The sequence below is a fragment of the Tiliqua scincoides genome, chromosome 3 (assembly GCF_035046505.1).
Source record: "Tiliqua scincoides isolate rTilSci1 chromosome 3, rTilSci1.hap2, whole genome shotgun sequence".
NCBI classification, from domain to species: Eukaryota; Metazoa; Chordata; class Lepidosauria; order Squamata; family Scincidae; genus Tiliqua; species Tiliqua scincoides.
This window is the reverse complement of record NC_089823.1, coordinates 105846934-105919022: the sequence shown is the minus strand read 5'-3', so window position 1 is coordinate 105919022 and position 72089 is coordinate 105846934. Positions and strand designations below refer to the sequence as shown.

The 72089-nt window shown below is 44.1% G+C and overlaps 1 pseudogene; it reads right to left on the bottom strand.

Moving 5' to 3' along the window:
* Window positions 1-29371: 29371 nt before the first annotated feature.
* Window positions 29372-29487, bottom strand: LOC136646590 (5S ribosomal RNA; annotated as a pseudogene).
* Window positions 29488-72089: the final 42602 nt, after the last annotated feature.

The window sequence follows — 72089 nt, the reverse complement described above, 5'->3', positions numbered from 1 at the left end:
CTGTACTTGATTTAATGCTGAGATTTTCAACCTTCTACATCTCAAGGCACACTGACAAGGTGTAAAAATTGGTCAAGGCATACCATTAGTTTTTTGACAACTGATAAGGTCCACCATGTTGCTGGCATGGGGATCATATCCCCCAATGGCCCTATTAATAAAAGACATTCCCCCACAAACTCCCGTGGGACACCAATGTGTCATGGCACACTGGTTGAAAATTGATGATTTAATTTAATTGCTGATTTAATTTAATTTAATTGCTGATTTAATTTAATCACCTTATAGTGATAGGTGTCGTTCTTGTGGGTGGAGTTACTTGCTCATATGATTCTGTACTGTCCAATTTTTATGGATTCTTGCAGGAAATGTTTAGTCCCGTTGCTGACAAAGAAAAGCGGATGCTTGGACTGTGACATATTGCGGTACATTTTGTCAGTTGGAAAACCTGTTATAGTGGAAAACGTAGCAGCCCTCTTGAACCAATTAGTGAAGAACTGTAGATTAAGACAATGATCATATGTTGGCAACCTTCACTCTCGAAAGACTATGGTATCGCGCTCTGAAAGGTGGTTCTGGAACAGCGTCTAGTGTGGTTGAAAAGGCCAATTCGGGAGTGACAATCCCTTCCACACTGGGAGCAAGTGCAGTCTGACCCTGGTCTGTCTCCCTGGCTATGGGCCTTCCTTCTTTGCCTCTTAGCCTCAGACTGTTGGCCAAGAGTCTCTTCAAACTGGGAAAGGCCATGCTGCACAGCCTGCCTCCAAGTGGGCCGCTCAGAGGCCAGGGTTACCCACTTGTTGAGGTCCACTCCTAAGGTCTTCAGATCCCTCTTGCAGATGTCCTTGTATCGCAGCTGTGGTCTACCTGTAGGGCGCTTTCCTTGGATGAGTTCTCCATAGAGGAGATCATTTGGGATCCGGCCATCATCCATTCTCACAACATGACCGAGCCAACACAGGCGTCTCTGTTTCAGCAGTAAGTACATGCTAGGGATTTCAGCACGTTCCAGGACTGTGTTGTTTGGAACTTTGTCCTGCCAGGTGATGCCGAGAATGCGTCCGAGGCAGTGCATGTGGAAAGCTGGTATCAATGCGAGGTCTGTATTCCTTTTTCGTGTGGTACAGTCGCTTTGTTTGCAGTTTCACTCTGCTGCACACCAGGGAGTGGTCGGTGTCGCAGGCAGCACCCTGATAGCTGCGTGTGATCTTGATGCTGGGAAGGCTGGAGCATCTGGTGAGAATCAGGTCGAGCTGGTGCCAGTGCTTTGATCTTGGGTGTCTCCAAGAGACTCTATGTTGGGGCTTCGTGTTGAAGAACATGTTGCTGACACAGAGACCGTGATGACAGCAAAACTCTAGCAGGCGTTGGCCATTTTCGTTCATCTTCCCAGTGCCGAACTGACCTAAGCAAGTGGGCCATGAACTGTTATCAGCACCAACTCTAGCATTGAAATCGCCGAGGATGAACAATGGCTCTTTTACAGGGATCTTCTTGATAGTGGTGGCCAGGTCATCATAGAATATGTCTTTGGCTTCTGCTGGAGATGACAGAGTCGCTGCATAAACACTGAGGAGAGTGACAGGTCCTGCAGATGACTGGAGCTGCAGGGACAAAATTCTTTCACTTCCCACAGTAGGTGGGATGATGGATTTCAGCAGGGTATTTCTGACCTCAAAGCCAACACCATGTTCCCTGGTTGCGTTTGGTGGTTTTCCCTGCCAGAAAAATGAGAAATTTCTCTCCTCTCCTTGAAATTGCTCTCTATTGAGAACAAAATGGCTAATATTATACTGCCATTGTACAAATCGATGGTAAGGTCACACCTGGAGTATTGTGTCCAGTTCTGGTCGCCGCATCTCAAAAAAGACATAGTGGAAGTGGAAAAGGTGCAAAAGAGAGCAACTAAGATGATTACTGGGCTGGGGCACCTTCCATATGAGGAAAGGCTATGGCATTTGGGCCTCTTCAGCCTAGAAAAGAGACGCTTGAGGGGGGACATGATTGAGACATACAAAATTATGCAGGGGATGGACAGTGGATAGAGAGATGCTCTTTACCTTCTCACACAACACCAGAACTAGGGGACATCCACTAAAATTGAGTGTTGGGAGAGTTAGAACGAACAAAATAAAATATTTCTTCACTCAGCATGTGGTTGGTCTGTGGAACTCCTTGCCACAGGATGTGGTGATGGCGTCTGGCCTGGATGCCTTTAAAAGGGGATTGGACAAGTTTCTGGAGGATAAATCCATTACGGGTTACAAGCCATGATGTACATGTGCAACCTCCTGATTTTAGAAATGGGCTATGTCAGAATGCCAGATGCAAGGGAGGGCACCAGGATGAGGTCTCTTGTTATCTGGTGTGCTCCCTGGGGCATTTGGTGGGCTGCTGTGAGATACAGGAAGCTGAACTAGATGGGCCTATGGCCTGATCCAGCAGGGCTGTTCTTATGGCTATTTCCCTGCCTGTGCGAGGCGGAGCCTTTTTGGAGTGTTTTGGGCTGCCTTGAAATGGAGCAAGAGGCCAGCACAGGGCGAAGGTGTGTTTGATTTTCAGTTCCTCCCACCCAATTCACATTGAGACGAATAAAAAATCTGTGGATAAATAGGTTGCACCTGTACTTTGATTGCAGAGAAGCTCTTTCATAGTCATTTTATATCAGTAAATGAATCTTAACAAACTTTCTAGTTTTTCTATTTTTTTTTCCTGCCTGAGTTTCTTTTGAGGTATCTAGGAAATTATCTAGGTATCTAGGAATTTATTATTCTTCCCCTCATTGGGGGTCATGTGAGAAAATTAAAGAGAAATCCTTAAATACCTCTATACCAGGGGTGTCCAAACCCGGACCAGGGGCCACTTGCAGCCTTTGGGAACTCCTAATCTGGCCCACAGGGAGCCCCCAGTCTCCAATGAGCTTCTGGCCCTCTGGAGACTTGCTGGAGCTCATGCTGGCCTAATGGAACCACATGTGGTGGAGAAAAGAGAGGAAAGTGGTGGGCTAGAGCAGGAGTGTCATACAGAAGTCTGAAGTTAGGATTCATGCTACCTGCTGAGGGCTGGAACTGACATCATTAAGCAGGAAGTGACATCATTAAGCAGATGATGGCCAGAAATGAGCACTTTTGTTTTCACATAGAAATTCATATGACAATGACAGAAGACATTGCAAATGACAGAAGAGAAAATGTGCAAATCTTTTTCATATTTTCAAAATATGAGAGATCCAAATTATTATTACTGGGAGACCATAATTATAATGGGGGTGGATAAATTGCTTTTGGGGAGGTGCATTTAGCCCATGGGTCTTATGTTTGACATCCCTAGGCTAGAGCATCTCCAGAGACCGGGAAGAGGAGGAGCAGTACAGGCTAGTGAGCAAATAGAGGTGTGCACCCTCACCAATCTTAGGCAACAGACCCAATCAGTCTAATGGATACAGTAGCATAGCTAGAGGGGGTGCAAAGCACCAAGTTTTGCATGGCACTTCACCATGGTTACACTACTGAGTGGATGGGCCAACCCTAGGCCTAAGTATGTGAAGGAAGGTACAAATCTCTTTCCTGACCACTTGCCATGAATTGAAAACATTGCAACAGTGCCTGCAAGCTGTAAAAAAGATCAAGAATACACTCCTCTCATTTTAAATCGACTCTAGCCTCAGAGTGGACTTTGCTGAATCTTGTCTCTGCTATTAAAATCTGAAATCCAGTGTCTCTGGAAGATCTGGCTCTCCACTGCTTTAACCTGTCATAGCCAGCTTGATTGTTATGAACTCTTTGCAAGATGTCACAAAACTGCCCTGCTTTGATCATAATTGCTCCCCTAAATAAGAGCGGAGGAATACCGCCTGTGATGATTTTTCAAAAATCTCTTAAACAGTTGCCTGGCTTCTAAAGTAATCAGCCTTGATTAACAAGTAGGTGAATTTTCAACACTCCAAAGCATAACCCCCCATCGCTTTAAAGAGAAAGACTTGCTAAAGAACTCCTCATGATGTCAGAAGCTGACTTTTCTTTTGACAATGTCTAGAAGCAGAGCAGATGGCACATGGCATGCCCCAACTCACTGGGACTACTCTGAAGTAGTGAAGGAAACTGTATAAAGTAACAGGGCAACACAAAGGTATCTAAGCAACTAATGCATAGTCTTTGATGGCTGACATGGAGTTCTGCAAGAAAACAAAAATCAGCTTTATGTTCTCTAATCTCAAGATTTCAAGGTGCAGCTCAAAAATCTTTCCAATAGTAGTTAAATCTGGGGCACTGATCATTATTACTTAAAGGGCCATTTTTCATTTGTTCTAGTCAAAAGGCTGTGTTTAAAATTATTATTAAGCATAGTTATATAGCATTTTTTCAACCAAAGAGTTCACAAAGCAGTAAATTAATGAATTCTTCCTTTCCCAAAAGGGCTGACCATAAGGGTGCAGAAGAAAGAGTTGCAAAGGGTCAGTGGTAAAAATGTCATGCTGGGGTGAAGAGGAACAGTTGCTCTCCCTTTGCAAAATATAAGAGCAGCAGCACTTTCAAAAGTACCTCTTCCAGAAGTACCTCTTGGGCCAGAAAGTCGTGGTGAAGTTACGAGTATGCCCACTTAATAAATTGTCCCTGATTTGTCACTAGAGTGCCTCATGAAGTTCCACTGTGTTTGCATGCCTTTCAGGGCCATGAAAACACAAGAACAGCCCCAGTGGATTAGGCTAATCCATCCAGTCCAGCACCCTTTTGCCTATTTTGGCTAACTGGATGCCTTTGGAGGTGAAGATTCCTACTCTTGCTCTCTTGCAGCTTGTATTTAGGGGTAATATATATAACTTACTCATGCATTGCCCATCACTGCTGCCTCCTTACCCATACCTGACTGCAGGTATAGTGAGGAGAGGGAGGCAATGCAGCCTGCCTTCTTACTCAGAGCTGTGCTTTGCTACCCCCTGCCTCTACACTCATCCTATTTAAAACAAAAAGGAAGAGCAGAGCATGTTGGAAGCACTCCGATCATGCTCCACTCTCTCTTTTTATTTTCAATAGACTGGGGTATGCAGGAGGGAGGTAGTGATCTGGAGTATCAGGAAAGGCAAAGGGACAGATTCCAGGTCATCCCACTCTATCCTTCATAGCCAATTTGGCTGCTTTTCCAAGGTGGGTGAGAACAGTGAATTGACAACAGCAGCAACTGTTTTCCTTCTTATTCCTCCAGTAGGCTGTGGGTCGGGGGGGGGGGGCAGTAGGCAGACACAGAGTGAAAGGCACCTCTCATCTGTTTTTTGCTGCCCTCCCAACTCAACACAAGTGTTTGACAGCCCAATCCAATGCGTGTCTACTCAGAAGTAAGTCACATTACAGTCAATAGGGCTTACTCCCAGGAAAGTGTGGATAGGATTGGGCTGTCAGTCAGTATTGTGGGTAGGCTGGACTTGACACAAGCACACACCTGCATACACTCATACTCCAGGCTCTGGTCGTGTATGGTCAGCCTACTGGGGAGCTGGGAGGAATTATGAGCTCATGCCCTATTTTTTAAAAACATAAAAAGAGTTTACTGAAGGAAAAAAGGGCAAAGCACAGAACAGGGAAAACAAAGTTGTGGGCAGAGGCAGTCCAAAAATGAAAACAAAATAGAGTACACATTCTGTGCTCTAAACCAAGGGTGCCCAAACCCTGGCCCTGGGGCCACTTGCAGCCCTTGAGGCCTCCCAATGCGGCCCTCAGGGAGCCCCCAGTCTCCAATGAGTCTCCAGCCCTCCGGATATTTGTTGGAGCCCACACTGGCCCGATCCAACTGCTCTCAGCATGAGGGTGACTGTTTGACCTCTTGCATGAGCTGTGGGATGAGGGCTCCCTCCACTGCTTGTTGTTTTATGTCCATGATGCAGTAGCAGCAGCAAAGGAAAGGCCAGCCTTGCTTTGTGCAAAGCCTTTTATAGGCATTGAGCTATTGCAAGACCTTCATTCATTCGTATAAGTTCATCTTTAATATATTCATTTATGCAAACTTAGGTAAATTTATTCAAATTTGAAATGTAAATTCTTTTCCCCCCCCGGCCCCCGACACAGTGTCAGAGAGACGATGTGGCCCTCCTGCCAAAAACTTTGGACACCCTTGCTCTAAACGTACCATTAGGCAGACTGAAGGAGCAGGGCCCCCCCCCCAATTACCAGAGGAGCGGTTTGACTTAATGAACTCTGCTCCTTCCAAGGCAAGTGCACTATCTTCCATTATCCTTCTCTTTTTATGGGCTGTTTAGGTTTCTACTTCCCTCATTAGCTAGTTCAGCAGTGGGAAAATGTAGCCCGTCCCCATGCATTGACCCATACCTGATCAGGCGGGTGGAACCTGCCAATGGACAGCTGTGACCAGAACCCAGAAAGGTGCCACAAGTATTAGCTTGCCCATTGTTCTGAAGGATGCAGGTGCTTTCCCAACTGAGAAATATAAAGTGTTGTCAGGAATACTTGGCCAGGGGATAAAGATGTAGGGATAAAAAGGTCATAACAGCCTCTGAACCAAAGGTAACTTTGGGTCCAATCCTATCCAGTTTTCCAGCACTGGTGCAGCCACAATGCAGCCCCGAGGTAAGGGAACAAATGTTCCCATACCTTGAGGAGGCCTCTGTGACTGCCTCCTCACCACAGGATGCAATGCCTTCCCCATTGGCACAACTGCACTGGCACTGGAAGATTGGATAGGATTTTATTTTTTTGACACAAAGGTTTCTACTAAGGGCAAAGTTCCTGTTCACAATGGAGCTAAAGACTCCGACCCTCTCTATATTTTGTAGCATTTTGCACACCACACATGCTATTTAACAACAGTAGCAAACTCATACATTCCTCTTAATATTCGTTTGTCCCTCAGCCTCTGGAATTTGGCATAATAAATAGTGCTGTGCCAAGAGTTATCTCTCTATTAATTTAAACGAAGACCTTACACTGCCTAAATCTTGATTTGGAGCCCCCATTTACAATGTGGCAGGGGGAGAGTAAATACTAAGGAGAAAGGCCCAAATTGGTTGGTTTCCATATTTATTTCTCATGCATCACTTCCCGACCAAAAGGAACAAATGTTTTAATTAAATGTTTAATTAAAATGAGACAAAAAGCTAATTAGAGCTGGAAAATAAAAATTTCAGAACAGGATTAGAATGCCATGTAAAATAAATGGCTAATTAAAGTAGAATTGATTAATTTCTGCCTACCTCTGATTGGTAGTGACACAAAGTTGTTATCTAAATGGATCTTATAGCCTTGATTCAATTGTTTAGTTTACAGCTCGCAACTATGTAGCAGGCAAAAATGGTAATTGACGGTAATGGTGATCCTAGCAAATAATTTAGGTTCACAACTGTCTAAGCTTGTTGCCAACCCTGTTCTGTCTGTCTCATGCACACATCTACTACTGCACGTGAAAACACAGTCTTTGTTCCAAGTAAGCCTCACCTAGAATTGAAACCAAATTGGGGGCACTTATAATCAGAAAGGACACAGTGAATGAACGTTGGGGGGGGCGTGCAAACAACTTTAAAGTGCCTCCAAAAGTCATGGCAGGGTATAAGTTACATCCATGTATATGTCATTGGTGGAAAAGACATTTCAGAGAAGGAATTTTAAAGGGATGTCCAGGTGGTTTGGCCACATGGTGGTTAATGTATTGTTCAAGGAGGTTGGCCCTTGCAAGGGAGATTATGTCAAAGGGGAGAGCCCAAATTTGCAAGACCTTAGGGGGAAGGTAAAACAGAGATGTCCCTCAGTGCTACAGCCTCCTATTTGGATCAGTGGCCCTTTGTCAGAATAGATCTTTATTAGAAGAAGCCTTACCCCCTCATTCAGGAAAAACCTTGGCTGATTCCTGGAACATCTGCTAAGGAACCAAGATGGAGTTAGGAGAGATTGTGCTCATTTGCACATATTTGTGCACATCCCTGGCAACAGACCTCTTCCACATGTCAAATGCTGTGACGTTTGCAGGGCTTTGGCATTTACACGTCGATCAGCATTGATTTCTTTCCTTTTTAATCATTTTGTGTGTGTTCTAATGTTTGTAAGACCTTTGAAGTGTTTTCAATATTCATTTTATTAAGTTGATTTGGCAGATTTCATATTTTTCATTGTCATATTGTGTTATATCCTGAAGTCTCTTATCCAGTCAGGGCCCAATCCTATCCAACTTTCCTGCGCCAATGCAGTTATGCCAAAGGCGCTTGTGTTGCATCATGCGGTGTGGGGGCAGTCACAGAGTCCTCCTCAAGATAACAGCACATTTGTTCCCTTACCTTGGGGCTACATCAACGCTGCAAAGTTGGATAGGATTGGGCCCTCAGTTCTTATTCACTGTCATTAACAGTGACTGTTGCTTTAGGGAGTTTCTATGGTAGTTATTCATAATTGGTTGTTGGTCGGTTTCAGTGTTCCAAAATAAGGAATCTTGCTGAAACATGCTGAGCTTACAGATACTTATATTGAAATCATTTTTGGCAAGTTTTTGGAGTTTGCTTCCTCTTCTCTTTCACTGCTCGTCGAGATGCTACTCTCTTACTTTCATTTTTGCCATTTTAGGACACAATTCACTATGACCTGTCTTTGAAATGGAACATGGGCCAAAGCAGGTTGATTTTCTGGTACATTCAACAGCAGATGTCTGATGCCAATTTCCCCAGGCATCTACATGTGAAGGCTAGGAAATGGCATGCTCAATACACTGCTGGTTGGCAACCTTTAGTCTCGAAAGACTATGGTATAAGCCTACAGCACTCGGTATTCCCAGGCGGTCTCCCATCCAAGTACTAACCAGGCCTGACCCTGCTAGTTGTCAATGGCTACTATTTAGGAAAGGCAGGAAAGATTGCTCCAACTCCCATGTTTCAGGCTATGTGAACTATTTCTCAAGTACTGGTATCTCTGACCAACTCTCTCATTCCAACAAAGAGTACTGATTCTTTTAAACAATTAAGGGCGCAATCCTAACCAACTTTTCAGCACTGACCTAAGGGCAATGCAACTCCGAGGTAAGGGAACAAACAATGCCTTACCTTGACGAGGCCTCCATGACTGCCCTCCAACTGCAGGATACAGCACATGCCCCACTGGCACAGTGCTGGAAAGTTGGTTAGGACTGCACCCTAAATAGACTAGCATATTAAAATTCCTACTTTCTTGTATGGCGCAAGACCTGGACTCTAAAGAACATGATTAACAGAAAATAGCGTTTTGCCACCCACTGTCTACATATAATAATTAAAGTTAGGTGGTGGCAGCGATGGACAAATAAAGATGTGTGGACCCAAGCAGATGAGAAACCACCTTCAGCACAGGTTTTTAAATCTAGGTTGCGCTGGTTTGGCCATACACTGCATATGAACAACTCCGGCCTATCAAGCAAATATATGATGCCAAAAGTACTGGAAAAAGACCAAGAGGAAGACCAAATATAGCTTAATAACATCCTTGAGCAGTGGTTCTCACACATTTAGCACTGGGACCCACTTTTTAGAATGAGAATCTGTCAGGGCCCACCGGAAGTGATGTCATGACCAGAAGTGACGTCATCAAGCAGGAAAATTTTTAGCAATCCTAGGCTGCAATCCTACCCACACTTACCTAAGAGTAAGTCCCATTTACTATCATTGTTAGAAGAATATGCATAATAGCTTGTTAAAAGCAGAGGTCTGTAACATTTCCCCAAATGCAGTCATATACCATGGTAGCATCAAGTCTAATATATTAAAAATAAAATATTGAAATGAATGGGGACCCACCTGAAATTGGCTCCCGACCCACCTGGTGCGTCCCGACCCATAGTTTGAGAAACACTGTCCTAGAGGACTAGAAATATGTAAAATGTGGTTCACCAACTGTCATACAATTTTGTCGATATCGCATAGGATAGCTTAATATCATTGAGGACACTGTTACATTGTACATACGTACATTCATACACACGACCTTTACTGGCATAGATAAAGGAGATGCACAACAAACAAACAAAGCAAACAAACAAAAAACAATAAAACAAAACCATCATAGTCATCCATTACCCTCCCCCCATTCACCATAAGGTAGCAGATGATCCAGAATTCTGTCCTGCCAGTACCCCAGAGACAAAGTTAGCAACCTTGTTGAGAGAGTCAGCTTCCAATATGGAATGCTACATTGTTTAAGTGTGAACTTGTTTTATTACATGGCTATTGACAATACACAAAGAAGAGAGAGAGAGAGAGATCCATTCATTCTTTTAAAAATACCTGAATGACCTACATTGGCAGCTCTGCTCTGTATTGCTTTTTTATTTTTGAGTCCCCTTCACCCGCATGCGTATTATTCCCCAATTACGTTTGCACTGTTGTCCCTTCACCCTCACCTGTCCCTTCCTTATATGCCAAGCCACCAAGTTGTGCAACTGGCCACTGCACTCAGTCTCTGCACATGCAATAGATCTCCTGCATGTGCCCATGCTACACATCATCTGAAAGGAACAGCTGGTAACATCAGGAACTTCATTGTTGCAATGCTATTTACACCAAACAAATATACAGTGTACTCAAAGGATCAGCCTGTACCTGTTTACCTAATGCCAGCTGCACGTATTGCCATTTGTGTGAGTTCCCCGAAGAATGCATAAGGGGTACATACCAATTAACAAATTACAGTGATACAGCATAACCTTAATTGATGTTTAAAGAACAAACATTTCAATTCATGCTTCCAGTGAGGAGAGGAATGCTTTGCAGTTGTAGCGATATTTGTGCCAGGCTAATTGCTAACTGATTTCAGCTTTTTCTACTCTCTATTTCTTTGTCTGCTTCATTCTCATGGTACACTTTCTGCTTGCACGTTCTGTTCTTGCTAACAACAGTAAACAACACTTTGAGTTTATATGGTATTTTTCCCAAGAACATAGTACTCATTCATTATTTCTTTATTTCATTTAGATCCTGCCTGTCCCCCAAGGAGCTCTGGATAGCATCCATGGTCTCTCCACTTTATCTTCTTAAATGCCCTGTGATGTGCGTTAGACTGGAAGACAATGACTGGACCGGCAATTCTCAACCACTGTGCCTTAGTACTTCGGTGTGCTGTGAATAGTCCACAGATGTGACACAGGAGTTTGAGGGAGGGTCACGTATTAGTAGGACCACTGGGGGATGTGAGCCCCTGGTCAGCAGTGCAGTGCGCCTTATCAACTGTCAAAAAACGGATGGCGCGCCTTGTCAATTTTAGCAACTTCTTAGTGTGCCATGAGATGAAAAAGGTTGAAAATTACTGGTACGGACTAAGGTTACCCAGTGAGCTGGGTGGAGATTCAAATCTTAAGTTTCCACAACTCTATCAGACACACTTACGATGGCAGTAATTTCAGTCAGGGTAGACCCAGCCATGACACCGAATGAAGAGGTCACTTTTAGCAGCAGGCTGGAGAAGGTGGCAAACTGAGGAGGGGTGTCCTATAGTCTTCATCTGTCTGCCACTGCCTCCAGCCAGCCACCCACCCCACCGCTTCAAGTAGGCACTCTTCTTGTTAACTAAGAGAATGAAGAGAGAGGATTGAGGCAGTGGAAACGTGCCTCTTCTTCCACCAATGTTACCATGAGAAACCTCACTGGCAGTGAGGCTGAAATTCTCTGATTCCATAAGCAATCAAAACTGGATCACTCTGCCTCCTTCTTGCCCACACAGCAAAAAGTTCAGTTGGGTAAGAACTAGAAGGCAGGTTTGCCTCCTCTTTATCTTTACATCTTCTGTCTCCTCCTCCTTTTTCTTGCCTAGTCATGTTCAAACCAACAAGCTGAGCAGAGAAAGATGGGAGAGGAGTCCTCTTCTGCTCCCAGAGTGCTCCACCCAACTTGGTTGTTTGAACACAGTCACACAGAAACCAGCAGAAGGTGTCACATAAAGGTAAGGAAGATAAGGGGGGCTCCTTGATTTACTCCACAGCTTCCATTCCCCTTTCCTGCCTGCCTAGCTGCTACCTTAAACAAGAGGGCAGGTGAGGAGGATGCATTCTGGATGAAAATTGCTAGTCCAGGCAAAGTTGGGCAAAGACAAGAGCTTCCGAGTGACCCGGAAGAGGCTGGAAAAAAGCCAAAGAAATTGTCTGGAACCCTGCAAATGCAGTGAAAGCACTGCATGATGTTAGAGTAAGTTGCTGGGGGCTTTAAAAAACCTCTCTGGTATCCATGGTTTCCAGTATCCATGGGGAGGTCCGGAATGGAAGCCCCACAGATACTGGAGCACGCCCATATTCACTTAACTCTGCTCTTCCCCTCCTTACTGGGAGACTCCCAGAGCAGCTCACCACAAACTTTTAAAACAACAACAATGCAACAGTAACAAAACAATTACTGTGGCAGTCCTATGCACGTCTACTCAGACTTAAGGCGCACTTTAGTTCAACGGGACTTGCAGCCCAATCCTGTACAGGATCAGGCTGTACTACAGAGCACTTTGTCACAGAGTAAGACACTCCTGCTGTCGCAAAATGATTGCTGAAGGAGCACCCAGGACTCTTTCAGCAGCCATTTTGGGACTGTTGCCACAAGGTACAGCAATGTCCCCCAGATGTCACCAGACCTCAATGTGCCAACCAGAGCAGGTAAGGCAGTGGTGGGGGCAAAATGGGGCAGGGAGTCTGCGGGAGGGGTGGACCCAGCAGTTAAGGTAGTCAGTGGATCCTATCCCTCCCATCAGCAGCCTCACAGCTCCCCCTTTCTGTCCTCTACAGAGATGTGTAAACAGCTGTCATAGGGAGCATCTGTGATCAGAACTGGAGAGACTGTAAGAGGGAAGTGTTTTTAAACGGTTTTTGATTAGAAGCCATGGGGGAGGCAAATAAAATCAACAGTGGGGGGGGTAGGTTTTTCCTGAGCCCCCCCCCCCCCAAAAAAAAATTTCATTTGTTTCAGGCAGGAAGCTGCCATTACCATGAGAAAGCTCCCAAGAGAAATAGCGGCTACAGGGGAATGTTGCAGGAAAACTCCTCCTGTCACCGATCCTCTTTGCACCACCACCCCCATGGCTGCAACGTAGTTTTTAATACATCCTCATGCAAGGGCCAGTGATGTGACTATAGTCATGTTTACTTTGGAACTTACTGAACAGTCAGGTAGGATACTTAAATCTTCATATGTTAAGAGGTTAGAAACTTATTGAGTGACCAGGAACATTCTGGAAGGGGGCACTATACCCTTGGGACTGCAGCCTTGCCTCCACCATGCTGTCAGACATAATTCCATACCAGGCTAAAGTATAAGGCTGAAGCTCATTCTGTTTGGGACAATGGAAGACGAGCATGCCTCTCTGTCTATTCTGCTTGTAGTCAACCTAGAGGCAACTGCTGGACCACTGTGGGGAAACTCGATGAGCCATTGGTCTGACCCAGCGGGTTCTTGTGCTGTGATGTTAGACTTCATAATCAACTGCGTTTAATGTTCCCAGCCTGACAGCCAAATACCCTAGGGTGAGCCTTTGGACTAAGCCTTTGGGCTTTCCGCTTATCAAGAAGGGGCTCGTGCCTGATTCTAAGGGACAGTAATAAACACCAGCGATTTTTGTGCTGAAGCATTTATTTGAGGTCTGCTGTAATCTCTTTTTCCTCAGGTACTTTTTTGTTCAACCTGATCTGCTGCAGCCTTCCACCTCCACATCTAACCTGGCAGTTCAGGCTTTGCTGGTTGCCTAAGGAACAACAAAGACAAAAGATTTTTTTTTCCCCTAGTGAACACTCATTGGCATGGAAAGAAACAGGTTTTGCCTTCGCTACAGTGACTTTGTCTTCTGGGCTGCAAGTTAAGATGAATTAAAGAGAGAGAGAGAGAGAGAGAGAGAGAGAGAGAGAGAGAGAGAGAGAGAGAGAGAGAGAGAGAGATTCTAAACTGGCATGCAGGCTCATAAGACCGTCGCAGCTTCACAGGATCCAGTTCAAGGTGTGTGAGGCATGTTTAGGAAAAACCATAAGCATCTCTGTAGGAAACGGATGAGTGAGCAGCTGCAGAACTTGACCCATCTGCTAGAGGGTTAAGTGCTTGTCAGTTGGGTCAACGTAAGAGACATTCCCACTCAGATCTCAGATTTGTTTCAGGACTGATACCATGAAGAGCCTTAAAAAAATTTTTTTTAAACACATGTTCATCACCCTGGTGAACTACACTGTTGATGGATCCTGCAGAATCATACATGTGCTTTATTTATTTTGCATTTTTGTCATTAGAGTTATTTATAAGCACTGTGCCCATAATGCAACTCTGCATATATGATTGACCCATCTTTATTTTTCAGATCTGTGGGCACTATGACTGAAAATCCACAAGCAGCACTTTAATGATAGGCCAAGTTGTTCTAAACTTCAGCTGGCTGAAGTCCGGATCCCAACTGAGCTGGCAAATTAATGGCAAGGATCATGCACAAGAATTGCTGTGTCAACACAACACCACAACGCTGGAGCTCAGAACCAACCTAACACATCATCATCCAACCACACAAAACAATCAGTAACCTACACTTCCAGCAGCCACCATTTCAAACAAGTGTGTTTGCGTGACGTGATCCTAGGCTGCGGTGTGTGTATGTACTTGTATTTGGTGCACTAATATCAAAAGGAAATGACTTTCAGGGAAGGAAGCTTAGGATAACCCTGAACTTGTGTCCACACTGGAGGTGGGAGAAAATAAGGGGGGGGGAGACAGAGGAGCAAGAAATTTTCAAAAGGGGAAGAAAATTTCATAGAGCAATCACAGCTACCTGATTCCAGACAGCTTTGCCAGGGTCCAGAAGGTTCCAAGCAGCTGGTAGAAGCTCTGATCTGATCAACACATACAGGGCTTGTTGTACCAGGTTGTCAAAAACCTCCAATATTTAAAGAGATTTGGGTTGTTGCTTCATGTAGCTCTGGGAGCTAGCAGATTAGTCTTGCCATCAGTGTGACAAAAGGGCTCTTAAGTCTTCTGTATTAGTGTGTAAATGTGTAACTTGGTAGGTGAATGGACTCAGGACAAGTGTTGATGTACCAGTTCCTTGTACACAATCAAGAGGACATTGTCTAAGCAGGGGCTAATCCAAAGACTTAATGGTAACAGGTAAAATGCAGTTGAACAAGGAATAAGAACACAGTTTTGTGATGCAAATGTGCCGGGGGGTGTCGAGCACATTGGAATGGGGATTATTTCATTGAAAAAAAAATATGTACAAAATGCAAGTTTTGATACAAAGTTGCAGAGATTATAGGCATACCGAAAGGCTGCAGTTAGTGGAGGCAAATACAAACAGGAAGTGTACCAAAAGGTGATATTGGAAGCATAATAGAATTGCATAATAGAATTGTCTTCTATTCCCAGGGTGTGTGGCCTGAGCAGGTAGGCAGAGTTCTTGGGTCTGACCTGACTTTCAAGAAAAGCAGTGTCCAACATTCACACTGTCCATTTTGGGGTAACATGATGGATATGATTTTCTGGAACAGTCCATGATAGTGATGCTGGATAGCAAATCATTAACATGGGCAAGCGGGTATGAGGTTTTCCCTGGCAATCTATGATTACATATACGTATAATGAAGGAAAATAAAGGAAAAATAATTCAGGAAAAATCAGTACAGATAACACCAATATGACCCGCACTTCCTGTTTTGACTAAAAGGATTGCAGAGGAAGGAACATGGTAAGGACTTAGTTTTCTTTTGGTGCGTTTTGGGAGGCACAGCAGTGGCAGATCCAGTTTGGCCGTCCTGGGTTTTATATCTATTTCAACATGTAGCATTGTATTTAGGTGCAATTAAAAATGTACTGACAGATGGCCATACTTACCCCAACAGTTTCAAAAGTAAGACTTCCTTCTAATGCAAGAATGGCGACACAAAGTATCTTCTCTCACCCTTCTCTTAATGAAATTTGGTATTTTAATTATTGTACAATGATCACTCCTTGTGCTCCACCAGTTAAGTTTCCCTTTCTTTCCTGGAGCTTTGCCTAGAGCACTTAAAAAAGGACCACTGGCTTTGCCGTCCCACATGATGCACTCTTGCTGAGCAGTGAAATCGTCCAGTGGAGATTTATGGGCCCACAGCTTTCCAGAGAGCTAAGAAGGAAACATTAAAGAGATTCTCTAACCTTATGGCTATAGCTTTCTGGCAGTAAAAAGGTAGCAACAAAAGGGAAAAAAAAACCTAAATCACTGATTTAATCGGCCTCCATAAAAGGGTATCGTGAAAATGGCTCTGTGTCTCCCCTGTTCTTTAAGTCCCTCTGAAACCTTCCCTCATTTTAGGCATGTGTTTTAAAGACAAAGAACTGTACTTGCAGTTTTGGATAAGGTTACTGCCAGAATCAAGCTAATTCTTTACTCATCTCCTTAGATATATGCTATTATGAGATGGGACAACAGAATTCACAGCCTTTGCATGCAGAAGGTCATATACTTCAATAATAGACAGCACTGAGCTTTATGGACACATGGCCTGACTCAGTATAAAGCAGCTTCGTAAGTATAAATTGTAGTATAAAACACTTTGGCAGCGGTCATATTATGCAGATAAGAAATGAGAAGCTGCCTTGGCACTACTTTTTAAGCCTATCTGTACGCGCCCATAAAAACACACAAAAGCATAAGCATTACTTTGTACACCCATAGTCTGCTTAACTGCATGTAGCAAGGCTATGCAATTCTTGTTATTACATTTATTTATTAAAAAGTTATATCCCATGTTTCCTCCTCTCCCCATTAGGGAGGCACTCAAGATGGCAAACAACAAATATTGCAGACCAAAAAAAAAAAGGATAAAAATATAAAGATCAAACAACTCCATAAAAAACACAAGCAGTGTATACAAGCAATAAGAAACAGCAGCAGCAGCAAAACAGAAACACCCAGCAGCATCAGAAATCAAGGGGTGGGAGGGAGAAGGCTGTCTGGGAAAAAACGGTTCATGTTCATAAAGTGTGAGATTTGCCCAATTCATGTTAACCAAATAGTATGGCTGACTTTTTCCTGTGGTGGGATCCCAGGCCACTCCAGGAACATCTGAATAACAGAATCAGGTGAACTGAGAGAGATCACTTGAAGACTTCTCATGTTATAGCTTTGCTACCCTGACTGATGTTCAAATGTTCACTGTGATCCACATGTTCTTGGGTGTCCATTATTCAAATGTTACTGGACGTGTGAGATGCAGCCATAGAGAAGCAGTCACCATAACATAAGAACATAAGAACATAAGAACAGCCCCACTGGATCAGGCCATAGGCCCATCTAGTCCAGCTTCCTGTATCTCACAGCGGCCCACCAAATGCCCAGGGAGCACACCAGATAACAAGAGACCTCATCCTGGTGCCCTCCCCTACATCTGGCATTCTGACTTAACCCATTCCTAAAATCAGGAGGTTGCGCATACTCATCATGGCTTGTACCCCATAATGGATTTTTCCTCCAGAAACTCGTCCAATCCCCTTTTAAAGGCGTCTAGGCTAGACGCCAGCACCACATCCTGTGGCAAGGAGTTCCACAGACCGACCACACGCTGAGTAAAGAAATATTTTCTTTTGTCTGTCCTAACCCGCCCAACATTCAATTTTAGTGGATGTCCCCTGGTTCTGGTATTATGTGAGAGTGTAAAGAGCATCTCCCTATCCACTCTGTCCATCCCCTGCATAATTTTGTATGTCTCAATCATGTCCCCCCTCAAGCGTCTCTTTTCTAGGCTGAAGAGGCCCAAACGCCGTAGCCTTTCCTCATAAGGAAGGTGCCCCAGCCCCGTAATCATCTTAGTCGCTCTCTTTTGCACCTTTTCCACTTCCACTATGTCTTTTTTGAGATGCAGCGACCAGAACTGGACACAATACTCCAGGTGTGGCCTTACCATCGATTTGTACAACGGCATTATAATACTAGCCATTTTGTTCTCAATACCCTTCCTAATGATCCCAAGCATAGAATTGGCCTTCTTCACTGCCGCCGCACATTGGGTCGACACTTTCATCGACCTGTCCACCACCACCCCAAGATCTCTCTCCTGATCTGTCACAGACAGCTCAGAACCCATCAGCCTATATCTAAAGTTTTGATTTTTTGCCCCAATGTGCATGACTTTACACTTACTGACATTGAAGCGCATCTGCCATTTTGCTGCCCATTCTGCCAGTCTGGAGAGATCCTTCTGGAGCTCCTCACAATCACTTCTGGTCTTTACCACTCGGAAAAGTTTGGTGTCGTCTGCAAACTTAGCCACTTCACTGCTCAACCCTGTCTCCAGGTCATTTATGAAGAGGTTGAAAAGCACCGGTCCCAGGACAGATCCTTGGGGCACACCGCTTTTCACCTCTCTCCATTGTGAAAATTGCCCATTGACACCCACTCTCTGCTTCCTGGCCTCCAACCAGTTCTCAATCCACGAGAGCACCTGTCCTCTAATTCCCTGACTGTGGAGTTTTTTCAGTAGCCTTTGGTGAGGGACCGTGTCAAACGCCTTCTGAAAGTCCAGATATATAATGTCCACGGGTTCTCCCGCATCCACATGCCTGTTGACCTTTTCAAAGAATTCTATAAGGTTCGTGAGGCAAGACTTACCCTTACAGAAGCCATGCTGACTCTCCCTCAGCAAGGCCTGTTCGTCTATGTGTTTTGACCATATTGCACAAGGGAAAAAAAAAAGTAATAATTGACGATAGTAGGAAAATTCAAGTATGATTAAACTATGATGATACACTTCCTGAATGAGTCCACAATGAAGTTGGCGAAGGAAGCAAAGACTGAAGGCATGTCTTTTATGTTCATTATGAACTGTTTTCAGGAACAATATCAGGAAGCTTCCAGAATATGGACAGTTTACACGTTGAAATTGCTGGCCAAGCAAAATGCAGGAGGCCATGGAATTTCCCCCAGAGAAAGGCATGACTTCTTATAAGCCAGTCAAATTTGGGAGGGGTGGGGTTGCTCTGAAGCATGTCCATTTCCCTCAGGCCTGTGGGACCTGATGCTTCCTTGCCATCAGCCAAGTAAAATGCCAATAGACTGGTCTGGGTCATGCTCACCTGGCATTTAAACATGTATATAAAATGCCTAAAGACATTTCTTTTTAGATTAGCCTTCTGGGTCTTTTAAATTTTGGATTTCTAGGGTTTTTACACTAATTATAGCTATGAGCTTGCCCTTTTTATTGGTTTCTACTGGCTCTCTGGATTTTAATCTGATATTTTTATTCATTGGTACTGGTTCTCTGTTTTTTCTCATTCTTGGCTTTTAATGGGTTGGTTTTAAGATCACAGTATTTCTTTGGGAGATTTTAATTATCTTTTAATGTGATTTTACATTTGTAAAAAGGTAAAGGTTCCCCCCGCCATTAAGTCTAGTCGTTTCTGACTCTAGGGGTGGTGCTTATCTCCGTTCCTAAGCCAAAGAGCCAGCGTTGTCCATAGACAGTATCCATGGTCATGTGGCTGGCATGACTAAACACCTAAGCGCACAGAATGGCATTACCTTCTCACCGAGTTGGTAGCTATTTATCTATTCACATTTTTACATGCTTTCGAACTGCAAGGTTGGCAGGAGGTGGGACAAGCAACAGGAACTCACCCCGCTGCACAGATTTGAACTGCTAACCTTGCAGTCAACAGGCTCGTCAACTCAGCAGTTTAACCCACTGAGCCACCACGTCCCTTATTTGTAAGTTGGTTCAAATGCTGTTCGGGGAGAAAAAGTGGGGTATAAATATATAAATAAAACATGTCAAGCAACACCAGAGCCAATGAAAATATGGATCTTGGGCTTGTTCCAGTACCCAATTCAATCTAAACCAGAAGTGAAGGAACTGCTTTAAAATCCAGATGGAACAGAATTCATTGGTATTGCTAAAGCAAATCGGACATATCAGAATATTTTGACAAATCAGAAATGTTTATAGTTGGTGGCTTCCAGTCATGTCATATATGTTAAACTCTTCATTTAGCTATATAGAACCCCATGATCTCAGCTATGGATTGCATTTTTCATTGGCAGTCACTATATGGCATGAAGAATATTTATTAGGTTTTTTGTCTGGCACATGCAAACAAAACTGAAAAAGTAGCTGAGATTCTCAACGTTAAATAACCACCAACAATGTCAACATTAATTTTCTTGCTGCAATCATTTGCAATGAAGAGTAGTTCAATAGGCTGATTCTTTTTTTCATAATTGGAAAACAGGAACGGAAAAGGCAGATTTGTCATATATCCACAATCCAATGAACAGTCAAGCATACTCAAATCCCAATATTAAAATTAATGGGTCTTAAAGCATAAATGATGCTGTGCTCTGTTGTGGCCCAATGGTGAAATCTTGCAACAAAATAGATGAACATGTGCTGTTGAACGCAGCAGGACTTGTGCATGAGTAACTGCGTGCAGGGTTTCAGCTAAAAATAATACTAACATACCTATATAGTATAAGATACTGCTCTGTTGACTTTAGTTTTTGTTTATGCTCTCATCTTTGGCTCTGCATTTGTAAATTTGATTTTGTTGTTGCCCGTTGTCGGGGGCCCCCCCCAGATGCCCTGACCCCCGACTTACCTTGGAGCAGGGACCCAATGCCTAGGGTGGGGGGGCTTCCCTGCCCTTGAGAGGAGCAAAGAAGGCTGGCTCACCCCAACCGGGCAGGGGAGGCTGGCAAGACAAACAGGTAATACTGAAGAAAACAAGCCAGGAACAGGAAAGGCCTTTCCTGCCCCACCTGGAAGAAGGGGAGGGGCCAAAAGGGGGTGGGTTTGCTCCATAAAACAGGGAAGCCAGGGATGAGAGGCAGTCAGTGTGAAGCAGGGAGCTGTGAGGTGAACAGCTCCTGCTCCTAAGCCAGGTTTGGCAGCTCTGCTAGGGAGCAGGACAAGGGTGCTGGTATCCCCTCCCCCTCAAGCCAATCTGAGGCCTCCCTGGGGCTGGAACAAGCCTGCCCTAGGACCCTCCAGGGGTGGAACCTACACCCATGCTTTTACTTTGCTGCCATTATTAATGACAGAAAAGACTTTTTACTTTTTTGGGGTGCGTGTGTGTGATACTTTAAATATTTTTCATATATTGTCCATATTGGCTGCCAGTCACTAGGGTGGTCCATTAAATTGGATGAAACGATGTCAGTATCTTAAACCAGGGGACTCCAAAGTATGGACCAAGGTGCACCAAGAAAAACCTCTCAGGTGCAGCACAGTGGTGGCAAAGACAGACCCTTCCATCCCACTACCACTTGCAGTCATACCCAATCTTTGTAGAAACTTGTGCTGGGAAGCTGCTTCCTCTTCTAATTGCCCCAGAAGGCTCTGTGCCCCAATTTCCCACTTAAACATCTGCACAAGCACAATGGCACCTTCACAGGGCAAGGAAGCAACCACAAAGGACCTGGAAAAAGCCTAAGTGGTCTAAGACCTTCAAGGACCTACTTGAGCAAGTAGATAATAAGCTAGGCCAGGGGTGACCAACCTTTCAACCTTAGGACTCCTGGACCTTTAACAATTGTGTAGAGGAGAATTTCAGCAGGTGCAGCTTGTTGTCTGTGAGATGAAAAGCTGCAATTCCTTCTTCTATGCAATTATTAAAGATCCAGGAGCCGTAAAATTGAAAGGTTGGCCACCCCTGGGCTAGGCAGATCAACATCCCAACTCAGCATGGCTGCCATCATACGCACACTTACCTGGGAACAATCCCCATTCTGCACAATGGGACTTATTTCTACTTACTTCCTCGTAGACATACATAGGATTGGGTTATGTGTTTCTGATGAGTGAGATGGGGTTACAAGCTAAGGGCGCGATCCTAACCCACTTTCCAGCACCGACACAGCTGTGCCAGTGGGGCATCTGCTGCATCCTGCAGTTGGGGGGCAGGCACGGAGGCCTCCTCAAGGTACGGCAATGTTTGTTCCCTTCCCTCAAAGTTGCATTACCTGTATGCAGTACTGGAAAGTGGGTTAGGATTGTGCCCTAAGTCTCATTGAACACAACAGATATACTTCTCAGTGAAATAAATAACACTGTTATCAAACACCTTCACTAAGCATGCAGGAATGCCTGTCTCGTGATAGCTTATTGAATAACTACACCACTACCAAGTAGCTGAGGTTATCAGGAGAGTCACATGCCATTTTTTAAGAATTTTGTTCTTTGGTACCCCAGAGCTGGGCTTGTTCAGTGGGGATGCCACAGTTATGAAATGCCCCTTCCAGGCAGATCAAAGGCACTTTTGAAAGGCACCCAGAAGGATGTTCAGTTGCTAGCAGTTCATAGTATCATATTAACCATTTTTGTCAATGCGTATTGATTTGTTTGGTGAAGTGCCTGGCGCCGTTTTATCACTGTATGTTATTTTTTCCCCCCACCATCTTTTTGGTGGTTATCGATCTAAGAAGTTTGAGAGGTTTCATTCGTGTTACTGATGTTTTCATTGTATGCCACTTTGGGCATCATTGTCATGGGAAGGCAAAGGCAACGAACACATTTTGCAAACTAAATAATTAAAGTGGAATAAAAAGCTGACAAGAAGTACGAAGCAAGGAGCTTTCTAAACAGGTGGCAAATGGCTCCGCTGATAACCATCATCGGTTGCAAGCTGAATGTGATTAATATGCCTTCCTTTACATAATGATGCCAATTAATACAAAGTTTTATCGATGCAGTCATAATATGTTATCATGCTCATTTGAATCATTGAAATGACTAATTTGAGCAAGTGCCACTCATCAGCACAGGATGGATGCGATAACTTGCATCCTGAGAGTCACTCTGCTAACAGACCCGTTTCCTGTTCATTGTGACTGAGTGCTGAATGAGTGGCATTACCCCTAACAGCAGAGTAGCAGACTACTTGTTTATTAAAATGGCCTAGAGAGGAAATGAACAAGAAGGTAGCTGTGCCAAAGATGACTATGCTGAAAAGGACAATATCTTTATCTATATATGCCTTCTGAATGCTCTAATTGCAGGAAAACCTTTTCATGTTGGTTTGTCTACCAAAAATATCCTCCATAGTGTAGGAAATTCTGAGGAGAGTCCCAAGGCACATACTCACTTAATGGGTTTGAGGTGATCTCCAAGATGACACTGAGAAAGTCTGGGCTTCACCCATGAAATCACATCAAAACCACACATAAAGCATGCTCCGTCATACAACATGCTGCTGCTATTCATGCATCTAATACTTTTTATGTTGCCACCAGGTTTGTGAAATAAGGTCAGGTCACAAAGCAAGACTTCTAGTCAGTTGTGGGTCTGTCTATTCACTGACAGCCCACACACTGAGTTCAGTGAGGAAGGAGAGCTTCCTGACAAATCCCTTTTCTTCACTTCCCTCACCCAGTCATCCCAATAAAATCATACAACACACTTCCCTGGGTAGGCCAAGAGTGAGCACAATTTAAGAGACAGGAGGAAAATTGCTCTTTGAGTTAGGGTACAAGGCAGGTTTGTGTTAGCATCAAAGGCAAAGATTTACTGAGAATTAAAAGAAAACAAGAGAAAAAACAGAAAACAATCACATTACCTAGTTGAGTTCATGAGGCTAAATACAAAATAAAGTAAAAAGAAATCCAACTAAAGTTCCCCAGTCTGAGCAAATCCATTTGCAATCAGTATCCTCCTGAAACCAGAGAGAAAGATGGTACTCAAAGTGAAATACTCACACCTTGCTTAGCCCACAGCAAGACAGCAGACTCATGGGTGCTCAGACCACATTCTGGGACCAATAATGTGCAGATTAAGACTAATCTAAACAGAAGGAGAACAGAGTAAATAAAATGTTCACTCATCTCTCCTAAAATTCTAACAGAACTTCTTTCCAGTTCCTTTAACGTTATGTTTATTTTAGAGATGCTTAAAAAGGAAATCTAACAACAAGCTTTTACCTTGATGCTCTTTGGTCTTCCCAGTAATGCTAGTTGGCAATGTTCTTTTTTAGATAAAATTTTATTGCTGCAATAGGTGATGCAGAAATCTGTCCCAGACAGCTCAACAAGAGTATTGATTTACACTTCCATTAAAGAGTAAGACCAGACAATGGGCAAAAAAGGAAATCATTCTCAAGGGTGGAAAGGATATGCTGTGGAAATGTAGTTAAGTTGAACTTTAATGCACCTCACAGGCAAAAATCCTGCTACCATGGGTTCTCTCCCCCCCCCCATTACATTTGTTCTTGTTTTGTTTGCTTCTGCATATGAAAAGAAAATACAATGGCAAATTTGAGTGGAAAAAAAAACTTACAGGGAAATGTGCCAAGGCTTTTCACAATAAATAATTCAATTTTGTTGCCTGAGAGATCCCCAGTAGGAGCTGCTGTCTGGCAACTGCCAATTGGATTCAATGATGGGTTGAGTGAATTTCATCTGGGAATTCCATCCCACTCCCTTATCCAAAGAGGACTTCTGCGGAAGTGGCTGCCCATTTCTACTAGTGGGACACTCTGTGGATTTTGGACTCTTCCGTGGGAGCAGGTTCCTGGGCTGATCAGGGTAGCCCAGGCAGAAGGACAGGAAAGCTGGTATTATTATACAAATGTCTCAAATGTCTTTTATTAATTTCTTATATCTGTTGTGAGCTGCCCTAGTTGCCCCCTCAGAGGCAGAAGGAATGAGATAGAAATGGCTTGAATGAATAATAAATAAATACTTCAAAGTGGTAGTAATGCCTCTTTTCAGATGCTCTCCTACAGAGTGTGCCATCAGCAGGAGATGACTTCTTCCAAATGGCCTGTCCTTCTGTGAGTAGAAAATGAGCTCTGTGGAACAGGGCTTCCTCTGTAGTGGTAACAACCTCCAAGGACACCTTACCTAAGGCGGTCTACCAGGCCCATTCACTTACCATATTCTATAGGCTGGCTAAGGCTAAACAGACAGAAAGATGTAGACCAGGCTTTAATAGTAACTCCTGTTTTTGATTCTACATTAATTGTTTGGCTGGGATGAGCCATGACTTGGATGACTCGGTATAGTGTGAAAACAAAGGTTTTTTGTGACTCATAAAGACTCGAGCTACGTGTGACCAAACCTCTGGCACTGACTTGCGAATTTAACCCTAAAAGTGAAAAGACAAACATACTCAAGTCAAGATTCACTTTTGTGTGTGCTTACAACTCTTTTTTATGTGTGTGCTTGCTTTTTTTGTTTTTGTTTTTTTTGTAGTTTCTGCGACTTGACTCACTTTTCAAAAAGATTGGAACTTGGTTCAAAATGACTTGAAAAATGCCTTTGGATGAGTTGCGATGGCCACCCGTTATGACTTGTGGGCAACTTCAGTCAAGGGAGGTGAAGATTTGGGACACAACTCAAGTCTCGGCACTGTGGCTCCAGCACATCCCTGCTGTTTGGCAAAAGGGATCTTTAAAATGATTTAAATAATTTTTAACTATATTTTTAAAATTGTATTGCCACCTTGTAAGGCTGATGGGAAGGGTATTTTTTTTAAATAAATAAAATTAGAAAGATGTGGAGCCTAGTAGCAAGGCACAGACAACTATCAGTAGAATGAGTTCTCACATTTGCACAATGGAAATGGTAATCCACTAAGAATCCATAGGCCCATCTAGTCCAGCTTCCTGTATCTCACAGCAGCCCACCAAATGCCCCAGGGAGCACACCAGATAACAAGAGACCTCATTCTGGTGCCCTCCCTTGCACTAGAGTATGTTGTACTTGCTCACTTCTCTATAAAACATTTTTCATCAAGATGCTATTGTGCAAACTTGTTGCAAGTATACTTTTTCCACGCTAGGATACTATAACACACAACACACACACACACGAAGCACAGGAAAGGTAGGAACAAGCATGCACATTCCCCCATCCCAAATTGTGTTAGCATTAGCCAACTCCTTTCCCTTACCTCAACATTCCTATGATGTTTTGCTAAGAGGAAATTCTCATTTACATCAATTTTGCTGTTGAAAAATTCCACTGAGAGCCAAATGCAGTAGAAGCCCTCTGAGAAATTCTCATTTTATTTGCTTTTGATTTGCTTGGACTTCGCCTAGTGAAAATGTTATTGTAAAAAGCAGCGTACACATTAATAATTTCAAAAGTCCTCATTAAAATTCCTTGGTTCCTTCCAAATTTCTCAATTATATCAGGCAAGGGGGGGAGGGAATCCAAAAATTTGTTTTACATTTTACTTCAGGTAAAAATGTCAACTCACAAAATTCTCAAGGGAAAGCTTTGCCCCTTGATTCTGCTGGTAGTGCAAACTGGAAGCAAGTTATTCATTTTATTCATTTTTGAGGAACTAGGACGCCCAGCTCACATAATACAACTGCTCTTTAGCCTTCAGGATGCAACCTGACTAAGTATCATCAGAATTAATGAGACAAATAAGTTGTGATTAACTGAAGTTCCATCAATTTCAAGGAGATCAAAGTCATGACTAACTCTTAGGATGGAACCCCATTTTTCTAGAGGTGTGCTCCAAGGTGATATCACTTAAGCTTTAATAAGAGACTGCACAGGCCACTCTACTTTTGATTAGATCACATCATATTTGCCACTTGCCTTGCATAAAGACATTTCTTCTAAGCAAAATACTGCCTTTTGTGTTTCAAGAAGCTCTCTTCATGCGATGATTCATTCTGCTTTAGAGATTTGAGTCTTGAGATATACATCTTTTACAAAAATCATGTCCTTTGAACAAATTAACTATCACTTATATGTTGAAGTGGAGACTGCTGTTTGAATCAGTGGGGGGAAAGCATATATTATAAATCTCATTTTCATTTAAGCAAAAAGACACTCCTGAAAATGTAAAGTTTCAGAGTGCAACTGCTCTTTTAAATGCTCGGTTTCAGAAGTAAAGGTAGTTGATTTTTTTTTTTTTCTTGTCAGGACATGATGGGATGCTTTCCTTCATTTTCCATGGCGGAATTATCCCAACACAGGTATAGAAGCAGTCATTAAAGATCCCTACGCAATATTCTGTATCTGCACATGTCCATCTGCATGCATATTTGGGTATACTGACTGCAGAATGAGTGAAAACTTCAAATATGTGCATGGGGAGGGGGTACAAGGAAGATATACAAGCAACACCCAATGGCTTTATGCAGCATTAACTTCATTAGTGAACTGCCCAGCAGCCAAAAAATCAAGTTGAGGCTGCAACCATTAATTAATTAATAACATTTATATCCTCCCTAATTCCTTCATACATCTTAAGGAAGCTTATATGAGGTTCCAAGGTGATCTTAAAACTAGTAAATAAAGACTGAAAGCCCACTTGGGCACCTCCCAATAGGGAGTGAAAATGTGAGAGGCAAGAACATACACATTGTAATGATGTTAGAATATAGAGCAAGTTGAACACAGTAGAACAGAAGTCCGTCACTTTGAGTGTCAGCTCCATGTTTTTGTAATGCATTAGCTCTGAAGTGGGGCACCACATGCCCAATCTCATCTGATCTTGGAAGCTAAGCAGGGTCAGGCCTGGTTAGTACTTGGATGGGAGACCGCCTAGGAATACCGGGTGCTGTAGGCTTATACCATAGTCTTTCAAGACTGAAGGTTGCCAAACAGCTCTGCTCCAAAAGAAGAATTAAAATGCTGTACGGAAAAAAAATGCCAGTTACTTTCTTCCCCCTCCCTGCAACTCCAGTGCTTTGCAAGTCTTGGGTCCACTGACAAAACCCTCTATCAATCTTGATTTAATTAGAACTTAAAATATAACTTAGGGCTCAATTCTCGACAACCTTCCAGCATCGAGGTAAGGGCAATGCAGCTCAATGGTAAAGGAACAAGGACTGCCACCTGACCATAGGATGCTGCACATGCCCCACTGGCACAGGTGTGTCAGTGCAAAAGTTGGTTAGGATTTGGGTCTTATTTCACTGTGGGTGCAATCCTAACCCCTTATGTCAGTGCTTTCCAGCACTGACATAAGGGCAATGCAGTTCTGAGGTAAGGGAACAAACATTCCCTTACTTTGAGGAGGCCTCCATGAGTGACAGCCAACGGCAGGATGCAGCACATGTCCCATTGGCACCGTTATGCCAGTGCTGGAAAGCACTGACATGAGTGCTTAGGATTGCACCCTATGTGATACATATTTGGGAATGAATGAAGCCTTAAACCACTACAGATAAAGAAGGAGATCAAGTTACAGTCAATTCCCAATATTTACTGGGGGTTAGGTTCCTGGAAACCCCAACAGATACTGAATCTATGGTTAACGAACCATTGATCCTATGGGATCAACGGGGACAGGAAGAGGATTAGCTAACATGGTCAGGAATGCTAGCAGCAGATAGCTGCAGGACAACCATTGCAGCTAGCTGAGAACAGGTGGTGGATGACATAAGTCACACCTATTTTGGTGGATAAGCAAATTTGTGGGAACAGAGTGCATGAATAACATGATTTGGCTGTATATAACTTCAGCATAGGGCTGGCTCCCATGTGCATGTTAAATCACCTGCCACCTGATGACTCTCAGTCAAATGCATGAAGCATTTCCACTGGAAAGTATTGTGTTTGAGTTGACTTCAGTTGACATTAAACCTCTTTTCAGAGGTGATTAATCTGAGACAGCCAATTCCCACAGGCAAGTCATCATTTGAAGTCACAAAGAGTGATGAACCTGCATGTGCAAACCTGCCTTTACAATACAAGGAAATAAAACTTCCTTGCAACAAATGTGTTTAGGAAGATGGTGCTAAGTGAACCATTGCACATTACAGAAGGCGCCAGAGAAGCTACTAGCAGTGTGTTAAATGAGTAAATGTGTCAACATTAAGGCCTCAAGGAGGGCAACTGGCTACATTTCTCTCTCAATCACCATCTTCCTGAATGATTCTTAGGCTGATATTGTCATGCTTGGAAGAATGGAAAGGAATCTGTTGCTAGAACTGGGTCACCCAACTAGAGAAAAATTAGTAGGCTACTTGTACATGTGTGTGGGAAACGTTCTACATTACACATTTCTATGCAGAAAAAAATGGTTCTCCAACTCAAAGTGATCTGGAAGAAAGTCTCAATAGTCATTCCAAAGCTGCATTATTCGCTTTAGGCCAATGTAATGTGTGGTGGTAAGTAGAATATAAAGCTGCTCTGTAATTTGTAAATGGGATGTCCTTGGCAGCCCAGACATTATAACCATTCACTAAGGCTGCAATCCTACCCACACTTTCGTTTTCAACAATGGGACTTGTGTCTGAATAGACATGCATAGGATTGTGCTATAAGGCAGTGTGACCTGATGGTCACATGGATCTTTATAGCCCAAGACTTTTCATTTTTTTTTAAGGACCACCTTTTGTAAGCAGCACCACTGCCACCAGAGACGACAACCGTGCCCAGAGAGGGTGGCTAACCTGTCACTGGTGTTTCATTCAGCACCCTCCTTTCCCAAACTAACTGGTGGTTGGCAACCTTCAGTCTCGAAAGACTATGGTATAAGCCTACAGCACCCAGTATTCCCAAGCAGTCTCCCATCCAAGTACTAACCAGGCCTGACCCTGCTTAGCTTCCAAGATCAGATGAGATTGGGCATGTGCAGGGTAACAGCGCAATCCTAAATTATGCTGGAACAGGCAGGCCAGCGGGCCTGCCCTGTATCCAGCGCAAGTGTGGGGCTGGCTGAGGCTTGGCCTGAGACAAAAGGAAGAACTTCCCCTTACCCCAAGAAAAGCCACAGTGGCCCCACTGGGTTTACTTGGATCTGCACCATCTGACAAGGTGGCGCAGATCTGAGAACAGAGCAGGCTGGAGCTGCTCTGCACTGTCCGGTAACAGGGCTAGGATCCAGCATAACTGCTGCTGGATCCCGGCCCCATCTCCCACTCCCCACTTGCCCACAGGCCTGGCGGTGCCTGCCCTGCCCCCACTCCAAAATGCTCCTCCCTGCCCTCCCCATGCCCCCCAGATGCCCATGGCGGCAGAGCTTGGCCGGTGTGGACTCACCTGCTGCCACCACCATGGAAGCTAGATCTGGCCTCCTTAGGCTGGTGCACCTCCTTATGCTGGTGCAGCTTACTAAAAGGGAGATCACAAATTAACGCACACTTGCAACCCTCCCAGGCCAACGCAAGGGACTTATGCTGGCCGAGCGCATCTTTAGGATTGCGCTCTAAGCCTCTATTGAAGGGCCCAGCAACCACACAGCCAGATCATGCTCACTGGTATACCATCAGCCCAGCCGTCTCCACATCCAGTGGGATTAAGTCAGGCAGTGCCTTGTAGTCAACATGGTAATACCACTGAACACCACCTGCCATAGTGTGAAGGACCATAGTACTAATATCACTGGCTGAAAATGTTCCACATATGTTCCATGAAGGCCAGCTCCAGTAGATATGTCACCACCACTAATTGTAAGGGAAAAAGCAAGGCTTTGCTGGGATGTGAGGCCAGAATATCTAACTCTGCTCCTTAAGCACAGAATTACACTTTAGAATCTATGTCACATTGTACTTGCTTTTTGGCAACCAACTCTCATTTTCTCTCACTAGGGAACTCAACACAACTTACAAAATCAAAACAAGCAATACAAATGGTACGATTAAAAATAAAAACCAAATAGCAGCAGCAGCAGCAACACACTCTATGCAAAACAAACAAAATCGAAACAGAGAAGGTTGCAACAAATGGAAGAGAGCCCAGGAAATGCCTGCTGAAAAAACCAGGTCTTTAGTCTCCAGCAGGAAATAAAAGCAGCAGGGAAGAGGCCAGGCACACATGAAGTGGCAGGGAGTACCAGAAAGTAGGGGCCTCCATTTGCATCTGACTGTGTAGAACAGTGATTCCTAAACTGTGAGCTATGGCTCCCTGGGGAGCCACAGAAACCAGCCAGGGGAGCCATGGAATCCTTGAGAAAAACCTGCTGTCCTGTACAAGGTATAGGACTGTAGCCCTAAATGAGGAGCTGTGGCCAATAGTTCATTAGCTCAAGGGTGCCACTAGTAAAAAAAGCTTGGGAACCACTGGTGTAGAAGATAGCCTGTGAAACCTTCCTCCCCACTACACCTGCTCCCTGAATTTTTTGCTCCTTGTACATAAGCTTGACTCAATCAGCTCAGGGAGAGAGCTGTCAATCAGTGTCAAAAGGACTAAGGTAGATGGAATAATGGGCTGTCTCAGTAGATGGCACCTTCCTATATTCCTAAAATTCCAACTTCTCTATATAGAAAACTTAACTGAGAACTGGTATCTCAAAGGGACAGAAAGGTGGCATAGACTTCCAAAAGGAAGAGGGCACGATAAAAAAAAATAGAACCCAATATGTATAATCTTTCAACTATGTACAGAAATAGTGATAGTCATGTACTTTAGTTCACCCCCATTCCAGTGATTGTGCCTGGAGTACCTCCCATGAAGGCCCAATCCAACTTGCTGTTTGATGCATTCCTTTACTATGCAATAACTTGCTCAGCAGCGATTGAAAGCTAAGAGGTTGTTTGTACTCTTAGGGAGCAATTCTAACCAACTTTCCAGCACCGAGGTAAAGGCAATGCAGCTCTGAAGGATTGGCACAAGCATTCTCTTACCTTGAGGAGGCCTCCATGACTGCCACTCAACTGCAGGATGCAGCACACACCCCATTGACACAGCTATGCCAGAGCTGGAAAGTTGGTTAGGATTTGGGCCTTAGTTGAAGAGATGCTAGAAAAATATAATTCTTCTACGGTATCTTACCAACGGTTCAAATGTGAAGTGCTCCAATGGCTGTGCATGAAATAGCAACTGGAGCACTATATTATTATTATTATTATTATTATTATTATTATTATTAACAGTATTTATATACCGCTTTTCAACAAGAGTTCACAAAGCGGTTTACAGAGAAAAATCAAACTAATGGCTCCCTGTCCCAAAAGGGCTCACAATCTAAAAGATGCAAAACACCAGCAGACTGGTGAAGGTGAGAAGAGTGAGGAGGGCCAGTTACTCTCCCCTGCTAAATGAAAGAGGAGCACCCACTTGAAAAAGTGCCTCATACCCAATTAGCAAGGGCTAATATGGCACTTCCATGTTCCTGAATGATGAAGCGGAGGCTAAGCATTAAATGTTACACGTGTATACAGTAAATACATCTGCTCCCCATGGGACATATGCAAGGGAGGGCACCAGGATGCAGGTCATGTCTTCTGTGCTCCCTGAGGCATTTGGTGGGCCACTGTGAGATACAGGAAGCTGAACTAGATGGGCCTTTGGCCTGATCCAGCAGGGCTCTTCTTATGTCTTTACGCCCTCCCATCCCCACCCAGAGAATCATCTCCTAGTTCCTGTGCCCTGCTGCAATGAAGCCTCAGTCAGCACAGATTATGTCCCCAATTATCCTACTGCTGCACTTCCGCCACCACCTTCCTTGCCTTTCTCTGTCACCTCACTTAAATCTATTTCTAGACTGTGAGCCACTAGGATCTGTCTTTGGCATCCGTTGTAAAGTACAGTTCCCAATGGTGCTATATGAATGAAAACATGCCCACACCCACAAGATGAGACCAGGTAAGAGAAGACAACCTGAAAAATGGCAACTGGAGAAACCTGAATTGACATTTTAACAACTCCCCCCTCTTTACATGCCCTAAATACAACATTCCTCAAATGTCAAAATAGGAACCCATAGGGTCAGGAACCAGAAAAGTCACAGTAAATAAGAGCATATTATTTATTTTCCCTAAAGAATACAGTTTGCGCTCTCGCTCTCTCTCTCTCTCTCTCTCTCTCTCTCTCACACACACACACACACACACACACACACACACACACACACACACCTCATTATTTAAATAGATGATAGTAAAACGTTATTACAATTTTGTTTTTTTAAACTGCCTCCTGCCTGTAGGCTCAGATCAAGCCATTTATGTTTGAATGTTGCATCTCTCTTTTTTTGCTCTCTCTTTCTCTTTTAAATGCAAATCAAAAATTTTCAATTGCTGACTAATTAAAAAAATAATAATTTGGCTTGTCAGTCTGACGATTAATCATCCGCCTCAGCAGAGTGGAATTATTTAATGGAGACAAATGCCTCTGTGATTTATGGCACAGACCTGGTGCTTTTTTTGGAACACTGATGCAACCCTGCAATGCTTCCTCCACTATTCCAGCCATACCTGAATATTAGTCAGCTCTGTGACACTGGTACTTAGCATTTGTTTCTCTTTACCCTTCAGTCCTCCTGGAACACCTTTAAAAACACTCACTATGTCCTAGAGATTTCTTCCAGGAAGAATGAGTAAATAGAAGTGGTCCCCTTCTCCCACTGCCTGGTGTCCTACAATGCTGACATTTTCCACCTCTAGGTATAAATATAGACATTGAAACAGATGCTAGCTGTAATTGATCTTGACATCAGATTCAGTAGGCCAGTGTCTCCATCAGAGATAAGAACTATGATGTCTGTATACCGCAGATTACTGCCCCACATCTCATCAATCATCAATGTGTCCTTGCAGCCATCTGATAGGATACCAGCTTTCAATCTAAGTGTAGGTGTTAAGGTTCCATCACAATCGCAGATAAAATTCTCATTTCCATCTCACCGACGCCTCTCCCTTGTTTCCAAGGAGTTGTCCACATTTTTAATAAGCACCTTTAGTGTTCTGATCTTTTACTACCATTGAATCATGGCTCGCTTTCAAAGCAGTAGTGCACTCCATTTCAGCATGGAGAGGTATGTTAAAAATGGAAACAATTCTTACTAAGTCAGCCCCAAAAGGACAAATAATTCATTTAAATAAAACCTAAGCGATTAATGATGACTCTCCAATCATTTGTAGGTTAGCTTATTTTACTCTGTAGGAATTAGAGATGCAGTACAACTTGCCAGGGCATACAGACACTTAAAATGGCTACTGGCACTCAAGCACCTGGTTGATGTGCACAGAAGAGAATAGGTGGTAACAGAGAACCGGTGGTCCCAGTGCATGGTCTGTAGGTTCATAATGCAACCTCTTTGTTCAGGTTAAAAGAGTCTTTTCAGTTCTTGAACAGAACCCCAAATATACCTCTTTGAGTTCCATGATTGAAGCTGTCGGGGTTCAGGCCCACACCCAACTTACCTGGCAACCAGCCAGGGGGGAGCGACCAGTCCTCCGCAGGTCTCCCTTCTCCCTGAGGCGGGCAGTGCGTGGCATGGATGGCAAGGCTGCAGCCTCCTTGTCCCAGCCAAGGGTTTCACTCCATTGCAACAGGCTGACACAGAAGGCGTGCACACTGGGTGGCCAGGGAGAGCCACCCCCGGGCCCGGGCCAGCTGGCTGTAGGACTGCCGCAGCCACTGCGGCTCAGCCCACTGGGAGCTGTTAGTACACACACACACAACCAAGCACACACAACCAAGCAGATAGACCTGGGCTCCTGCCTGGACTTGTAGCCCTGATTTACCTGCTAGGTAGACCAGGGCTCCCAACTGAACCTATGGCCTCCATGGCCAAGATTTGCTGTGAGGGTAGACCTGGGCTCCCGGTCTGATTGCTGTGTTGGATGCCCTGCCCAGTGGGCACTCCTTTTTCTCCCAAATTTGCTCCCCATTCCAGCAGGTGCCCATAAATTTACATACAAGTTATGTTTGATGTTTGGGTCCATAGAGTTGGACATACCATTTATCATCATTATAATTTGAAGTTTGTAATGCTGAGAATGGCATATTTGCATAGGATATTTCTCAGGGACTATAATCAGTGCATCCAATCCTACAAGTCAGTCAAAAAACACCACCTTTTTTCTGGGATTCCACTCCCTATATTTGTAGTTTTGCATTTGACATCAAAACAGATCTCTCATCTGTGAATATGCCCAGAAAATGACCCTGCCCTCATGTCATATTTAAATTAGACTCAAAACAAAGGTGCAGCTAAAGTTACAAACACTTCCAAACAGGATCATTTAGCTAGATTTCTGCTTCTTCAACAAGCCCATACCACACTTAATGTGGAAAGTCTGCTTTGGAACCTTAATGTAGAAAGCCACAGGTCTCCTATGCCTTTAACAGGAACATTCTACAACAGCAGCTGTTCTTTTTGCACCAAGGACCAGCTAATCTAATTAAGGGCCCAATCCTATCCAACTTTACAGCACCAGTGATGCTGTAATGCAGCCCCAAGGTAAAGGAACACATGTTCCCATACCTTGAGGAGGCCTCAGTGACTGCCCCTCCACTGCAGGATGCAGTGCATGTCCCATTGGTACAATTGCACCAGTGCTGGAAAATTGGATAGGATTGGGCCCCCAGTTCAAGGTAGGAAAGGCTGGGATTCTCTCATCATGTAAAAGGAGCACTTCAAGAGCTGCCCTCCTTTCTCCTCCCCCCCTTTGCAGGTAAATGTGGATAGCATTGCAGCATAAGAGAACCCAATCCTTGGCATGTCTACCCTCCCTTGAGGTGCATCTGTGATCTTTTTGAACCAGGCATGAACCAGTTGAATGAGTCTGCAAAGAGCTTCCTGAATCACCATCTTAGGCTTCTGTACAGTGAACCCTTGGGTCACAATCCAGCCCTTGTCTTGGGCCGGCACAATTCCCTTGTGCCGGCCCAGGAGGGTTGCAAACGTGCCATAACGCGCTGGCCTGCAGAGGTTGGACCAAACCTCCACACCGACGGAGGCACTTAGGCTTGCGTCGGCCCAAGTGGGCTGACACAAGCCTCTGAGGTAGCGGGGAGGGGGCGGGAGGGAGGTGTTCCGGGTAAGGGGGAGGGTGGGTGGGGAGCAGAGGCAAGGCTGGGATCCAGATCCCAACCCCTGTTCCTGATGAGAATGGAGCAACTTCAAGCCTGAAGAGGTGGCGCAAGTCCGAGGAGACCCATAGGGGAAAGGGCACCTTTCCCAGAGGTAAGGGAAAAAGTTTCCCCTTACCTCTGGCTGAGCCACTTTTGGCCCCTATCCTGCGCTGGATACAGCACAAGTCTCCTGGCTTGCCTGTTCCAGCGCAGGGTAGGATTGGGCCCCCAATTTAACAGAGTAAAAGGGGAAAAGGGGTGTCTGTTAATGCCAAAAGTCTGTTAAATTCAAATGCATTGAAACTGATGGAGAGGCGCATGCACAAAATATGAATGACTAGTTTTTAATGAAGCAGAAAACATCCACTTCCTAAGTCTGTTAAATCGAGGTCCATTAAATTGAGGATTCACTGTATATTGAAGATGGTATTTCAGCCATGCCCTTTATCAGCAATATTTTAGTCTCTGTTTTCCCTTTTCTTTGTTCAGTATCAACCCTGAAGAGGATTTCTGTGAAACTAAAAATGAGTTCACTACTTTGTGATTTTCAGTTGGTCCTAAAACGGGGATTATGATATAGTTTTGATATTTACTAAGTTTTTCATATTGGATGTCTGCAATCCTATGCACATTTATGTCTGAATAAACCCCACTGAAAACAGTGGGACTTACTTCTTAGTAAATGCAAAGGTTTGTGCAGTTAATCTACTATCATGGGTGCATCCTTATTTTTAATAAGCTAGTTGTGATAATTTTATGCCAAGTCAAATTGTCCATAGTCATATTTTATGTTCCTAAAGTAACAGAATGACTTTCAATCTGGAAAATAAAATAAATTTTTTTCAATTTTTCCAAATATTTCTGTTTTTCCCCCCCAAAAAATACCAGAAAAAAGGGTTGTTTTTTTTAGCTTCAAAATTTTCAGAAATTTTACATTTCTACATGTGCTTATTGTGGGAGGTACGTCGCAATGAAGTGTTGTGTCATTTTTCGACGGCGTGATTGGCTTGTTTTCTTGATACAGCAGCTAATAATTTAAACCAGTGTTTCTCAAACTGTGGATCAGATGGATCGCGAGCCAATTTCAGGTGGGTCCCCATTCATTTCAAAATTTTATTTTTAATATATTAGACATGATGCTACCATTGTATGTGACTGCATTTGGGGAAATATTACTGACCTGTACTTTGAACAACCTCTCTGTATATTCTTTTAACAATGATAGTAAATGGGACTTACTCCTGGGTAAGTGTGGGTAGGATTACAGCCTAGGATTGTTAAAAATTTTCCTGCTTGATGATGTCACTTCTGGTTATGACATCACTTCTGGTGGGTCCTGACAGATTCTCATTCTAAACAGTGGATCCCAGTGCTAAATGTGTAAGAACCACTGATTTAAACAGTCAAGGATGATTTTTTAAAAAAATTTAAAACATTAATTATCATTACATTTTCTGCAGTGTTTACATTGCACATTTTGCCATAAAAAAGACTTTGCTTTGAAGCTCCATTAGACAAATGCAAACCACTTATACAAAATTTCCTCACTGTAGTCTGAATACTTTAAAGAATATTAGCTCATATGGGTATGAATGCATGATCATGACTAGAATTATTTCAACAAGAGCAAACATTTCTGAAAAAGAAGTGACTATTAAACAATTGAATCATTCAATTTCACTCTTCTGTTAAGCAAATGAACTCTTTCCCCACCCCACCCCCATAAAAATGTGGATAATGGAAAGCTTGTTCTCATATTCACCACTCTAGGAATTCACTTTTAACATTAAGGTATGTGATGAATACATATGTCCTCTGTCAGTGACTGGTACTGGATTTATCCATTCATGTTTGTACATGCATACCTCTGAGCCCCAACCTCCCACCTCAAGAAAAACAGGGGAGTCACCAGGACCTGTTGTACACACAGACAAGTTGTCTGTTAAACAAATGACGGTGTAGTTAAAGACTTGCTTTTACTCAAGTACAACAACTGCAGAAGGCTATGGTTTGGAATGCAGCCAGGATGTGTATGTAAAGGGTTCAGCTCTTACCTCTGCACCATTTTCCTGTTGAAGATTAATAAATGGCACTTTAAATGTTCAATAGCTGTAACCTTCAGTTGAAAAATGGTGTGGAAGGGTAATGCTTTGCAAGGCCTTGGTCTTCAACCTTATACAGACCCAAATCTCACCTCTAATCACAATGTGCTATGTGGACACAGGTTACATTATTGTGGGCCCTCCTTACCCATAGGTTTGGCATTTGAAGATTTGAGCATCCGTGGATGCCGAACCCACACTGCAGAGGACCTCGGGTTGCGAATAGAAACAACTTCCAGTTTGCACAGGTGGCTTCCGGTCATATCCGTGAGGTCAGTACCTCCTGGAAGTGACCACAGTCGCCAGACTTACCTACATTTTGGGGGGCTTTGTCCCCTTTTCCGGTTATGACATCTGACCACCCTGCCTCTGGAGGACTGGGCATAGCATCCAGGTGAGTAATTGTGGTGCAGGAGCAGCCTCCCCCCAGATCCAGTATCCATGGATTTTTGTATGGGGGGGGCACCTTAAAAAGTTCCCTTTACCAGCTGCTCAAACCTCAGGGGCTATAATGGTGATTAGGCTTCAGTGCTCCCCCAAGCAGCAGGTTGTTTAACTCTTGATGCACATGGCCTAATCTACCTTGTCAGTTTCGCGACCCACCCAAAATTGGGTTGTGACCCACTGGTGGGCCACAAACCCAGTTTGGGAACTGTTGAGCTATACAATGAAAAGGACCACTGGAAAATTAGAGCACAGATCTTTTTGCCCACAAGAACAAAAATCACAACCATCTAAGTTTCACAGATCACAAAATCTCATTGCAATGAACTAAGGGAAATGAGTGAAAATAGCATAGGACTATCCTGTGAAGGACGCACTTGAAAGAAAGATCAAAACTGATCCGCAGACATTTTAGGAGGCACCTCATAGAACTCTCTCCTATACCACAAACCCAAAGGCACATAAGCAAAGTAGGCTGATGGAAAAGGGGACATCAGAAGAGATCCGTTGAACCCAGTAAGAAATGAGGTTGCCTACAAACTTCACAAGCCTCTTTCAGTTGTGGAAGATGCACATTTAGTGCAGGGTGACAAGATGTCCTCTTTTCCCAGGACATGTCCTCTTTTTTAGCCTTGTGTCCTGGAAAATAACTTAAGGCCACAATCCTAACCAACTTTCCAGCACTGACATAAGGGCAATGCAACTCCGAGGTAAGTGCTGGAAAGCACTGACACAAGGGGTTAGGATTGCGCCCATAGTGTTTAACCACATGAAATCAATATACAAGTGTTTTTAGTTTTTATTTTGTCATGTCCTACCTTTTTTCTTGGATGGCCTATTTTGGGGTGCCTTGTCCTCTTTTCTGGTTATGACATCTGGTCACCCTGCCTTAGTGAGCTTGCATGGGGACTGTCTGTTTAGGAATTCTGTTGATGCAACGGAGAGCCTGTTCAGGTTACAAACATTTTCTGCATGCATATATCAAACAAATGAAAAGGGCTACTGTATTGTCAAAAATGTCTCCCTTCACACCAGGTTTTAAAAGCACCTAATAATAATGTAAGAGTAATGGGTGGGTGGGTATACATGTTTTAAGAATGAAAACAGTCCTGGAATACACACATGGCTCCATGGACATATAGAAACAGAGTCATTTGAATTGCAGTCCATGGGTATAGTCTATCAAAATGTAATTGCAGTTAGTCCAACTGAAATCAGAGTGACCCGAATCAATCACAACTATATTGCAACCAAGTTGCATTCAGACACTAACAGTGTGTCTGAAGGTTATTTCACTGAGCAAAGTGGGTTTTGCTTCTAAGGACCAGGTTGCAAGTCCCATTATGTTGCTTTCATCCTTTGTTGAAATCAATCACAAATCAATCACAACTATATTGCAACCAAGTTGCATTCAGACACTAACAGTGTGTCTGAAGGTTATTTCACTGAGCAAAGTGGGTTTTGCTTCTAAGGACCAGGTTGCAAGTCCCATTATGTTGCTTTCATCCTTTGTTGTGATACCTTTTGCTGCAATGTGAACCATTTGTTTAATCTGGGCTGTACTCCTGCCAACACTAGCTGCCCTGTCAGATCTGAGCCCTGTCCTCATCTTCATGTTCACTTAATGTGAAGAGCAGAGATCTGGATCATGCTTGGGAGAGGGTGGAGCTGGACTGTGCTTGCTGAATGTTCTCCTGACCTCTACCTCTTCAGCAGATTAAAAAAAAAAGAGTTCCACATGCCTAGTCATTGTGACTGGGGCCCAGGGTTCGGTTGGCAACCTTCAGTCTCGAAAAACTATGGTATAAGCCTACAGCACCCAGTATTCCCAGGCAGTCTCCCATCCAAGTACTAACCAGGCCTGACCCTGCTTAGCTTCCAAGATCAGACGAGATCCAGGCCCGGGGTTCTCCTTCTCATGAAAGTGCCTGTGCAAAGGCTCTTTCACATCATTCACATCTTCCACTGGATGGTGCTGTTCAGAGAGCAGGGGCCACAGAAACAATTCTGAACCCCTCTTCCCAAAGAACATGATTGCAGTATGGAAATAGGGCAAGTGGTTCATGTTAGAAGATATTCCAGGCTTCGAAAAGCAGAAATCCTTTCAAGGATCACGTCAGAAAAAAAGGATCTCAACCTACTCATAACATTTTCTGCCACTTTCACTGTGGTTTTTTCAGGCTTCCAATATAGATTTGAAAAGTAATAATGAAAAAGAGACATACCTCCTAACCCGCACATTTCACAGACTGCAGAAGAAAAGGGTCAGTTTTGCATAATCAGAACAATGATTTCTTTCTCGATTGAGACTTGCAGTTAATAAAATGTGCCAGTAGCAAGCTTCAAGTGCTTCAAGATTTCATTGTGAGCACTTTGAATGGCTATAATAGTGGCAGATGCGATTGCTCCAGTCCTGCAATGTCATTTATAACCACATGCAATCAATGATGACAACAGCATGTTTCCTACTGGTGTGTAATGAAAAAGGAGTGCAGATAAATTAGATGTAAATTGCCTAATATTAGTGCCATTGTCCCCGATGCTCACCTCAGTTTCTGACTTCAGCACTGTTCAAAATCTAATGAGAAAAGAAGAAGGAAAAGTAAAGCAACCTTTTTTTAATGCAGGAGGCAGGCATGGAGCACAACCAATCATCTAGCAAGTATTAAGTCCCCATCCATGAAATTCTTTTGACTATCTTCATAGACCTGCAAAACTTTTTTTCCCTATATTCTCTGTGAAGCACAAGATCCAAGAAGAGTGACGAGGAAGAACTGGGCAAACCAGTGGTTCTCAAACCTTTCGCACCAGGACCAACTTTTTAGAATGAGAATCTATCAGGGCCCACTGAAAGTGATGTCATGATTGGAAGTGACATAATCAAGAAGGAAAATTTTTAACCAATCCCATCCACACGTACCCAGGAGTAAGTCCCATTTACTATCATTGTTAAAAGCATATACTGTGTAGTCTGTTAAAATTACAGGTCTGTAACATTTCCCCTAATGCAGTCACATGCCATGGGAGCATCAAGTTTAAGATAATAAAAATAAAATATTGAAATGAATGGGGACCCACCTGAAATTGGCTCGCAACCCACCTAGTGGGTCCCAACCCACAGTTTGAGAAACAGTGGGGCAAACCTTTTTCAATAGTATAAAAATAAATAAATAAACCGATGCCTGCTCAACACCAATAATATGATGACAAAATCAGGATCAAATAACACTTCAGGATTCCAGGTTGCACAAGAAGTAAGTTCCTGCCTCCCTACCAGCAGATTCAGGACCCATAGTTTTAACTAACCACAGGGTCTGGGTAGAAAACCAGAAGTTACTATTTTCAGCCTTCCTGAGGCCTTAGAAGGCCTTTCCTGCTCTCAGAATGCCCTCCAGATATGACCAGAGCACAGCTTCAATGCTCGGAGTATTTAGCAATGCCCTGACCTGCAGATCTGATAAATCAGCATCTGTTTCAGCATCTGTGGGGGTTTCAGGAACCTCTGTGGATGCTGTGGCTCGAATGTAAAGGGTGCATGATCAACACTGCACATAACACGTTAAGACCATACAAGCGCATGTGATAAATTTGATCTGTTCTTCAGTTTGTGCAGTGCCTCACCCACATTCTTCAGCTTCAATTCTGAGGTCAAGTGTTTTGGTGGGTAGATGCTTCCCCCCATTAGATCACTTCTCTGATACGTGAGAACAAGGGTGGGCAACAAAAATGAACCACTGGATATTTTTTAAAGCACTATAGAAATATCAAAAAGAGAGATGTATTATGGCCCAATTCTATGCAGAGACTGCACTGACTGCACACTAATGCTGACACGACAGCTGCTGTATCCTTAGCCCCTTCAGGCATGCCATGCTGGCCAAGACCCCCTAGTAACACGGTGCAGGCCTTCCCAGTGAAGCTGATAGCATGCATTGAAAACCTGACAGTCTGTCATCCATGGAGCAGTGTCTTGACATTGGTGCATCCTTGATGTGACCTCAATGCATCATTAGTGCAATGTCCAAGGAACTAATCTCTATACCCACCCAGCCCCAACACCAGTGTCCAGATAAATAAATCAAACAGGAAGAGCAGGATCAGGCACAGGGTCAATAAGCAGCCATTGCTGAGGGGAGTGCCACTGGGCTGCCACTAGGAATGGGATTTTGCCAAGACACTCACCTTTGGCATGGGTATTTCTGGCCAGTCATGCAAAAGGACAGGGGGAGGCAGGTCCAGAACACAATCTGGCCACTCCACAAAACTCTCACCACACAGCCACAGTAGGAGATAGACCAAGAGCATCTTGACCAGCATTTTGCATCTTCACAAACAGGCACATCTTGCTGAAAGGCTGCTAACACATGGGTCTATCAAGAGAGCACTGCATGGGCTAATCATTGGGCTGGATGTGACACAGGGTGCCTTCTGCAGTAGCCCATTCAATGATCCACAACCACACATGCCCTAGGCTTCATCACTGGCACCATCCAGTGTGGCTGTCAGCATATTGCCCTCCCCATCCAACTGTCTGCCATAAACCATGGCATCAGAGAACAGGAGGCTTATGACTATAGGGAAGCATCCCATACCCTGGAGCCCAAGGAGTTAGGATGCTACAGACCCTGAAAGCAGAGAGGCACTCCTCCACAGAGTCCAACCCCAAAGCAACATAGGGATACCTTGATGTGTTCACACCATGTTTAATAGAGGATGGGAGAATCCCATAAACATCTCTTTCTCCAGAAAAAGATAGTTTAATGTCAGATGATCTAGGCAAAGGGCATGGGCAAATATCTGGGGAATGGGGACAAGTGGACAAACCAGTATACCTGTCTATTCTATGAGAGGTGGCCTAGAAAATATGCCTTTTTGAAGGGTAAAATGTCTCTCCAGCTTTAAACCAGAAATCTTTGTCTCAGGTAGTTAACGGTTTAGGAAACACCAGTGTAAGTGTACAGACTGGGAAAGCTGGCTGTATGCAGTAAGTTCAGTATGCCACTATGACATATATCTACCCTGAACTCTCAAACCTTTTTGAACACGTCCATTCATATTATTGTTCTTGGTACACAAATCCTGGCTAATGTGAGCATTGTGTGATTTTCATGCAGTAAAAGGATTAGCTATATGACTCTTTCATTAAAGAAACCTATTATAAAAAGCGGAATTCATTAACTTAGTTGCTGAGTGTGCAGGAAGGCACCGAAGGTGTATACAGTGTTGGAAAAATGATTCTTTCATCTCTCTACAGCTGTTTGTGGATTTAATAGAGATTCTGGTTGCGGCACTTTTGTGACAGCTAAAGCCACATAAATCCCATTTGTTCAGTGCAAGACATTTTAATAGCATTCTTGCCATTGTTTTTGAGCATCTCATTTATAAAAGTTAAAATAAAACTTCCGGCGCTTTGCACTTGTCAATGAGAAAGATTGCTTAAAAAAAAAAGAAATGCAGTGGAATCAAAAATGTGGCCAAAAACAGCATTTCATTCACTGGAAATACGAAATTAAGACGAAAGTAGACGTCCCAATGGATTAATTTACAAATGAACAGATGATACCAAACACTGCAGTTTCAATTTCAAAACAATCATCTTCCATACCCAGCTGATATTCTGCGCTATAGACACTCCAAGGTGAGGAAAAGAGAAACTAGTAAGGAAACACACCAAGAGAACGGAAAACCTATTGAAATGATTGAAGCTTCCATGGTGGATTTTTATTGGAAATAGTCCAAAGACCAACACTGGTAAATTTAGATTAAAGAGAGCACATTGTTCTGGACTCAGCAGTTTTTGCATAATAATCTGGGATGTACGTACTGCCAAAGCCATCAATCATGCCGCTTTTATGCTGCTCCCTCAATCTGTTCAGTTCCTGCTCCTTATGTTGTTTGCTTTGAAAAACAATAGACAGGGAGTTACAACTGGTCTTCTCCAAACAAAGTTCAGACTCTCTTTTCATGTGGCACCTACCCTTTCTCCTTTTTAAGACAGCATGCTACAATTACCTGCTTGGATAAACATCTCAATTAAGTAAGTGCTCAAACCCGTGTATGACACATACACAGGAGCTCTAGAAATCCAACATGACTTCTGTCATGCCATGCATGTCAAAATTCTAACTGTGGAGTACAAAAAGAAGTGACATATGAGACTGTAAAGATTTAATTTACCATTAACTCAAAACAGAACCAAGTAGAGACAAAGTAAGGCCTGAAAGAGATGTGAGCAATCTCATTTTTTTTTAACTGGAATACAAAGAGAGGGGCTATGGATCCAATCGAGCAAAGTCAGGGGGAGGGATATTAATCCTGCTCTCTCTCTCTCTCACACACACACGCACACACACACACACACACACACACACACACACAAAACCTATTCCTACACATTGAAAAAAAGCAAAATCCCCTATATCTTTTCCCTCATGGAGAGAAAAACAGCTGGAGGTGATGTTGAATAGAAATACGTGGGGAAAGTGTAAAGCATGGGGCTTGATGCATGGTGAAATAAAGCCTGAATGAATTTCCAAGGGGGAAGTTTGATGCTTACCTTAAAAAAAAATGTGTTCTACTCAGCCAGCAGTTTAGAAGACCTCCAGGACATTTTAAATGTTTTTTTTGAAGCAACTTGCAACCATTATTTCTTGCTCCTCTTTCAAAAGGACTCTGGCTTCACTGCATTGTTTTTGTACTACCCTTAGAAGTGCTTGAATTAAAAGGAAGGTAAAGAACCATCCAAAACTGAAAACACACTAACTTTAGGGCAGTGGTTCCCAAACTGTGAACCGTGGCTTCCCAGGGAGCCGTGGAAACCAGCCAGAGTCACTGAATCCTTGTGAAACGCCCACCATCTTATTCAATGTATTGAACTGTAGCCCTAATGGGGAGCCAGACAATGGCCCAGTAGGTCAAAAGAGCCACTTGTCAAAAACATATATTCATATAAAACATCTATACCAGTTGTTTTCAAACTGGTGCGTCATGACCCACCAGCCTGAGAACCCCTGCCCTTTTACCTTTAAGAGGTGTGGGCAGCAGGAAAGTAGCAACACAATCCCAAGGATAGGGCCGCTGCTGTTTTTCATCTCGCTGCCAGGGTCTTGGGGTGCAGAGATCCCCACAGAGCCCTCTGCAGGGCTTCCTGTGGCTTGAAGAATGTTTTAAGAAAAGAAAAAAACTATCACAACCCACTTCCTGGCTGCGATCACTAAACTGGAAATGGGTTGTGATCATTTCTTTTAACATTCTACAAGCAGTGGGGAGCCCTGCAGAGAGCTCCACAGGGCTCCCCACACCCCCCACACCCCGGCAGCAAGTAAGTAATGTAACAAACAGCCCCCCTTCCTCTGCAGCAGAGCGATCTGGGGATTGCATCTCTGCTTTCCACCCCACCCCCACAAAGACTTATCCTGCTTCTCAAGCTCCTGGAGAGTTTGAGAACCAGTGATCTACACAAAAGCTGCTCACCTCATTCACCAGCCCATTCACAGCCCAATCTGTAGCCCGAAGCAGCTCCTAAACTGGTATACAGACACTACAGGTGTCCAGGCCCCCATACAGGCTAAACATCTTTGCATGACTTGTGGAATGCCAACACAGGTGTTTTGCCTGTTCTTGGTTAAATGTGATGTATTAGTGTACAGTCAGGTTTGCTTGTACAAGCAGGTACCTACAATATAGGTTTTGTTGTGGGATTCATTTGTAGGAATTATGATTTCCTTCTGATAAAAAAAATCATAATTCAGATAACATCCCTTTGGGGGTTATGTATACCATATGTGTATTCTGTATGTGTGATGCTCAACAAAAAGCATACAGAGATGTGATTGTAGAGTCTTCTGCTAACAGCAAATGCCACCATCAACTCAGTGATATGGTATCTTTTGGTATATTGTCGAAAATGCACCTTTTGGGCATGCCATGGGCAAGGATGGTCAAACAAGCAAAAATTTAAATAAGATAGTCTTAATAACCAGCATGGAATTAAGGCTTGTTTTACAAAAGACTGCTAGAAGGAATATTATTCTTTAAATTATATCAGGAATGTTTTGTGTTTTGTGCACTTTCCATTTATGGAAATTACCCGGCAGCTGAGCACACATACCCTCAACTTGCATAAAGGACCCTAATAACATTGAAGAGAATGGAGCTGAAGTGTCCAAATGACCAGAAAGAAATGGAATGTGCCTTTGATAAGCAACTACCTACAACTCAAGGGTTGGAATGTTTTATGCGTATATTGAAAGCTAACCATTATGGTGACATGACTGCTGTATTCTTGAGTGCACACAAGTCAAGGTATTAAGTTGCAATTCTATAGCAACCATAATTCAGTGCTCTTGCCTTTAGAAAGTCATTTTGGCTTCCATTGTATCTGAAACAGAACTATGAACATTACTTACAGAAGGAGGTTAACAGTACACTGCAGGTTGCATTGTAACACCCATTTTTGCTTGTTTGTCATCTTTTTAAAAATTTTGTTACATGTCTTTATTGTACTGTTTCTTTTGACCTTATGTCACTTAAGCTGAGGACTGAGTTGCCTTCATCTTTTCGGTGATGGCACAACAACTGGTAAAGCTGGGGATCAGTAAGAAGCAATGATTTCTTTCTAGACTACAGGCATTTCCTGGAAGAGGATAATGACCATATCCACATCTCTGGGTACAGTCATTTGAATTAAATTGATATTTTCTACATTGCATACCACAATAACTATATTCACAGGCTAAAACAAAAATTTGCATGTTCAAGAGTAGCAAGCATTACTGCACAGCCTGCCTGAGACTGTATCGACACTGCCTGTGGGATGGTTGAGTTTCATTTTGGAAATATAATTCCTGGCCTGCCTGTTGAAAGGTTGCATGGAGAAAGCTAGGGTAAAATGCCTTCTAGCTCGACTTTTTAGCTTTCTGCAGGGAAGGAATTAAAAACAACAACATTCAAACACTTGCTTCAGTGTTCAAACACAAGTCTTTCACTTGCTTTCAGAAGGGTTGTTTACGCTTGCAGAAAAGTGGATGGTATAGTCCTGAGACACCATACCACTGAAGTGTCTGAGGCCTATGCCATATGAATTTTCTGCAAGTATATATAGCCCTTCAGAGCCTTGGGAGTACATGACTAGGTGTTTTCTGAATTTAAAAAAAAAAAAAAAATAGCGTGAAGGACTGCATAAAATGGAACAAAACCACGGTAGGAGATAGGGAGACCGGAAACAGACCTCCCCCCTCGACACACCCTGGGGCAAAGATCCATGATCCTGGCAGCCTCGCAGCAAGCCCCCCACCCATCCTCCACTTACCTGGAGCCTTGCATGAAGCCAAAGTTGACTTGGAAAGCCTTCTGAGGCTTCCCATGTGTGGAAGCCTTCTGAGGCTGCACGGATGTGGCGCTCAGAGCATTTACCCCCTTGTCCCCCCTCCAGGCCCGCCATTGAGGGGAGCATTAGTATTATATGGTTTTATTGTGTACTTCCTATCCCCATTATTATGAAGAAGAAGCAGCTTCAATTGAAGTGGTTTTTTTTTTTTTCAAATTAAAATCACATGGGGGCAAAATCAGGATCAGAACCATGGAAGGGGCAAAATTCTAAAGTTCCCCCTCACATGTTGCTGCAGTTTCCCCCCAATTTCACATCCCCCAGTTGGATTTTTTTTTAAATCAAAACCACCGAGTTGCCTTACAGGATCCCTGTGATGTGTAGTTTGGCTCTTTGAATTCATAAGGCGGAACATCTCAGATTTTCACATGTCATTTACTGTGGACATCTTTATATTCTGTGTAGAAACGGAAGAAACTTGGTAGTCACCTTCTGTTTGTGAGAGATTGTTAATGCTAAACAGCCTAAATAAGCAGCCATAACAATGAGAGAAGTTTCATGATGGATTCCAAAGACAATTTCTGTCTTTGGCTGAACAGAATTAATCAGCTTTGTTCAGCGACAGTTTTGTGACAGAAATAAATCGTATACAATGTACAGTCATAAGGTCACACATAATAAAGCAGTTGCATTAAGCACTCGAAGGAAAAATTTATTCAGCCTCAAAAACAGAATGATTACGAATTATGACCTTGCCTATTCAATTGAACATATGGGCCTATTTTAGAGATCTGCTGCATGGCTCTTATGAAAGGGTGGGGCCTGAATTGTAATGGTCCATTCTTGTTTTCTAAGGCAAGTAAAATCAATAGGAATGCTTAAAACAGATCTAAGTACAAGGGCTTTCAATACACTTACAGCCTCTGGGCCTGCCCCACATCCAGAGCAGGGTTGGGGTCCAACGTGGCTCAGCCTAGGACAAGGGGAATTGCTTCCCCTTACCCCATCTAAAACTGCAGTGTCCCAATGGGGTTATTTGGATCTGCTCCACCTCAAGAGGTGGCACAGATCCAAGCAGCCTGGAGCTGCCCCGGGTTGCCCAGGACCAGGGATAGGATCCAGCATAGGTGCTGGATCCTGGCCCCATTGCCTACTCACCCTCCCTGCCCCACCCTAAAATGCCTCCCTCGGCTGGCTCAGGCTTATTGTTATGCCAGCCCAGTGGGGCCTGGGCCAGCCTCTCACCTCTTAAGTAATCACAAATGTGCTTCATGGCACTTTTGTGACAGTAATCAGCCAGCGCAAGGGACTTGGGCCAGCCCAGGGCGCTTTCTGGATTCACTGTTGGCATCCTTCAGTCTCTGAAGACTATGGTATCGCGCTCTGAATGGTGGTCCTGGAACAGAGTGTCCTCTCCAGTGCGTGAAGCCTGGGTAAAGTAGGTATGGAGGATAGACTGTTTCCCATGCAGCAAATCCCCCCTCTTCACGTCACTGAAATGGTCCAATGGAAAGGCAGAGGCCAATACGGTTGGTTCCAGCGGCGTCACAGGAGTTGCCAGAACGTGACTGTGTTCAGCCATGAACTGCCTCAGGGACTCCGGCTCCGAATTTTGCCTCGAGGTTGACTCCTGAAGCCTTTTCCATAACTGGATGTAGCCACAAGGCAGTGGAGGTTTGGGACCAGAGTTTTCCTTCTCTCAGATGAGCTGCCTTCCCAGGCTGACGAGTCCCATCTACCCGGTGGCTGTTTAGTTGCCTCTTACAACAAGTACAGCCAAACTGAGGGCCTATTCTTATCCCCCAGCCCTCAGGGGAAGGATTTCTGGATTGCGCCCTCAGATACATATGACCCTAATAGCAATAAAAATCATAAGGAGAATTATGGAGATGTGGAATCCACCCTGAGAAATATTGTTAGTTTTTTATAAGAATGCTTTTTGAGAAAGCTTGAAATGCTCTCTCAGTTGTGTGTCTGTGTTACTGTATTTTTTATTTTTTATTTGTAAAACTGCCTTGGAAAATTCCTATTAAAACCCTGAAAAATACCAAGATGGAACTGAACTCAAAGTAAAAGCTCATATTATGGAAGTAACACTGAAATCCTATACACACTTTGAAAGAAGTAAGCTCTATTAAACAGAATTGAACTTTTTTGTTGTTGGGGGGGGGGGGGTGCTACCTACTGGACAGGGGTGTCCTTGAGTTGTGTGATCCCTGGCCACCACCTGAGGCCAGTGACAGGCTAAATTGCACTCTGGGCAAGGCTGGGTATGCAACAGCCAGTATATTGGAGGATAATAATCACACCAAGGAACTGGAGAATCTAACCCTGTCATGGGTGCAGCAGGACCTAGGGCATAAAAGAGAAGGAGAGAACACCCTAAGTCCAGGGAGGTAGAAAGATAGGAAAGGCCAAGCACCCAGCTCAGGTAATGAAGGACAGAAATTTCTCCCAGATGCAGTGATATTTATTTATTTATTTAAAGGATTTCTATACCACTTTTCTAAAAACCCAAAGCATATGTAGCACTGAGTCAGAGTAGCACTGAGCTTCCTTGGAACTTCTGTTGGGAATCTCTCCCATAGGACACTGGCTATAAGACACTGAGTTTAACGTTTCTTTTTTCTTGATCTGCTGCTTTTTTCCAGTTATGGTGGCAAGTAGGATTACCACAATCCTAAATTCTACATAAGTGCCTTAATCCAAGGGCTTTATGATTTTTGCAATGCACACCTAGAAGGCCTGCTTTATGCAGGGACAGCTTTTTCATGCATTCTTTTGTTCACTATGAATTGGTTCAATTCACTAAAGTGAATGGGGGAGTTCTTGGGAGCAGTGGAGCTCCATTTGCACTCCAAAATCTCCAAGTCTGCAAAGAATTTCCAAAGCAAGACAAACTATGTGGAAGCGAGTGCTGTTCATTTCATTGCAGTGGCCTTAGTATCACAGCCTTAGTGCCTGCTTTTGTGTGGGGAAAGGTTTCACGTAGAGCAGGAGGAGACAGAGCATTCCCCCTGACTGTAGAGCAACACAGATCTATGCCAAGGTACTCTAGAAAACAGAACATCACAATTCCACTTGATCTCTTATTTTAGATCTCCCAACCCTATAAAGAAACCCAAACCTTTCTTGGGTGCTTAGAAGCCAGGACAAGAACAAAAATGTAACTTTTCGTACAGTATCTTTTTGAAAAAGGGGAAAATAAAGTTCAAACTGTACTGGCAAGTTTAGGGACTTCCAGGGAAGAAGTGCAGTTACAAATATCTAACGTATCTGAAGAAGTGGGCCTCTGAAGTTTTGTAGCAACTTTGTTAACGGCTGCAGGCTGGAGTTTAGAACTTTCTCAACTGTACTGAAAATGGTTTCCAGGTTGGCTCTGATCAACATTTGTATGTATGTATTATAAATTGCACTGAAACACTCATCTTCAATAGATCGCATTTCTTAAACTGATGTGATAGAGAGGACAAAACAATTTGCCATGCTCTTATCCCACTTAAAAGTAATAGTCTTGGTAGTATAAATTGTTGGCTAAAGTTAGATACAGTGCAATCCTATATATGTCTACTCAGAAGTGGGCCCCATTGAATTCAATAGCACTTACCCATAAGTTTGCATAGGATCACTGCCTAAGGGCCCATTACTAGCCAACTCTCCAGTGCCAATGCAGCAGCAATGCAGCTCTGAGGAAGCAGCGGACCTAGCGCTGGGCAAATGCCCCAGGCGCTGAACCGCACAACTCTAGGACCATGCGGGAAGCCTCACTGAGGCTCCTGACATGGGTAGAACTGTACTTCTGGTTTTCCAGAAGTACAGTTTAAGACTTCGGGGAAGCCTTAGACCAGGGGTTGGCAAACTGCGGCTCTAGAGCCACATGTGGCTCCTCCAGGTGAAAGTGGCAAAGAGGGTGACAGGAGGCACCTGTGTTGGGAGTGCAGGCTGCTTCCCTCCACCCCCTGAGCTCACTGCCCTCCTCTCCCTTCACCCCCACCTGCCCCACATTGGTTTCCCTTTTCAATTTTGCCCGCTCTGCAGGCTTCAGCTCCCTGTTTTTCCCTTCTCCAACTCTCCAGCAGGCTCAGCCAATCAGCATCCAGCAGGCTCCTGGCTTTTTCTGTTGGAATGGCTCAGGGCCCTGACCACCAGCCAATCCTGAGCCGCCCTCCTCCTCAGCCATTGCAGCCCACCTTTCCCTGAGCAGGTCCCCACTCAGTGCAAGGAGAGGCTTTTCCTCCACAACTGAGGAGACATCCTGTGTGTCTACTCAGTAGTAAGCCCCATTACAGTGGATGAAGCTTGCTCCCAGGAAAGGGTACCTGGGATTGCAGCCGTGGAGCCTGCTCCTATGCATGTCTACTCAGTTGTAAGCCCCATTACAGAGGATGAAGCTTACTCCCAGGAAAGGGTGCCTGGGATGGCAGCCTTGAAGCCTGCTCAAGGCCAAGCACAAGGACAGGTGAGTGGGAGCCTGTGCAGGTCTGTTTGAGAGCAAGCCCCCATGTAGTCCCTGGGCTACTCCCAGGAAGGTATGGAGGGCTGTATCCTCAGCCTCCTCCTGTGCAGGTCTACTCACAAGTAAGCCCCACTGTAGTCAGTGGGGCTTCCTCCCAGGAAGGTGTAGAGGGCTGCAGCCTCAGCCCCCTCCTATGCAGTAGTCAGTGAGGCTTGTGAGTCTACTCACAAGTAGTCAGTGAGGCTTCCTCCCAGGAAAGTGTGGAGAGGAATGCAGCCTGAGAGCTCCAACCAACTTGTCTGCTCAGGTCCCATTGTAGCCAATGGGGCTTACTCCCAGGATAGTGGGGAGAGGGTTGCAGCCTGAGTGAGGGAGGGCAGGCTGAAGCTGGCCTGTGGCTGCCCCCCCACCTCCCCCAGCTCTGGCTTCTTCTTTTCCCTCTAGAGTCTGTGTCCTTTTTTCCTTCCAGCAGGGTGCCTCTGGAAGGTGGGGGGAGTTCTTTAGTATCCATGTAAGATAAGCAGATGTCATTACCACCATATGTATTGGAATCCTGGAAGATCTGATGAGGAGGTAGATGTGGTGTCAGCAGTGGCCCCTTTAAGGGTAAGGCCTGGGCATCCAGCAGAGTGTGCTGCACAGCTGCAGCCACTTGAAGGCAATAGGGCCCTCAGGGATATAAGGAGCACCTGAGGCAAGAAGGGGGGTGTGGGTTGGAGAAGGAGTGCAGGTTGGAGGGGAGACTGACTGGGCTTATTGACTTTGATACTCTGACTGATTTGACTGACTTACTTTGGAATCTGATCTTGGACTGTGACCTGGCTTATTGACTTTGGACTCTGCCTTGGATACTCTGACTGACTTTGTGACTAATGAACTGCTGGAGACACTGGAGTTTGGTGTGTGGCTGCTGTGCCCAAGACCTGCTGATGACCCAGGGTCTGCTGTAGTGGTGGGAGGCTGCTGGCAGGAGAGAGGACCTCTGCAGGTTGAACAGGTGAGCTACCCTGGAGGTGGGGTCCAGCAGGACTGCAGGGCAGAACCAGGGTCATTTGTTGGGGGAAAGAAGGGGAGCTAATTTGCTTAAAGTGGGCATAATTCTCCCGGCAGAGAATGGCCTTGGAATCAGGCAAAACACCATAGAGGACCAGGCGTCTGAAAACACAGGACAAGAATGTATGACAAAACTAGCTAAAAGCTACAAGAGGGGGCTACATTATAAAAATGGGACCTATAAGAGCATAAAGGTGAAAAAAACTATATATGCAGTATTATCTTCATTTTATATGTCAAAAGGGTTTTGTGGCTCCTGAGGGTTTTTTTCCGCCGGAAAATGGGTCCAAATGATTGCCGACTCCTGCCTTAGACGGCTTCCCCAGTCAGTCCTAACGGTGCATGAGCCTCCTTCACACTTGAAAGGTAAGGGGTGGCTTCGTGTGTGGGGGGCAGCATTTCACAGGTGGGAGGCATTGCGGACCTTTGCCTCAGGAGCAGAGAGGAGTGAGTCCATCGCTGCCCTGAGGTAAGGGAACAAAGATTCCCTTACCTTCAGGAGGCCTCCATGACAGTCCTCTCCCCACAGGATGCAGTGCACTCCCCACTGGCATGGCTGCACTGGAACTGTAAATGGGCCTTAAGAGAATCCGTGTTGGGGTAAATAGGGACCGTTACTCTCTCCCTGTTAAGGATCAGAGCACCTACCTGAAAAACATGCCTCTTCCTCTTCACCCAGTCAGCAAGGCAAGCCACATATGAGTTTGGCCCTTTCCCCCTCACTTTTTAATCCAGTATCACAAGGGAGGGATGTGCAAACGCGTCTAAAAATCACAGCACAGGGTAAGAGATCTTAACAGGTAGCCCCTATAAAAGTTACAGTTGTGGTCACACCCTCTTCATGTTACTATGGTTGTCTTTTTAAAGCTTCTACTGTTTTTCAATAGTAAAAAGTGCATGGGGGTACACGTTGAGTGGTCGAGGTTCCCCACTCAATCTGTTGAGGTTCACCACTCAATCTGATTCAAAGAACATCACCACATTCAGACTTCTGCTGGGTCAAAAAAAAGCAGCAAAATGTATATCCACTGATTTTGTTTCTTGACACTTTAGCTCACCTCCAACATCACCTGATACTCCACCTGCAGCTGTGACCCTGTCTGAAGACTCAGAGTGGGGGGACACACACCCCTAAATCTCAATCTCAAGAAGGCAAATTTGTAAATAGCAAGACATAATGTACTAATAAATTACATTCTGAAATCATTCTGAAACCTGATATCATTGTCTGTGAGGAATACAGTGACTCAGAGCCCAATCCTATCCAATTTTTCAGTGCTGGTGGGGCATGCACTGCATGCACTTGCCAATGGGGCATGCACTGCATCATGTGGTGGAGAGGCCTCCTTAAGGTATAGGAACATTTGTTCCCTTACCTTGGGGCTGCATTGCAACTGCATCTGCGCTGGAAAATTGGATAGGTTTGGGCCCTCAGACATTACAGAAACTTTTTTTTTTTTTAAGGCAGCAACTGCAGAGGCAACAAAGAATTTTTTTTCCTCCTCCTTGATCTGCAAATATCGCTGTGAATTATGCAGGCAGAAGCAGAGATGTTTGGCAACCGTGTCTTTTTTAATTTTTAATCCACAGATCTGCCCACTGCTAGCAACACCAGTGTGGCAAGTCTACCAAATCATTTTCTAATCATTGTTTGGCAGTGCCATAACTGGATGTTTGTTACCTGGCCTGGTACTTAGGAAACAGCAGCCAGGGATGTCACATTTGTGTCAATGCTGCCAAAGCATTCATATCCAGAAATGATCTTTCCCTGTTTCTATGTAGCTTAAAAAAGAATCAGCCGTGTGTAAATACCAACACCGACACACACACGAACTTGCAAAATCAGGCTGGTGAGATAAGAAAAAACAGAATATTCTGGATTAAACATTTCCCAGTTTACGAGTTTTTTTTGAATGTCAGGAACAGCATGTCCTCTGTATTCATAAATCAATCATCAATACTGTTTTCTGCAATACAGGCAGTACAATGTGAATAACCGTGAAAGACAGAAAGCCCAATCCTATGCATGTCTACTCAGAAGTAAGCCCCATTATAGTCAATGGGGTTTACTTCCAGGTAAGTGTGCATAGGATTGTAGCCAGAATCATCTGTATCTTGAGTGACTGACTTTGAGGTTCTCCCCTTAAAACAAGCTCCCTCATCGTAATACAGAGCTGTGTCTCTATCATCCACAGAGAGCTTCATTTCAGCCTCAGCCTGTAACATGCCTGCACTTTGCCTGAGTCTGCCAATAGCAAATGTCAACCACACCAGTGTTGGATTCTCATATCATCATTGCAATGCAAGTGCGACTGAAAAAACCGCTTCAGCATGGGACTGCCACAGTTACATCTGTAAGACCCACAGCCCACTTCCCAACCACCATGAGTGGCTGAGTGAGAGGTTCCCACATCGATTCTAGCAGCCTCCAAGGATGTGCAGCATTGACATGATCAAGTTGCAACATTACTGTTTGAACATGGGGCCCCATCAGGCTGCTGAGTGCCGTTTTGTGAGTAGATGCAACCACACTGCAATAAGATTATGGTGTTACAATCTGGTCCAAGAAAACATAATATGTGGGGTTGGGTCCAGGCAGGGATCCAAAGTCGAATTTGGGCACACCTAGTGGAATTTCTGACTTATTCAGTCTGAGCGGCAGATGCCCATGCCATATCAGAAACTGCTTTCAAAAGCAGTTTATGATGTGGCATGAGAAATCTGTCATTCAACAAAGAAGAAAAAGATACCATTATGAATACCCAAGTATTTAACTGGATCCTGTTGTTGGCATCCTTTAGTCTCGGAAGACTATGGTATTACGCTCTGAATGGTGGTTCTGGAACAGAGTGTCCTCTCCAGTGCACGAAGCCTGGGTAAAGTAGGTATGGAGGATAGGCTGTTACCCATGCAGCAAATCCCCCCTCTCCACATTGCTGAAATGGTCCAATGGAAAGGCAGAAGCCAATACGGTTGGTTCCAGCGGTGTCGCAGGAGTTGCCAGAACATGACTGTGTTCAGCCATGAACTGCCTCAGGGATTCCGGCTCCGGATTTTGCCTCGAGGTTGACTCCTGAAGCCTTTTCCATTACTGGATGTAGCCACAAGGCAGTGGAGGTTTGGGATCAGAGTTTTCCTTTTTTCAGATGAGCTGCCTTCCCAGGCTGACGAGTCCCATCTACCCATTGGCTGTTTAGTCGCCTCTTACGACAAGTACAGCCAAACTGAGGGCCTATTCTTATCCCCAGCCCCCAGGGGGGAACTGGATCCAAGTCGTAGCATTTTAACTGACTGGGAATTTTCAATTCCTTCTCCAAATAACTACAGGGGATGGAATGATAGGGCATGTCAAAGATCCCAGGTTCAATCCCTGGCATCTCTAGTTAAAAGGATCTCAGACAGACCTTTGTCCAACAGACACCCTGGAGAGTTGCTATCAATCAGAGAAACCAGTACTAGGCTAGATGACTCAGTAGGACAGCTTAATGCGTGCTTACCTGCAAGCTTGTTTGGATCTGTGGGAGGATACTATTTTGTTCTATATATAAATTACTTTTTCCAACTGCAGTACATAATTCAAGTCAAAAGCAAAACATCAGCAAACCTGAGTAAATTCCAGCTATAACGGTCAAGTGGATAGCCTTCATTCTACAATACAAGGCAATAAAAGGCACAGAGCTGTATATCCTGTATATCCCCAATCCTATTCATAATTTTGAGGGTGATCCAGCCAAAGGGTAGCGATTTTCATCCCATGGATTTCAAAAGCACATACGTCAACCTATACCAAGTGGAAAACAAACTGCTTAATGATGACTGGATCAGCGGTGGACCTGGGGCAGGGCAAATGGGTAAATCCCCAGGTGGTGAGCCTTGCATGACTCCAGGACTGTGCGGGAAGCCTTCTGAGGCTCCTGATGTAATAGGAAACAGTGCTTCTGGTTTTCGGAAAGTACTGTTTAAGGCTGGGGGGAAGCCTCCCAACACTTCCCCAGTTGGTCCTGGAGTCACGAAAAGTTCCATCATGTACATATATTGCTTAGGTCTCTATTCCCGGTATGGTATCTGTTCAGAGACTTTATCAAATACTTATGCCTAATAAAGGTTTAAATTTTTTTTAAAAAGGTTCCTTCATGCTGGGTAAGTATGGGGGTGGCATCACAGACCTTTGCCCCAGGAGCAGCGAGAGGTAAGTCCCTTACTGGGCTGGATCATCCCCTTACTTACTACACAGCAAAGGATCACAAGTGACCCAATAAAACATGACTCAAAAGTATGCAGTTTGCTGTCAAACTTTCTCCCTAGTTAACACCAGTCATATCTATATCAATATCTAATTATTTCATACTTCTCAGTGTCTGAATTCATTTTCCTGTCTGTAGAGTTTAGACAACTTTGCTAGCCAGTGGCAATAGGTACAGCTGAATTTTACACTGACTCATCTGGCAGCCCTATGCTTTAGCTCTGCACTTGACTATTTCACTTTTTGCTTCTAAATTTCTCTCTGTTTCTGAAGTGTCATATACTAATGACAGTGCAACTGACTGTCAGCTCTTTTCTGGCAATGGCACTCAGCAGGGAGCAGCAGGTGTGGATTTTTAAGTCACCATAGCAATATTTAAGTGAAGACATTCGTGTTGAACATCTCTCTTTTGGACACCTGTTAAAGGGCACCCTATCCAGGTTGTAAAGAAGATATTTGATCTTGAATGCTTACGTATAATCTGCTTTGATCTGATTTACACATGCATAAACATATCTTGAGTTCTTATCACTTGAATAGTACACTTGATTATTTGAATCTGAATTCATTTGGGAGAAAAGCATTGTCTGGGGTGATAAATAAGGCTGGTTTTGTTTGTTTTGGTGTTTAATCCATTATTGTTCATTCACACATGCAAGTCACAATGTGCCACTGAAGCCCTCAACTGATGGAGCATGTAGGTGTGTGAATGTCAGGTCTCTTTTTACACCCCATTGGGTAAAGCTGAACTACTAGAAATGACTGCAAGTCACAACTGTAACTGAAATGCATCAAATGATTTATGAAAAAGATGGCAAGTCAAATGTGATTATGGACCACAGAAAGACACTAAATAGTAACTGACAAAGCAACTAGCCCCAAATAATCAATGTTAACTAAGCTACACAATGCACAATAACCAAACAATTATATTTTGCAAAAGCCTATCTAGACTCTGGCTTGGAGTAAACAAAGTCATTAGTGACACAAAAGAAGGGTCCCCAATGCTAAATACCCTCACCAACTCCATGGCCAAATTCAATCACGGATGCCATGTTAATCAAGCAACTGGCCTCCAGACCTAACTGTTGCACCTTTGGTACCATGCAAAACAAGAACACCACTTATTTAGGGTTGGGGATGAGCAATCAAGGACCATAAAATCACAGAAAAAGGTTCCCTGATGAGGTCACTTCACAAAAGATTCCATAGGTTTCCATGATAAAAAAAAGATATTAAAAGTTGAGTCATCACAACCACATGTCTTCATCCTTCATTTGGCTGTCCTGATATTGTAATACTTAACATCACCCCAGAGTTTTGGCTGCAAAAAACAAAGTTCTATTATCTGTGTGGAAAGTGAAGAGGTGCTCCTTTTCCCATCATCAAACAATGTCCAGTCCAACAAGTGACTTATTTTTGAATGGTGACTGTTTTGCAGTGGAAAAATGGAGTGGAAGACTCAAGTCCCAAAACTTTGGTGGTCTACAGTAGTTGGATATGTTCATATTTAACAATGCATTAAACAAACAAAAATCTGTCATGTGAGGTTCAGTAGTTTAATGTCTTTGGCAGACCCTTGGCACAATTTAAAAAAGAATACTCTAAGAACTGAGAATTCATTGAGATCAATAATAGATAGTTGAAAGCACATTAATATGAATGCGAGACAAGAGTAGACCTATTTTTCCCTTGTGAATGTTTTGCTTGTTATCCATAGGCTTATAGGATAATTAGATCACACGCTAATTGAAACAGAGACCAATTAATTTCAGCAATTGTTATTTATATGAAACCATTGCCTTTTCCTGACAAATTTGTTCTGATGAGGCAAAAGGAAGTACTTGACATTTTGCCACTGAAAGTTAATTGCTCTCCATCTTCAATTTCAATGACCCATAATATGAACTGAATTACTTAATATGTTATTAAGAAAAACAGATCTTTTTAAATATTTTTAGAAAGATTTAACCCAAAGCTGACTGCTTTATTAAGCAAATATTTTTTGCTTGGATAATCTGATGTAGAATTAAGACTAAAGTATATTTGAAATGAAACTCTTCTTTAGAACAGGATATATCCAAATTTTGAAAACTTCCATTATTTCAGCATTGGTATATTAACATAGAAATTGACATTCCTTCTTGATGGCAACCTTCAGTCTTGAAAGACTATGGTATCGCGCTCTGAATGGTGGTTCTGGAACAGTGTCTAGTGTGGCTGAAAAGGCTGATTCGGGAGTGACAATCCCTTCCACACTGGGAGCAAGTGCAGTCTGTCCCTGGTCTGTCTCCCTGGCTATGGGCCTTCCTTCTTTGCCTCAGACTGTTGGCCAAGTGTCCCTTCAAACTGGGAAAGGCCATGCTGCACAGCCTGCCTCCAAGCGGGCCGCTCAGAGGCCAGGGTTTCCCACCTGTTGAGGTCCACTCCTAAGGCCTTCAGATCCCTCTTGCAGATGTCCTTGTATCGCAGCTGTGGTCTACCTGTAGGGCGCTTTCCTTGCACGAGTTCCTATAGAGGAGATCCTTTGGGATCTGGCCATCATCCATTCTCACAACATGACCGAGCCAACGCAGGCGTCTCTGTTTCAGCAGTGCATACATGCTAGGGATTCCAGCTCGTTCCAGGACTGTGTTGTTTGGAACTTTGTCCTGCCAGGTGATGCCGAGGATGCATCGGAGGCAGCGCATGTGGAAAACGTTCAGTTTCCTCTCCTGTTGTGAGTGAAGAGTCCATGACTCGCTGCAGAACAGAAGTGTACTCAGGATGCAAGCTCTGTAGACCTGGATCTTGGTATGTTCTGTCAGCTTCTTGTTGGACCAGACTCCTAAAGGGGAGTCTAAAGACATTCCTAAAGGGGAAAATATCAGCAAACGCATTTAAAAGAATGCATTTTCTACACTACAAACTGTGAGTTATGTAAACATTCGTTTTTGATATCTTAACCCTGGTGGATAATACATGTGCGGACTTTGCACACAAATTTGCTAGATGCAGTACTTGCAGTGCTGAGTTTCAGCTGATGTGGCTTTGGACAACACCAAAAGAGACACAAATCTAACTGCTGTCTACAAAACAGAGCTCTAAAAGGTAACAGCAGTTCTAAGTGGTACAGTTATATTGCAAGGGATACAGTTTCCAGGAAAGGGTCCAGGCAATGTTTTCCAAGAATAAATTATGACACTGAAAAGAGATCCTAAATATGACTACTAGATCATGCTAGTAATGATCACAGTACTGGATCTGAACTGAGAAGATTCTGACTCAAAAATATGATCATATATCAATCTCACTGATAACTCTGGGCATGCAATTAGGCCTTCAAGTCATTTGTAATGGATCTATGGGGAGGGACTGGTTGCCCTAACAGCCATTCATGTGCTGAACTCCACCTTTGCATAATATCTAGCACACATGGACTTCAATATGTGTGGGCTCAAATTGTGCAACCTGTGCACAATTGCACAATTTTTGTGCTGTTCAGATTGACTGATGAACAGAGGACAGCAGGCTCTAAGCATAAAGCCCCTATGCAGATTGGTGATCCAGTGTGAATAAGAAGGATCACAGGTGGGGCAAGTTTTCCAGGAAGAATGGGGAGGGGCTACAGTTCCATGGTAGAGTAGCTAATTTGCATGAAGAAGGTCCAAGCTGCAAAGTTTGCCATGTGCAATGCTGAAGACAAGAACCCTTCCTGAAAACCTGGAGAGCTGGTGCCAATCAATATCAGCAATAGATCACCAGTTAGACCAATAGAAAGTAGTTTCATATGATCTGGCACAATCTCAATCCTCCTCTGCATGCATAGCCCAGATATTTGAACTGGACTATTGTCTTTTACTCTGATTTACTATAAAAGGATGTTGTGAATATAAAACAGGAAAACCCCAAGAATTTCATGCAAATCTTGTTGAAAAGGTGATATGGAGAAGAAATAAGTAAATGAAATGGTCAATTAAACCTATTTATCTTGCCACAGATAGTGGTTCAATATCCAAATATCTGCCTGAAACAATTTTGCCAGTCCAGCAAACTAGAGAAATTCTACCTAAAGTAGGTCTGTGCAATACCAGCAGAGTATATTATTTGTTAGAAACCTAACACGGTCTTCTCACATTAAATGGTTGTACATTTAAATTCTCCCTTCCTTTTGTGATACATGAAATAATAACTAGCTATGGAATGAAATGACGGCTGCATTTCATAATCTCTTTGTGTTAAAAATACCAAATGTGGTTTACTTGGTCGAGGTGTGCCAAAAAAAAAAAGAAAAAAAAGAAAAGAAAGAAAAAGTAGGAAATGATGCATAATGTTCCATCCTTACAGTCACACTTGGGCTTCAAATTATTGACTAATGTTCATCTCCTTTGAGGGCAGCTTCTCTGCTAGGTATTATTTTCTCAGTCTAACTGTTCAGAACACTACATTATTACTCACCGGAATATAATGTGATGGGGGGGGGGAAGAGGGAAAAAAGGTAGGAGAGAGTTTTTAAGCACCTCAAGGATCTTTTCCTCCCTTCCCAGAAGTAATAAGATCAGCCAATTTCTGTGGGGGAAAAACCAGAAAACAAGCAGGCAGTCATATCCTGGGAGAACAGAAAGTTATTATGAAGCAATTAGTGGTCCAATCCTGTTTGGATGCAGTGCCAATAGTGCAATGACTGCTATCTCTTAAGACCATCCAGGCAATGATGTACCAACACAGCCCTCCCAGTAACACTGACCCAAACACATGGGGTTCCATGGAAACCCCATTATTCAGAAAGCAGTGCTCTTGACATTGGTGCATCATCGGAGCGCAAAGTCCAAGGAGACTATTGCCACATCTACCTGGCCCCAATGCCAGCAGCAAGAGAACTGCCACCTCAGTGAACAGGTTAGGGGCAGGCGCAGGGCTAATGACTAGTCATCATTGTGGGGACGCCCCCACCAGTATCAACAGATGAGCGACACAGCAACATGCAGCATTGCCAACTATGAGGAGATGCTCAATGATACTATGTGTACATGCACACTTCATGCCATACCACATAAGGTTGCCACATCACCACTTCACAGGAGCTACTGTAGCATCAGCAGCAAAAGGGCAAAAGCAAAGAACTGCCTGTATCCAGAACCCCTGTATCCAGGGTTCAATCCCCTTATCACAAACACATACATTCAAGAAATATTTTTTTTGAGCAAGGCAGCACAAGAGCACAAGAAATAGCTTTCTTGGAAGACAGCAGTCTGTGACGACCAAGCCCTTTATGGCCGTGTAATCTCTTTATTGCCCTTAGGGTGATCAAGTGGCCATAAACCTCCATGATCACTTGGCACCCCGCAGGTCTCTCCAAATCCAGTTACCAATAGCTCTTAAACCGTAGAACTTCCAATCCTGGTAGCCAGGTCAAATTTGGGGAACCCTCCCCTGAGCCATGTTCCAGCCTGAGCCCCTTCGGGTTCGACTTAAATCTTGGAGCAGGCTCCCAAAACTGGGCCTCCAAGGTTCACCCCAGACACACTGGATTGACTCCCACAACCAGTCCCAATGATTCAGTCAGCTGTAATAGATAAGGTTTATTGAATGCAAGTTCAGAGAATAGTTATACAGACAGCACTGCATCAGTCAAGGGTTTAAAAATTTAGAATAGAGCACACCAATACAACACAACACTCAGCACTAATTAAAACAATAAAGAGATAACTCCTAACTCTAACTATCACTCACCAAAGTCTTAGCTTTCCAAAGTCCAGTCTAACCCATCTTGCTGCAGACAAGTTGGGTCACTCTTGCCAGGATGGTCAAGGATCTCAGGCTCCCCCCCCCCCCCTTAGCCGGAGGCAAAGTTAGAACAAAGAAAACTCTTTTCCCTCACCTTTATAGGTCTCCTGACCCATCCACCAATCAGAGCTCGGTTCCAGCCAAACATTCTAGGGGTCGAGCCTTCTTACTCATGGTGGAATCCCCCCTCCCAACCTGAGAAGCTCACAGCTGCACCCTGTTGTTAATCAAGTTGGCCTTGGAGCCCACTTGGTAGCTTGCTACGATATCGGAGGGCCCTGTGAAGTGGCCTCCTCCACAGTTCTCCCAGACCTGGTATGCACTAATTAGAAGTTGGTTACAGCTGGGGCCCTGCACTTGGGCCTAACGACATGGCTACAAGCAGAAACTTTCTTTGCTCAGATGTTACCTGGTTATCGATTCCCTTTTTTGTCACACAGCCATGTAAGACAAATGCAGAAGTCCCTCCATATGAAAAGTTTAAGTCCTTCCAGGCACATTCACCAGCTGGGAGGAACCCTTTAGCCAGAACAGGGACTAGAAGGAGTCACAAGGGGAGCCTCAACAACACTCAGGCTAAGATGGGTGCCAGTGGCTCATTGCACAAAGGCACAGGCTAGAAGTCAGGAAAGGCAGGTTTAAGCTCAGCCAAGGGGCTTGCCCTGACCACCAAGGTACTCATGTTTTGCAAGGCAGACCAGAAACACCTATGGCAGGGACAAAAGAAGAGGGGAAGACCGGACTAGACACACGTTTTGATATGGCAAATGTAGACTGCAATCCTATGGGAGACAACCTCATTGAACACAACAGGTTCTTCCCTGACTTACTTCTGAGAACCCATGCATAGGCATGTGCTGCTAGCCTCTGAACTGTTGCAACCACTTTCCTCCTGTGGCTCCATTGAGTGTGTCCTTCCTGCCCCTTCTGCTTGGTCACAGCTTCTCACAGTTTGTCCTTAAGTCCTTCATCTCTTAGCAGAGCTGAATCAATCAGTCCCAAGCACAACAAAACTAAATTTTGCTAAGATCTTTACTACAGCAAAGAAAGAACTGCAGCCAGTGTCACACAAGCAGAACAAGACAGGAAAAAAAAGACACTAATAAGAAGTGTCTAATCAAAGAAGGATGGTGTGACCCACAAGACTTTAAACTAGGAATTTAATAGGTAAAAGCTCCTCCTACTGATGGGTTGAACACATTCCCACAGCTACTGTAATTGTGCAGATCTGGCTTCCATTCTGTAGCTCTTCCAACACCTATCATCAAAATTCCCCTTACCAGAGGTGTGTGAGTGATAAGAGGACAGAGTGGTATAGCCCCATCATGCACTGATCTGTAATATCTCTGGCAGGACTTAGGGCACAAGCCTAACCAGGTCTACTCAGAAGTAAGTTCTATTTTGTTCAATGGGACTTACTCTCAGGAAAGTGTGGTTAGGGTTGCAGCCTTACATACTGGGGTTAGTGCGCTGTGATTAAATGTCAGATGTAGACTGTACTCTAAGCTCCATTATAGATGAGTGGGTGGGTCAGGGAGGTGTAATTTTCTGGCATTCTGGGATTATTTCTTCCTATGCCAGCTCTGCATTGATGAAGTGTTTTTCTGGCATTGAGTTCATGGCTATGGTCTGAACAGGAGTTAGGATATTGTGTACACTGACTTCTCCTTGTCCCTTCCATGTCCCTCCCATGTTATGCCCCAATCTCCTTCCCCTTTTGGCTTCTCCACTGGCAACCATGGCTCATCCATCAATGAGTAGACTTCTGCATCAGTGCAGTTGTTGTTGTGCCGGCATACAAGGACATAATATAGGACTGGGCTGTAAAATATAGGATCGAAGATAGGATTGGGCTGTAAAACATGCCAGGTGTAATGGATGAGCTCAAAAACAACGCCAGTATGCATTTCAAACAGAATTCCTTGAGCATACCAGGAAGCCACTGTAAAGCACAATCAAAAGATTCTAGGGTAAAATAGTTGAAGTCTTAAGTATGAAGTTATTGTACACTGGCATTCAGGTTAATCACATGACCAATCAACTGGATTCTATCTAATCCACACAATCAACTACAATACAAACTCCATAAGAATAGATAGGAAAAGGTTAATTTAACTCTTATTATAAACCATGCACTTTGTGCCTGTTACAGGTAGCTAATATTAAACTACTAAAATATATGTCAGCCTATATCAGGGGTGCCCAAACCCCGGCCCTGGGGCCACATGCGGCCCTCAAGGCCTCTCAATGCAGCCCTCATGGAGCCCCCAGTCTCCAATGAGCCTCTGGCCCTCCAGAGATTTGTTTGAGCCCACACTGGCCTGATGCAACCGCTCTCAGCATGAGGGCGACTGTTTGAATTGAACATCTGAATTGTTGTGGCTCTTGAAAGACAGAGCCTTCTTTCAAATTGTAAAAATCCCTACGGGGATTTAATAAGCCTGCCTATGTAAACCACCTTGAATAAAGTCTTGAATAAAGACCAACAAAGGCGGTATATAAATACCTGTATTATTATTATTATTATTATTATTATTATTATTATTATTATTATTATTTTGACCTCTCGCGTGAACTGTGCGGTGAGGGCTTCCTCCACTGCTTGCTGTTTCACGTCTGTGATGCAGCAGCGGCAGCAAAGGAAAGGCTGGCCTTGCTTTGTGCAAGGCCTTTTATAGACCTTGAGCTATTGCAAGACCTTCATTCATTCATATAAGTTCCGTCTCTAATATATTCATTTATGTAAATTTATTCATATTTAAAATGTAAATTAATTCTTTTCCCCCCCCCGGCCCCCAACACAGCATCATAGAGATGATGTGGCCCTCCTACCAAAAAGTTTGGACACCCCTGGCCTATATAATAGCATAATTCAAACCAACCATTGATTGCATGTACTTCTTCATGGTTCAGAGTTCAAAATGCTCATGTGAATGTCAAATACAAAAATAAAGGATGATCTGTCCCTTAGTGATACACATGGAGAGCAGGGCCGGGAAACAAGTGCAAATGGACAATGGGAACCAGTTACATATATACATACACGTTGTCAGCACCATGCCCACATGCAGAGGAGGAAGAGGGCTGGGCGATGATGCCCTACGAACCCTCTGGGCCTGCCCAGCTGCCAGCCCCCTCCAATTCCCTTTCAGGGGAGGAGACTCTTGTGTTCCTGGTTCGTCCAAACAAAGTCCCGATCCGCTGCTTACATTGCGTGATCAGCATAGTGTCACTGGCATCTGCTTCCTGCTTGCATGTGCAGAGTACCCCAAACTGCGTCACACTCATGCCACTTTGTGTGGATCTGCACAGCCAATTGTGCAATTGATTAGTGCAATTGATTAGTGGCTCCCGTGACCCACAATCCAGATTTAATGCACACATAGCTATTTGGAATTGGAAGGAAACCCTGGGTTGATCGTGCCTGATGTCATCAGGCCCTAAAGATCTGATATCTGAGCATTTTCCAGATTTTGAAAAGCACATTTAAATTTATATATGTGTGTGGTTGAAAAGACAGTAGAAAACTGCATGGACTAATAACTCCTATAGACTGATTTGCAAAGTTGTTCTATCTGCATGCTCTATTTATCCTTCTGATCAATTTCTAATTGATATTGGGACAATTCTGCAATTGTGTGGAGTATTCATCTACCCACGTTGTATACAGAGCAGATGACTTAATTCTCCATTATGGAAATGTTACCTTGGAGAAGATGCATTAGTGTGTGATATTTTACCGTGTGTGATAACTAAATAGTACTTACACATAAATGTGTGTGGGCGCTGGAGAGAACACTCTCAGGTTGAAATCGTAAGTACACTTCTGAATAAACATTCATTTGCTCCATCTGTAAGACTGAAAAATGAATGGTTAGTTCATTATCTATTTCAGATTTTGAAACTTGCAATCTAATTTAATTTGGGTTGCTTTAATGAACATGAAATGTATTTGTGTTGCAATTTATAAATGTTGCAGAAACTTCCTGCATTTTTTTTTACAGCGCCAGATGTTTAAGCTGAGCTGAAGTAAATGTTCTCAACTCATTAATAAGATAAGATAATTTATTGGTCCCAGAGCAATTTAGCTTTTTATGGACTAGAAAATGTATCAAAATGTATCTAAATTGTAAAATGTGCCCAGAGCTGATTATTGTTAATAAAGTGGTTTTTGAAACATATATATTTCAAAAGGGGGGAGGGGGAGAATTGTGAAGAGATAGTGATGTACAAAAAAGTTGTTATTGAGAGGATGTCTGGCATGGATAGAGCCTAGTTCTATGCAGTTCATTTGGAAGTAAGCCCAAGTTCAATGGGGCTTGATCAGTGGTGGGATTCAAATAAATTAACAACAGGTTCTATGTCCTAATGAGCAACTCAGCTTCAATTGTCTGCTGCAAAGGAAGTTGAAAGACTACAGCTGCACTCCTATACTGTACAGTACACACTTTCCTGGGAGTAAGTCCCATTGAACATAATGGGACTTACTTCTGAGTAGACAGTCATAGGATTGCACTGTAACTTTAACCAAGTTGCTGTAACCCAATGTCTAAATCCAAATTGCAAGGCTGCAATTCTGTCCTCTATAGTCATACTTACAGGCCTCTGGCCACTAGTTTCCAAGGAGGATAAACATGCGGCTGACATGCACACTTCAAATGGACATTTTTTCTTGAATTCTCAAGGCAGTTGTATAATGAAATCAGGAAGGCACCAATAAGAGGAGGTGGGAACTGCCAGGGCTCCAGGTTACCAACCTCTGGAGACACCACAGCAGCATAGCACCTTCACATCTGCACAAACCAACTTGCTGCACTGGGCTTTGAGCTGGGCCACCTTCCTTCTCAGTGGGAACTTGGTGATTTTTACCAGAGCAGTCAATCCTCTCAAGGATCTGGTTCACTTTTAGTGGTGAACATCTGGTCAGCAAAAGTGCACTGAGCACATAGTCTGACACCTCATCATCAACCAAAAGCAACAACAGCATAGTAACATCTTTATATCTCCCCTTCTTTTTTGTTCTATTACAGCATTCCTCAGCATCTGCCTCTCGCCCGCTGTACCATTTTGCATGGCCCACCTCTGGGAAGTACAACTGGAAGTAACTGGAATGACTTTATCACCAGTTATTTCCATGCTAAGAAGCCAGACATGATACAACAAACCACGGTAAGAGAGAGGCTCAGGCTACAATCCTATCCACTTTTTCCTGGAAGTAAGTCCCATTGACTATAATGGAACTTACTTCTGAGTAGACATGCATAGGATTGGGCTCCCAGGGTAGATGGGAAGGCTTTTTTGAGTGCAAGAAAAGCAGAACTGAGCCTCCTACCACTGTTTGTTGCATCGTATTGCTGGTCTCACTGCCAGGCAGTGGAGGTCTGGGGGGGGGGTCCTGCCATGAGTACCACTGGGCACCACCTCAAGTACCACTGGTGGTATGAGTACTACTGGTTGAGAAATGCTGCTCTATTGCTTTTACCACCCAGCCCCAAAAAGAATTCCAGTGAACTCTAAAGCTTCCCCCTCCAACTTCCAACTCTGCAATCCAATGCACGTCTACTCAGAAGCCCAACAAGTTCAAGGGGAGTTGTTGACTTCCAGGGTTTGAGAGAGAATGGCAGCCTTGAAGGACAGTTTCACTAATGAGCAAAAAGGTACAATGAGGGGACTATTTTTCTAGGTTGCTTTCTGACAGGCAACAGCAGATACCCATCACTTTGGTCTACTCTAGTGGCGAGTCTCCCACAAGTTTGAGGGCTGCTACTGACCAGGGAGTGCAAAGCAGGGGCCTGCAGTGGGTGGGGAGGCAGGTGAGGCAGAACCTCCCCACCACAGTCCTTCGAAAGTGTTGCAGCTGTGTAGGTGCCCAGCACCCACAACCCAGCCCAAAAATGAAAATTAACAGCACATGTAACAAGCCTTGCAGGTTTTGAGGTTCACCCTGATCACAAGTTCTTCCCAGTGCTTCTCCAGTTCTTTTTCATTAGGTGATAAGACCTAAACCCAATTTGCAAACTTGTTCAAAAAATCTTCAATTGCTAGTCAGCCTGGCATTTCACTTGCATGGGGGGAGGGAGAATAACCTAAAGGAACTTTTCTTCGAGAGAAGGAGCAATGCTAACTGTACCATCCTCAGCACACTGGGAATAGCAGCCCAATCCTATGCAAGCCTACACAGGAGCAAATCACATTCTATAGTCAATTGGGCTTGCTTCCCAGGTGTGAGTAGGATTGCAGCCTAAGGGTTATCCAACTTTCCAGAGCCAATGCAGCCCAGAGGTAAGGGAACAAACATTTCGTTGTCACAAGGAAACCTCCAGGACTTGGTGCTGGAAAGTTACAGTTAAGAGGACTTAGGACCTAATCCTATCCAATTTTCCAGTGCCAGTGCAGCTGTACCAATAGGGCATGCACTGCATCCTGTGGTGGGGGGCAGGGAACATTTGTTCCCTGAAATTATAGAATAAAGAGTAGGCAATAATTACTGTTAAAATAGGGGAGGGGATCAGGGTTGCATGGGAGAGGGGGTCAGGGCTGCATAAGAACATAAGAACAGCCCCACTGGATCAGGCCATAGGCCCATCTAGTCCAGCTTCCTGTATCTCACAGCAGCCCACCAAATGCCCCAGGGAGCACACCAGATAACAAGAAACCTCATCCAGGTGTCCTCCCTTGCATCTGGCATTCTGACGTAGCCCATTTTTAAAATCAGGAGGTTGCACCATACATGTCATGGCTTGTAACCTGTGATGGACTTTGGAAATTTGTCCAATCCCCTTTTAAAAGCATCTAGGCCAGGTGGCATCTAGGCCATCACCACATCCTGTGATGCTCTTTACACTTGCACAAAACACCAGAACCAGGGGACATCCACTAAAATTGAGTGTTGGGAGGGTTAGGACAGACAAAAGGAAATATGTCTTTACTCAGCATGTGGTTGGTCTGTGGAACTCCTTGCCACAGTGATGGCAAGGAGTTCCACAGACCAACCACATGCTGAGTAAAGACATATTTCCTTTTGTCTGTCCTAACCCTCCCAACACTCAATTTTAGTGGATGTCCCCTGGTTCTGGTGTTTTGTGCGAGTGTAAAGAGCATCTCTCTATCCTCTCTGTCTCTGTCCATCCCCTGCATAATTCTGTATGTCTCAATCAAGTCCCCCCTCAGGTGCCTCTTTTCTAGGCTGAAGAGGCCCAAATAGCCTTTCCTCATAAGGAAGGTGCCCCAGCCCAGTAATTAGCTTAGTCCAGGGGTTGGCAACCCATCTGCTCTGGGCAGCGGCAGCAGCAGCAGGAGGCGTGGAGCTGCACCTGCACTTCACAGGGGAAGGCAAGTCTTCCCTTGGCTCCTCTCACTGGGGACCTTGAGCCCATCCAAGCTGGAGAAGTGTGCCAGGGAGACATAAGCGATCTTCAGTCCCTTCCTGTGTGAGAGATGGGGGGGGGGGGTTTGATGTCTCTTAGGGGCAAAAAGTCTTCTGGGGAGAGCCACTGGTGGGGTGAGACACTGGGAGACTGACCCTCTTGCCTGGATCAAAGGTGGAGGGGAGCTCCAAAAACTTCTGCAGTCTGGAGCTGGAAGGAGGAGGTGCCCCTTGGAGGTCCTGGGCTACGTTTCATTCTCCTCCAGACTGACAATGCAATGCTAGGCATGTCTACTCAGAAGTAAGCCCCATTGTGTTCAATGGGGCTTACTCCCAGGAAAGCGTGGATAGGATCGCAGCCTCAGTGATGAAGATGAGATGCTTCCTTCTTCGCCTTCTGACTGACAGTGTCTACTCAGAGGTAAGTCCCACTGTATTCAATGGGGCTTACTCCTAGGAAAGTGTGGCAGAGTTTGCCACACTTTCCTGGGAGTAAGCCCCATTGAACACAATGGAACATACCTCTACGTAGGCACTGAGCACAATCCTAACCAGGTCTACTTAGAAGTAACTCCTATTTTGTTCAATGGGGCTTACTCTCAGGAAAGTGTGGTTAGGATTGCAGCCACTGTCAATCAGAATGTGAAGAAGGAAGCATCTCATCTTCGTCACTGAGGCTGCGATCCTATCCACACTTTCCTGGGAGTAAGCCTCATTGAACAAAATAGGAGTTACTTCTGAGTAGACCTGGTTAGGATTGTGCTCAGTGCCTACGTAGAGGTAAGTTCCATTGTGTTCAAAGGGGCTTACTCCCAGGAAAGTGTGGCAAACTCTGCTGGGGCTGCAATCCTCAGGGCGATGGACTGCTGACTGCTCCTGTTGCCCTCGTTAGCGGGAGGGGACACATGGCGGCAGGGGGGGCTCGCCCTCGCGGGCAGCGGGGGCTCTTTGAGTGGGAGCGGCTCCAGCGTCCCCCTCTTCCTCCTGCACCCCCGACCCACCAGGAAAGCTGAGCCAGCTAGCTCAGCTGGGGAGGACAGGCGCAGGGCGGGCAACTGCTCCTGTTTCCCTCGTTAGCGGGTGGGGACACATGGCGGCGGGGGGGCTCGCCCTTGGGGGCAGCGGGGGCTCTTTGGGCTCCAGCGCCCTCCTCTTCCTCCCGGGCCCCGACTCACCGGGAGTGCTGAGCCTAGCCGGGGAGGAGAGGCACGTGGCGAGCAGCTGAACTGCTCCTCATCAACGAGGCTGCAGGCTGGCCGTTTGCGCCCTCTCCTGCATTCTCCGCGCAGTCGCAGGAGGGTCATAGCTGCGCGTGCGCTCCCCAGCCAACAACCGGTTCTCCGAACCAAGAGGTGAACTAGGAGGCGGTACTATAGAACCGGGGCGAACCGGCTCAATCCCACCACTGGGCTTGATCCCTATTTATTTATTTTATTTACTTTATTTATACCCGACTTTCTCCCCAAAGGGACCTAAGGTGGCTTACAACAATGATTAAAAACACAAATTAAAGACATGTATTTAGCATTGTTGCTTTCATGTTCAGTGTTCCTGCCAAATATGTGCTTAAATCTGAATTTCCACTCCACTTTATTTAGTATACACATAAAATGAAATTACATGATCATCTATGTAGTGGTCATATGACAGCCAGGTGACTTGAATCTCTCATCTAAGATTAGGGGTGCAATCCTG